The 72089-nt window shown below is 33.6% G+C and overlaps 4 protein-coding genes across 4 annotated transcripts; all 4 read right to left on the reverse strand.

The window, feature by feature from the left end:
- Positions 1–3375: 3375 nt before the first annotated feature.
- On the reverse strand, positions 3376–12422 carry LOC143231400 (uncharacterized). The gene is made up of 6 exons (XM_076465943.1): positions 12309–12422; positions 11525–11839; positions 10188–10217; positions 8265–8303; positions 4695–4825; positions 3376–4029 (listed from the first exon to the last, which is right to left on the reverse strand). Exons 1-6 carry the CDS (start codon positions 12420–12422, stop codon positions 3693–3695), a joined length of 966 nt encoding a protein of 321 aa, XP_076322058.1. The 3' UTR covers positions 3376–3692.
- Positions 12423–23307: 10885 nt separating this feature from the next.
- On the reverse strand, positions 23308–28891 carry LOC143232888 (uncharacterized). The gene is made up of 5 exons (XM_076468907.1): positions 28436–28891; positions 27380–27409; positions 25597–25635; positions 24456–24586; positions 23308–23961 (listed from the first exon to the last, which is right to left on the reverse strand). The coding sequence occupies exons 1-5, from the start codon at positions 28781–28783 to the stop codon at positions 23787–23789; spliced, it is 723 nt and encodes a 240-aa protein (XP_076325022.1). The 5' UTR covers positions 28784–28891; the 3' UTR covers positions 23308–23786.
- A 13266-nt stretch (positions 28892–42157) lies between these two features.
- LOC143231559 (uncharacterized) lies at positions 42158–52717 on the reverse strand. Its single transcript, XM_076466079.1, has 5 exons — positions 52125–52717; positions 50307–50336; positions 45867–45905; positions 44196–44326; positions 42158–43724 (listed from the first exon to the last, which is right to left on the reverse strand). Exons 1-5 carry the CDS (start codon positions 52449–52451, stop codon positions 43388–43390), a joined length of 864 nt encoding a protein of 287 aa, XP_076322194.1. The 5' UTR covers positions 52452–52717; the 3' UTR covers positions 42158–43387.
- Positions 52718–63191: 10474 nt separating this feature from the next.
- On the reverse strand, positions 63192–71819 carry LOC143231560 (uncharacterized). The gene is made up of 5 exons (XM_076466080.1): positions 71356–71819; positions 70112–70141; positions 68998–69036; positions 64191–64321; positions 63192–63743 (listed from the first exon to the last, which is right to left on the reverse strand). The coding sequence occupies exons 1-5, from the start codon at positions 71680–71682 to the stop codon at positions 63407–63409; spliced, it is 864 nt and encodes a 287-aa protein (XP_076322195.1). The 5' UTR covers positions 71683–71819; the 3' UTR covers positions 63192–63406.
- Between the last annotated feature and the right edge of the window lie 270 nt (positions 71820–72089).

The raw sequence follows: 72089 nt of genomic DNA on the forward strand, positions 1-72089 counted from the left end.
CTGCTTTGTGCCATAAAACACTAAATCAATCAATCAATCGACATTAACCTATAAATTACCAGTATATCAATTACAAAACCAAACAACAACATAAAATTCCTTTCAACTATTTAGTGGAAATAGTACATGAACTGTCTCTTATTTCAAAGAAAAACGCTTATATTCTTGATTGACATGTAGCAGTTACAACCTTTTGATTAAATTCATTTTACAGAAGAATAGATATGTGCTTACAGTATTAAATTTTCTGTAAGGTAATGGTTTCTCTGCATCACTATTCAAATTCTTTTGTGAAGAAGTACAAAAATATTGGAACTTAGTGAGAACGAAATTTCAACCCCTGGTATGAAGTTAGCTAAAAACAGACAAAACTTAAATTTGATTGAAATAGGAGAACAGCAGTTGTCCCTTTGAATCTGAGTTCTCTCAATATTTTGCATAATAAACACATTATCACATGAATAATTGAATTTTCATTGTGAATAAGAGAAAAAAAGCTGTTTTGTGGAATACTTTTTAATATGGTTGTAGAACTGTTGGAGAAATGAGCATGTGTCATGGTTGTGGTTTGTCATTGCCAATTGGTTAGGAATTTCGAATCTCATTCTGGAAATTGCAGTTTTTAATCCCTGTACTGCCAAACATCCATACTGTTTCAGCCGTGGTAACACTGTAATGTGATGGTCAATCCCATTATTCATTGGTAAGAGAATAGACCAAGAATTGTGGGGGATGATGATGTCTAGCTGTCTTTCACTGCTAAATTGGAGATGGATTGTGAAAATAGCTCTTGTGTGGCTCTTTTAACGAATTTAATATTGTATATTTAATATTGATGTTTGTTTTAGTTAAATAAATATTTAGAAATGCATGTAATGTTTACTGTTAAATGTGTTTTGTGAAATTTCCGTTTATTCTCTGAATTTCTAGAAGGTTTTGAGTGAAAAAATAAACATATTATGAAGCACCAGATAATCTTCAAGTATTATTAACTTGGCTGAAATGTTTAGAAAATCTTCACTCAAGCTTATAAAGGTAACCAACGCAACACTGAGAGACAGTTTTTGTATGTTGTGGTTTGCTACGGTTGGTATACTACAAACCTCGGAAGCTATAATTGTGATAAATGTTTATTAATAAGAAAACTACATGTATTATAGGTTTCGAACGTTACAAACTGTTTAATGGGGCCTGCCATTGCCAGGCGGTTTAAGGCGTTTGATTTGTAATCTGAGGTCGTGGGGCGTTATAATGTTACGGTAAATCCCACTATTCGTTGGTAAAAGAGTAGCCCAAGAGTTGGCGGTGGGTGGTGATGACTAGTTGCCTACCATCTCGTGTTACACTGCTAAATTAGGGAGGGCTAGCACAGATAGCCCTCGAGTAGCTTTGCGCGAAATTATAAAAAAACAAACTGTTTAATGTCAAAGAATTAACTTCGAACTTTAGTATTTTTACGAGGACGTTAGATATTTTCGTCAGTGAAAAGTCAATTTGTAAACATTGTGAGACCAGCCAAGAATAGAGTTACCTCAGGGGCGTAGATCCTGGGAGGGGGTATGGGGGTATGCATACAATCATCCCCTCTACAGTTTGGTCTGTTGAATTGTTTTATTGCATCACAGGCCTATAAATTGTGTGTTTTTCTTGTGGTTCTCGTGTTCTTACCAATCGAATTACATAATTAGGCATAGATGTAGGCTTTCTCAACAGCCGAAATGTACATCTTTAATATAGACGTGCTTCTAAGCTTTTCGATCTAAGTTATAGTTCGTAACTTTGTAAGTATCAGTCAGTAGGCCTAAGTATACATCCAAGTATCGTGGCAACAAGAATACTCTGTGACTGCATGTTTACAGCTTTCAGGTTCACGTAATCAGAGATTACCAATTTGCAAATTGAACAGTCCACATAAGTGGTTGCAAAATCATCCCCATCGGGTGTAAAAAATCTACGCACCTGAGCTACCTATTAAGTGAACTGTACTGATATCAACTCGAAACTAATTCGCACATTGTTAACCGTTGACAACATATTAAGTACAAGACCAGATAAAGAATTAATATTGTTTGCATGTTTATAAAGCTTTTGCATCTAAATCATTGTTTTTAATACCTATTTCTGATACCTGTTATTTTAAATTGTATTGTTGTTTGTATATTAAAATATATTCGTATTGAGAAAGAAAATTGTGAGTATCAATCTTCTTGCCCCCCCAGTAGCACAGCGGTATGTCTGCGGACTTATAACTCTAAAAACCGGGTTTCGATACCCGTGGTGGGCAGAGCGCAGATAGCCCATTGTGTAGCTTTGTGCTCAATTCAAAACAACAACAATCAGTCTTGTTGGCAAATAAATGTAATAAATTTGATACGTATTGACATTCAATTAACTTAATTAAAATTTCCGGCTATTTGAAAACGTGACACGAACATAAACCGGAGACTTGTCCGAGATAAATTATAATACGTAACGTGCGTAACACTTTGCACAAAATTATAAAAAAACAATAAGTGACAAATAAATCTCGGTGATTCAATAGTAAACCTGAAGGCTTATAATGTTAAAACTGAGGTTTTAGTAAATGCATAAGGTGCGTCACAGGTTCACCATTGTGAAATCTTGTGCTTGAAAAAAATAGAAATGCGATTTATGTTGATGAAAAGATGTTCTTGTTTTAATACATCAAGAAGATCAGGCTCCATTCGTTAATGTCTTTGAAAGTGGATTTATTTTATTGATCAAATTATTTTAAATTGATTTTAATATATATGTTTGAGGATGCTAGGCTTAAAGATGATTCTGCTCGTGAAATAATTTTGCTTGATAAATAAGAATTAGAAAAACCAGTTTTTGTCCCAAATTCCAGCTGAATGAGACAACAAAAACAAAATGGAAGATATTAACATTTTGTCTGGATATATGCTGCTGTGTACAAAAAACATTTTTATAAATCTAAATAAGGTTACTATAAGAACTTCATTTTAGCATGTTTAGTCATTTTAAATATAAAGTATTGGCTTTGTGTAGAATCCTAGATTTCGAACCTGTGTAATATTACAAAATATTCTACTTATATTAAGCTATGATTGCTTTGACGTTATAATAATTTTATAGAGAAATAGTCTATACTAGTGAAACTTGGTAAATGTTTTGACAATGTAATGCACATACAAAACTAATTATGATTATCTTCAAATATAGATTTTTTGAATATATTCATAGACGGCAAACTAGAACTACTCGCACAAACTTCAATTTAAATGAATTATCGTGAACAATTACGAAGATGCTTTTCCGAATATAAACTGCAGGTGAAAGTGTAATTAAAAGGTGTAAAAATACCGAATAAAAAGCACTTAAGTCAGAAAGGTTTTATTGTTCATAAACGTCTTGAAGATTTATTGTGTTAAAGTGGAGAACTATAAGTGGATAAAATAAACATTGACAGAAATATTTAGCATACACACACACACACACAAATATATACGTTAAATACAGTATTATGGAATTAAGAGAAAGATGTAGGTAGCACTATTTGTGTAATAAAATAGATGTGTTAGGAAGTACAAACATTTGCTTAGTATCACTTCTTGAAGTAATATTACCATATTCTTTGTGTGTGTAACCAAATATGTGGATTTCCAAATGGTGCTACCATAGGAGACAGCAAATGTTATCGGGGAAAACAATCAAAGAATATAAACCGTTGTTGAAGGCAGAATATGAAAATCTCTGTTGTGTATTTTAACCTCGTTAACTTCACTCGGGTGATAATATCTTGAAAACTGCGTTAACATTACGCCATTTAGCGTAACAGTAGTTTCATTAGGTGCCAAATGTATTGTAGCATGGTAGCAATAACCAGGTTGAATCATTTTCCCTTGATAAGTGGAGGAGTCGTAATGCACTTTTTGAAGTTGAGAGTTCAAGCTTGTTTCATAGAACACGTCAATGACGTGGCTAGTTGTAAATATTTTAAATCTGAGCAATAGTTTTGTATTACGAAATATTCCAACGAAATATGCCCTAAATGTAAAGACAAAAAGCAATGCCTATAGTTTCAGTGAAAATCTTTTTCATAATATACAGTGTGTTCCAGAAGTCTGGACCAATGGGGCAAAGGAGACATTATATTTTTAAAATTAAACGAATACATTTCTGACGTAAGTTGTACATATTACAGGAAAAAAATACCCTAGTGGCACAATATACCAATAATTGATATGCATATGGCTGTTAGTAACACAAAATGTGAATAATAAATAAATTAGTAATACACTTTTTTTTTTCATATTTGTCCAGACATCTGAGACACCGGTACAAAACCATATTATTCTATATGTATGCAAACTATTGTAATAAGAACATAAGACGAAGAGATTTAAAAGTCACAAATTAAAATAAACGCTTGGAGTACATCGATGAAGCTATAATTGGAAAGGAACTGATAAATGTAATTAATTTAGTATTCAAAGGTTATTTACAGTTTTTATGATAGTAAAAAATTCTATCAGGATGAATACATTTAGAATTAATTACGTTTTGTTAAATTAAATTTTTCATTATTACGAGGAGTTCCTGACTGTTAAACAGGATATGCACATTCAATAAATGAATTATTTTATGGAATGTTACAGACAACTACAGCTGCTAACTTAAATAAGTTGATTTTCTTCTTGAAAGAAACTTACGAATTTTTTGTGTTAAAGTGTGTATTGTCCAGACAAAAATCAGATATCACGATGTCATTTTCTTCGAGAATTCTCGGACTATGGTAACTACGTGAGAAGGAGTAAGACCACCAGTTTGTTGGCTTGCGTATCTAGAAATTATAGAACTGTTGACATTCTGATCATAATTAATAACACATACGTTAGTACTAGGGTTCCACTTCACAGGTGGAAGTGACCTCACACCATGACTTAAGAAAACGTAAGTTGATAGGCAAAGGGGTGATGTCATCAAAGATGATGAGGCCATAATTCCAAGTTTCTGTATTTTAAATAATAATCAGTAACTAATTCATTCAGACGTATGACGATGATTGGTTATGTATGACTTGTGAAACATTAAGTGTTCTACAGAACATTGAAAGAAATTATGTATTCTTTACTTTCACAAGTTTCCTGTATACTTGCAAATGATAAATGGCTTTATAGAGAATGTTTGTTTTGTTTTTTTGAATTTCGCGCAAAGGTACTCGAGGGCTATCTGCGCTAGCCGTCCCTAATTTAGCAGTGTAAGACAAGAGGGAAGGCAACTAGCTATCACCACCCACCACCGACTCTTGGGCTACTCTTTTATCAACGAATAATGGGATTGACCGTAACATTATAACGCCCCCACGGCTGAAAGGGCTAGCATGTTTTGTGCGACTGCGATTGAAACCCGCGACCCTCGGATTTCGAGTCGAATGCCTTAACACACTTGGCCATAACGGGTCATATAGAAAATGTTTTTTTGGAATTTCGCACAAAGCTACTCGAGGGCTATCTGTGCTAGCCGTCCCTAATTTAGCAGTGTAAGACTAGAGGGAAGGCAGCTAGTCATCACCACCCACCGCCAACTCTTGGGCTACTCTTTTACCAACGAAAAGTGGGATTGACCGTCACATTATACGCCCCCACGGCTGGGAGGGCGAGCATGTTTAGCGCGACGTGGGCGCGAACCCGCGACCCTCGGATTACGACGTTGATGACTGGTTGAGTCACAATATATCTGTTAAAATCCTACGGTAATAATTGTGATTAATTACACGCGAAAGTTAGCCTTTGTAAAATATTTTAAATTATTTTGTCACAAATCAGTAAAGATGTTATTACATAATAAACTTTTTATTGACGATATAAATATTAATTATTGTATGATATCATCCTTTTAGGACGATTTAGACTTACAGACACGAATTGTGTGCGTGGTAAAAATGTATATGATTATGTTATATTAAATATTGTTCTTGACATTTTATTATATCACTGAAAATCTTTAATCACTTATTTAAGATCCTGTCCCAGAACAACATGAAATTTAATTAACTGACGAATTAGTGTCAAGTGTCTTTTTTAGGACGAATTAATTATAAATTAATTAGCATAAAGTGTCGTTTTAAGGGCGATTTAAATAACTAATAAATTATCATTCACTGTTCTTCTAATTATGATTTAATTATAAATAAATTAATAATTAATTATCGACATGGCGAGACACGTATTGTGTGAGTCTTGGTCGCCTGCCATGGTAGCCGAGAAACACGTTGTCTAATTTGTTCTAGAATTATTTAATTATTTATGAATTTATTAATTAACACTCATTGTCGTTATAGGATTAACTAATTAATTACACCCCTTTTAGGATAATTTAGTTGTTTAATTAATGATTAATTTAAATGAGTTAATGAATTAATGTTAAGCTTTTGTATGACGATTTAATTAATTAATTATAAACATGTTGAGACGTGTATTAAAGGAGTCATGGCGACAGAAAAACATTTTCTACTTTAAACGCCCCCTCCTAGTGGCACGGCGTTATATCTGTGGTTTTGATACCCGTGATTGGCAAAGCACAGATAGCCCATTGTGTAGCAACGTTATTATCTCTTATGTCCACCTTTCATGATAGCTCAGCAACGAGCACGGAATCAACAGATAGTCTGATGTGGCTTTGCTATAAGAAAACACACACAGCAACGAGTACGTAGCGACAATTTTAATATCATGGTCGCCTGTCATGGCGGTCAGCAACGTGTCCATAAAGATGCGTCTTCTGGTGGTAAAATATCGTTTCTCTTCTCATCCCAGTCTCACGTCTTCGTGTGTATGATGTGACGTCACTTCACTTGTGTAGTGGGGGCAAAGCTGAGTACTTACGTTCACGATAACATCAACCATATAGTCACGACATCACAGTTTTGATCACGAAACTCACGATTCCATTCAGTTACCGAATTTCTCTTTCACAAGAAATAACCTTTCACATCAGTTAATTTTAGTAGATTTCTTTTCTACAAGGTTGTAATCAAATATAACTTATACAAAAGTATTGGTTAATATTTGAAGAAAAGGTTTACAATTTCAAGTTACGATCTATTAATCATCATAATAATAATTGTTATAATTGTTCAGTTTCTCATAAAGGAATAAGGATAACCTAATCTGAAAGCGACATTTCTATAATGTTTAAGAATTATAATTTCATTTACACAATAGTCATAGGATGATATCATGTATAATTTTTTTGCGATTATAAGAGGGAAAAGTTCTGATAAGTGAATTATTTGTATTTCAGGAGCAATAATTTTTTCTTCAGCAGTTAGTTTATCTTTCAAAGGACGCGAGGCATGGTATTATATTCATTAGTGTACTAGGCTGCAAATTGAATGGCATAGAGTTTGTGATGTAACGCAGATGAACATGTTTTCCCGAGTTATTGACAGGTGCTAAGAGTGAGAGCTAATCCCCTTTATTTAGGACAAGCAGAAGAAGACCTTTGTGGTAGTGGTTGTTTTAATTTTGTTATCTTTCCTAGGTATTCGACATTAAGAATGACTATTGTTTGTCTTTTGCAGGCTACTCTTCTGCATAATTGTAGTCAAGCATAAGATGAAAAATTTCGCTCAGTAATGAAGGAGAATCTCGCTGATTTCAAGTTATAAGTTATTGGAACGTTATATGAACTTTGCGAAACCCAGTTTTCTTATACAAGGATTTTTAAAGGTATGGAGATAACGTTTTAAATTTGGGTTTTTTGTGTACGACTACCAAGTGGAAAAGTCCAGGTATATATCAATTGTTTGTACTTTAAAAGCAGGAACCAAGCCAAGTTTTCACTGCTTCTTTTATCTAAACTGTGTTGTTACATTTAGTCCATTTTCCAAATGGTGCCAGACGTAGTGATTAGCGTTCTAAATTTTCGCTTGGAAGGTCAAAGTTTCAAGACGTGTGTTGTTGAATAGGTTCCGCAGCTGATCATACAAACTAAGGGTTACTGTTAATACTATTTATTGGGTTGAAAGCTTTTGTGACAGCAGTTATTTCTAACTGTCTGATTTTCCTCAGTAGTTCAAACCTAATAACGGTTATACCTGAATCCTGGTGATATATGGTCGTGTGCACGTATAACAATATACGTCTTTCAAAGAAGATACTTGAAAATAAACCACACCTTTGATTAAGGATTTTACGCTATCTGAACCACACATTCAAACTGTTGGAATACAGAGCATCACCAACTGCTAAACCTTACCCAAAGTGTGGTTTACTTACTATTCGAGCTCCATAGGGTTTGGTTGCTTCGTATGGTGTCTGAAAAAAATACATACTTCTCAGGTATAAATCACTATTCCTTACGTAAAAACAAATAAATTTGTAAAACGAAATCATAGTGAATATAACATTTTACTGCATTGATGTAAAACTCAGATGTGAAAAAAGTAAGTGATAGATGTAGAGTGGAAAAAAATGTGTTACTTATTTTTAGTTATACCTTTTATTGTTGCTTCTATTTTATAATAACCATTTGTTGATGGAATAAAACATTTGAATATATTCAACGATACATTAGAAATGAGGCTCATTACGAGAACATTTTGAAAATGTCTTTCAAGTATTAGTTTCTACATTTATCAGTACCAGTAAAGCTACAGTTTTTTTCATGGTACTTGTAGTGACAATTACTGAACCTTTTATGACTGTTAAGAAAGGCAGATCAGGCAATTAATGAAATATTGCCCAAGGTTTAGGAATATTACTTGTAATATGTATGCAGTTATTGCTCTGGGGAAGAAGTCCAAAATATGATTCATGTTAAAAACATTTTTAGCTGCATATTAGCGACTCAGTAAAGGGCTTTTTTTTCTTGTTTGTTTCAACTAAACGTTTAGTTCATAGCTCCGTTTTTTTTTTACCAATTTGAAACCTTATTACAGACATTGTCTTGGGGCATCACGCTCATTTGAGTGATGTATTTAGTCACGTCCAAAGTTTCACAGATTAATTTATTTTAATTTTTACTAAAATAATTATGATTTTAGAGTAGGCTGGTTTAGATATTGATGAGTAGTAAAATCGAACCAAGTGTAAGTGCGCCACATGTATGGTATAGTTGATGCACAAAAATAAAACTAAAAGAAAGAAAAACAAAGACCACGCATATTAATTTTCTTTGATCGTACCTAGTAGAATTTCAAGTGTAACGGTTCTTGAGGATTTTCTTTTGTTTATTTTTGAGCTCATGATGAAATTAAACTACAAAGTGTCTTTAAGTATGACCTGCTATGCTTCCAGGCTTAACGTCATGATATCATTGAATAGAATTGGAAATCTATTCAACACAACTTCTTTTCGCTTACAATGAAACATACGTATATTAGACATCTAAAACAGCATGAAGCTGATCGCCAGATTTATTACAATACTTTCATGACGACTGTCAAAAACTGTGATCAACAACTGACAAAAGTGAAAATTAAGTCACATTAAGGCTAGACTCCACATTAGTTTAGATATTAATTACAAAACTTTTTTTAACGTTTTTATAGTTAATATCTAACTAATGAAAGTGCAAATAATCTATGGAACTATAAGATAAATGTTTTATTTGCACCAAGTGTATGTGTAGATTGTGCATGGACATTGCCTGAATGGAGCCTGAGTAAGTGCGGGTTACTCTGGCTCTCGTGTACCATATATAAATACGCTTGACAGTTGGAAAAACCAAAATTTGAAGGAAGGAGGAGAGGTTAAGGAAACCTGACCCTCCTGGGTAGACGAACATCAATACCCCAATACCCATACAAACAGATATTAAGACACTGGGATGTCTATGGACGTGCCACGCTAGAAACTGGGTTTCGACATTCATCGCAGACAGAGCACAGATATCTTATTGTGTAGCTTTGTGCTTAATTACAAACAAATATTCAGGTAAGAACTATGAAATTTAACGCAAAATACCTGACATAATATTATGTTAACTTTGTTTTGACGAACTGACTACATACAAAATATTTATGAAAGGAGTTTAGAAACGTCTCTAATCATTTTATGCTGACGAAAACAAGTATTGTCTAACACTGTTTTTAGTTACAAAACCGAAAAAGTATATGTTAGTTATATCCACGCATAATATATTTTATATTATTTGTATAATTTCAGACGTCTAAAATACACAAAGAAACAAATACTTACCGTCTCGTAAACGTTCCACTTCGGTAAAATCTAAATATAATTAAAATAAATATATTTACAATTCTTTCATATTTTTCGTTTATATAATATGTAAATATACAACATTGTGAAGCATTCACATGTTTGTGTTACAGTATAAGTCACACATTATCACTATGTAGTTATGATCCATCACAGGTCACGAATCATTAATTTTCTCCGACGATACAAAAATCTAAAATAATAATCTAAAAATATATAAATTTGAAAGAGTTTGCATTTTTAACTTATCTTAAAACTATTAATACTATCTTCTGCAGACCGAAATTTCGAAATACTGAAAGCAAGTCAGTAGCATTCTACAATCCATCAGCAACATTTAGGTACTGACTGTCACTTTTGTAATGCACCAACTACGGGTCAAACAACGCTCAAACACGATTGAAGTAAGACTAATCGTCCATAATTTTAAAATCATAGATTAAAGGGAATCCAGGTAGTAAACACTACACACCGCCAACTCGTGGGGTACTTTAAATGAATAGTGGTGTTTTTCTGTTAGTCTTATAACACACCTGTAGTTTAATAGTTCGGGACGGGATTTTTGTCCTTATGAACAGGCGTGTTCCACGAAACCTCGGATGCTCGGTTCAACACTATAACCTTGTTTGTTTTTTGAATTTCGCACAAAACTACTCGAGGGCTATCTGCACTAGCCGTCCCTAATTTTGCAGTGTGAGACTACAGGGAAGGCAGCTAGTCATCACCACCCACCGCCAACTCTTGGACTACTTTTTTACCAGCGAATAGTGGGATTGTCTGTAATATTATAACGCCCCCACGGCTGAAAGGGCGAGCATGTTTGGCGCGACCGGGATGCGAACCCGCGACTCTCGGATTACGAGTCGCACGCCTAACGCGCTCGGCCATGCCGGGCAACACCATAACCAATGAGACATATTTGACCCAACAGCTATGGTTTTGGAATTTTGTTTTTCACTTAAGGCCTAATCAATGTTCTTCTTGATTTAATTTCTTACTGGTAATAACTGGTAACTTCTGCTTATTAATTAAGTTCCAATGAGGAAAGTAGGTGTATAGATTTTTTGCAAGGTATAGTGGTTTTAACGGATAATTTTTCGTCCTTAGCTGAGTACGTTCCATTATCAAAAGACAGCTAAACATGCAAAAATTAAACATAGCGATAATGGAATGAAGTTATTTAAGAATTAACGGTAACATTTATGTTAATAAAAGCCAAATAAAGCCATGCTACTGATAACTTACTAGCTAAAAAAATATTTTATGAAACACAGAAACACAATTTTATTGTCACCAAAACATTAACTGGCACTTACTTCATAGAAGATGAAAGTATCGTCATCTTCTAAGAAATCGTCAGTGGTGTTCCAGGAATGGAATTCCTTGACGATCTGACAGATTCTATCGGTATTTGAAGAAGTAACCTTTGTCTGAAAGCTAAACGCTTTACAATTTGTTTTAAGACACTCATTTGTACAGGTCTTGAGAGAAATGACTTGGAGGATTTCCGTTGGAGTGGAACTCGATACAGACTTACCAATCCAAGTTGCTTTGAAAGAGGGTAAGGGTATTAGTGTTTGTGATGGCGGTAGTACCGTCAATAGAAAAAAACAGAATAGACACAATGAGTACTAAATTACACATACTATTTTTACAATATTCCATTTTATAGTGTGCGTTTTAGTCGTGTTTTCAACTTTCAGTAACTAGTTGTCCTGAAGATGAGAAAATTATGAGTTAATACTTTGAAGTAACGGATCAAATATACCAAAGTTTTCGATATATGAAAAGGTGTATTGACGCGCGTAAAAATAGTTTACATTCTTCTATAACTACCAAATACTGGTGGCCATGGTTACTAACGTCGTGTTTTGTTGTTTCATGTTGCTACGCGTCAAAGCCACATTATCATCAGTTTTATAAATTGCTCTGGAAAATTTCTTTACATTTTCCTGTGTAAACACACACAAACACATCTTTAAACACACGTTTTTTTATATAACTGAACCTACAAATTGCCAAGTGATTTACATCATTAAAAATGTGTTATGAGGAAAACGAACATTACCGCTAATTAGAAACAAAGGAATATAAAATGACTTCGGTGAGAAAGGGAGGGGGTATCACAGTTAAGTTTGGAATAACTCCCAAGATATTTTTCTGTCGGTCGGTGTCAAATATAGAATTCTGGTTAGCTTCCCGGCTGCTTGACATGGGCTCGAGAAACTATATTACCTCAAATATGGTACGCGACACTTTCAACAAATTTGTGACTATATAGGAGATCCAGAAGCAAATACTGTCTGATTTTGACAATTTATTATTTCTAATTATTTACATATCGAAATAACTTCATAATATAAATCTAGAACTTATAGGTATTTATCTATTTCCTTTCAAGTTTTCCAAGTCTTAATGTACACTTACTAAAATGCATACCTTGTCACAGAGTTTCTTTTCTTAAGTTATATTGTTCTTTAAAAGAATTGTGTTAACGTCAACGTTTATAAATTAACGTTAATTGTTATAAAGTATACTCCACTTGGTGTCACTTGTATCTGTAGGTGCTATGCTAGTCACTCTTTTAAAATATCCAGCTTATGAAGTATTTCTTATTCTACCTGTTTCTCAGACATATATCAATCTTGTAGATATAGGTAGACGTGTTTCATCGGAAGAATTACAATTCACTTGGATTATTTCGTTTTAAGAGTTACGTAAGGTTTGGAGACATTTCTAGAATGTGCCTTTTTTCTGTGTTCGTGTTGTTCGTTATCTGTGTCTTTTCAATACTATAACGCCATAAGTTTGGAGGAGAGTTTTTTATATAAATTTATCGACTAATATATTCTGTTGTCTAAAATACGAATTAAAATTACGTAAATTGCATATTTTTCTTCCACATTCCTCTTAATTTGTGCATTTTAGATTTAAATTCAGACACATGTGAAAATAGTATATCAGATCAACTCTAACTGTCGCAGCTCACTGCCAAAAAGGCCTTTCGTTAATATGGAATTTATTGTTTGGAATGTATATACGATGAGAAACAAAGGTTGATCTTATTAGGTAAAAATGAATGTCGGCCAAATAGAATGAAATGTACTTGTTAGGAAGAAGATTTAAAGGAAGGACATTTGTTATGAATGTAATAACGTGTTGTTCAGAATGTTTTGATCGATCATTGTTTGTAGAACCATTTTTCCTCTTACAACTGTGCACATTGTTTGTCTGTGTTTGTTTGTTATGAATTTCGCGCAAAGCTACTGAAGGGCTATCTGCGCTAGCCGTCCCTAATTTAGCAGTGTAAAGCTAGAGGGAGGGCAGCCAGTCATCACCATCCATCGCCAACTCTTGGGCTTCTCTTTTACCAACAAATAGTTGGATTGATTGTCACATTATAACGCCCCCACGACTGAAAGGGTGAGCATGTTTGGTGTGAAAGGGATTCGAACCCGCGACCCTCGGATTACGAGTCGAGTGCATTATCCCACCTGGCCATGCACGCCCGTTTGTCTGTGTATCACTGCCTAAGAAATTAACACAGCTTTTTTGAATGTTCAGTGTTTGATTTCATAAGCTTTATACCAAATTATGATAAATAAACACAAATAACACTCTTTAAGACCAATATAGTTTAGATTTAAAAGTTATCGATTTTCGTTTCAACATAGAATGAATAAGTGGAAACCTGAATAAAGGGTATGCTATTGTTTCCAGTATTACTGATTGCGATCTTAATTCTTTATAGGAATGTGTCATAAGTAACTGTTGTTTTTGCTGTTTCACTAGTAAGTGACACAATGTATTCACGTAATTTTGGTTGATGGTTATGAAGCTGATATAAAAACGGTGAATAAAAACATGTCTGTAGTTTTTTTATTGTTTACGAAGGTATTTATTGTTATATAATGTTTTTATTATATAACCAGCAAGTATACAAGTGGAGAACATGAGAAACGCTTGCCATCGCTAATAGTAATTCGAATTAACGTACGAATTAGTTGTTAATTAAAACTGAAGGTTAAAGTGTCTGAACATATTCGTAATTCCTGATAAATAATCTTAAGTTGCCTAATAGTTATTACTGCATTAAATATTTTGAAATGGCTAGTTAATGATTTAAAAAAATTGCAATTAACAAGTAATAGCATTTTCTGTTATTTTCTGTAAAAACTATTGCTTCATGGATTATTTTCAAAATACATTTTTGACCACCAGGCAGAAGCACAGGTACAAAAATATAATGAGTTTGAAAACATTCACATGTGAGAAAATTTTCAAATACTGTGTTGAAGTTCTAAGAGATTTCTAAAAAAAAAAGTCATTTTTTTTTTTCAGTTGAATACTAGATGATAAACAATTGTACAAAACACTAAAAAGAAACAAAGGCTATTTTTATAATAACAATTCTGCTTTTGTACATATAAATTGTGTTATAAACAAATTTTGGAATGAAAAATCAAAGAATATTTTAACAAATAAAAGTATAATTCCAAATGTGGTGGATAATTCTGATGGTTATAATTCTTCCTGGTCATTTGAAAATAGTGGACATTTTTTTGAATAGAAAAAATAATTTCCTTGACCGAGAGGACAGTTGTAGTAACACATCCCTTATGGATGCATCAAGAGGAGGCTATATTGACATTATGGATATTTTGATAAAGAATGGCGTGAGCTTCTCACAATAACTCTTCATCGAAATTTTGAAACACTGTTTTTTGTATTTCTTTAAAATGTAAACTATCATGATGGATGTAGTTTCACGAAATATTATCCTAAAGTTAATTAAAAATGTTTCTATTTTGATTTCTTTTATTCTAGATACTTAATGTATTATTATTATCATATACACTGTAACACTTGAGTAACATAAGTTCAGAAATGTTTGTTTGTTTGTTTGTTTTGAGGCTAGGACATTTAGCATCAATGTGGTCTGGAAAGAAACAGTCTCCATTTAGCAATGTTGGATATACAAAACTGTTTATTGTAAGTGTTATGATTTAATTTACTTTGTGGTTTAATATTTAATGACTGTTTAATTTTCGTGACAGGAGTGTTAAAGGTTGATTGTTTGTAAGGCATCAGCTGCAATGAGTTTTGTTGTGTACTGTGTATGCAGTTAGACTGTGGTTCTAAAGGCTTTAGCAATATTGTAGACACCACGCTACTCGAGCCTTCGATTTCTTTTCTGGTTACGGTAAGTAGGCATCGTTTCATTATAGCGTCGTATAGTGTATAGAATGTTTGAGGACTCAGTTTACGTAGGTAACTAGCGAGTGCAAGTAGAGAAACGTTAAGTGAAGTAGAAGATAACACAAGCCTGCGAATTTAAACTTCATAAAAGTTGTTTGATATTAATAAGGGATTTTCCATAATTCAGCTACTGAAATTTCGAAAATAATAATTTTTGTCAATCATGTAATATGGTTTTACAAATCGGGAAAAAAACAACAACTCATACTTAGATCAAATTATTATTTATTCACCAGAATGAACAAAAATGCAAACAAACTGAAGAAAAAGAGAAGAACATTGATGTCAAACGAATATGCATTCTCATTCATTCTGATTCTTATGTGAACTTTACCTTTTTTAGTCTCAAAACTACGTGTTGCAATTTTTCTTTTATATATTGCGTCTCGAGCATCTCGTTTCAATGATCAGCGGTAATTAGCCATCATATTGATGTTCCATCTTTTATGACACTTCCATGTCAGAGTGGACACATAAACAAATATTATCCAGAAATGACCCTCCATGCAGCCTGTTAACCGTTTATATACTAGTGGTGTGTTTTCGTGGGTTCTAGAACGATCGATAAGACTCTTACTTTGCGATTAGTCTAGAGGAATCTATAACCAGTGGTTGTCAGCATTGTAAGCATAATCCAATTAAAATAAAAATTATTCACGAGTGTAGAAGCACATATGACTTTTGGTGAAAAATCTGTATGTGATGGAGAAAAATGGATATCTTATTCGGATTCAGAGTACATAAATTAAGATAGCTCATGTAAAGATTTCAAGATAATAAAACCATCACAGGCCTGTGTATAATTAAATAGATCTAGACTGAGTGATTTGTAATTTAGCTACGATGAACTTTGTCTAAAGAAGTTAAGTCCGAAAATTTCAAGTAACGTTCAGTCAGTTAAATTTCTGAAAATGAAGTGAAACTGTATGATTGTTAGTTTAGCGAAAACAGGCGATATTTAAAAATAAGATTCACAGTTTAACAGAGCTAAGGAAAATAATTTGTCTTTTAATGGGTATTCCAAAGTGATTGATCCTTTCTGCGTGGACCTTTACAGAGAAAATCATTTAAATTTTGAAATATAACTGTGGTAACTAAAGGATAACGTAAGTGCAGGTTGTATAGAAATACAATCTTCTTGTCAATTGCATTCCAAAGTTATTCAATCTCTTTGTATGGTAATTTGACAAGAAAAACAAATTTATAATTTTCTATACATTTGTAATATCCTATAGTGTAAAGAAGTTTGTATATACGTTTACCTCGTTTTGAATATATACGCATTATCTTAAAACAAGTGGATTGTGTGCTGTCCGTTTATTGTTCGAATTTATCACCAACGAGTAACAGACACCAACTGTAAAAGAATACAAGGCCAACCTACGTGACCTTGTAAATGTAGATGAAGGAGAAAACCAGAGTGAATGACAAAACTTGCTTTTATGGGCCAGTTGTCTAATAATGTATCTGATCCGTACCCGAAATGTGTAACTGAAAAGTAAAGAATTGATAATTGCATGCATATGGTTAAATTCTCTCTCTCTATATATATATATATGTTTCACATGTGGATGGTGTAGCTGCGAGGTTGGAGAAGGTGTTTATTTGGCTCTTTTATTTTTTGAACGTTGTTGTAGAATTTTCGATCTAGTAATGAGATTCTTAACGAGAGGAAGGTCACTAAGATTGTTGACACATGTTTGTGTGGTGTATTTTGGGAAAAGGAATGTTGTTTTGATGACTGTGAGTTGTAGTTGCTGGATATTTTTGAATAATGCCTCAGGTATGTTACAAGTAATAGGGCATCCGTACTCGTTTAGAGGTCTAAGGTAGGCTTCGTATATTTAATGATTGAGTGACTGTTAGAGGCTTTTTATTCGTAAGCATGATTCGGCAGAGAAATCTCAGTATAGTGTTTATTTTTTGTTTTACAAATGTTCTCGCGAGTGGTCCACAAGACGTGAGTGCAGCATGATTCCTAAAACAATTTGTGGCTGTTTTGATGTGATGGGTGTTGTAGATATCTCGGTAAAGAACTACAATGTAAGCTAAATTTATATGAGTTATTGTTTTGTTTGTTTTTTTCTTGTGTCTTGATAGGGATAAGAAAAAGTCTTCACTTGATGCACCAGTTAGTTAATTTGTTTAATATGCCCTAGATTTTGGATGTCACGTATTATATATCATTTAATAAGTTTATTTAATACGGTTTGGACTTCGGATTTCGCAATAAACGGATCGCGTAATATACCCCAGCTGGCATATATATATTATCTGTGGGAGTGGCATGCAATTTACGAATATAATGTCAAGTTGAGTCTCCTGCTTTTATTGAGAAAGTTGGACATTCTATTGTTGATTTTTACTTCATGACGTTACTTAAAACCACTTATATTCATTCAGTTACACCACTATTCCCAGTTCATACCTGAAGAAGAAAGGTCCATCTTTCGAAAGCGCTCGGGTTTGGTTTGTTTTGAATTTCGCGGGTAGCTACTCTAGGACTATCTGCGCTAGCAGTCCCTTATTTAATAGTGTAAGACTAGAGGGAATGCAGCTTATCCCCACCACCAACTCTTGGGCTACTCTTTTACTAACGAATAATGGGATTGACCGTCACATTATAACGTTCCCTACGGCTGAAAGGACGAGCATACTTGGTGTGACAATGATTCGAATCCGCGACCCTCGGATTACGAGTCAGGTGCCTTAACTATTTGGCCATGCCGGGCCAAGCGCTCTGGTTATAGGGTTTTTATCGTTCTATATTAAGTCTTCTTTCATTCATTTTTTCATTCATTCACCACTCGATTCCATCAAGGAACATAGGGCCGCAATCACTTGCCGATTCTTCAACAGGTTTTTAAGTGAGTAGGTTGTTAGCCCACTGCACCGAGCCGTCCCTAATTTAGTAGTGTAAGACTAGAGGGAAGGCAGCTAGTCATCATCACCCACCGCCAACTCTTGGACTACTCTTTTACCAACGAATGGGATTGACCGTAACATTATAACGCCCCCACGGCTGGGAGGCCGAGCATGTTTGGCGCGACGCGGGCACGAACCCCCGACCCTCGGATTACGAGTCGCACGCCTTAACGCGCTTGGCCATGCCGGGCCCAAGTCTTCTTTAACCTACCTTATTTTCTGATATTTTAATTGGTTTATGTATTGTTAACTCAATAATTTCTTTGTCCATTTATGTATGTTCACCTGACTGAAAGTACTATAATTGTATGTGGAAAGTCAACTGTATATCATTATAACTTCCGTGTTTTAAAATTAACTGTATTGTAAACAGTAAAGAGTTTAAGTGAAACATGACAAAAGTGAATACTCCATGGGAATTACAAGAAAAGTATGTACTTGATGTTGTTGCATTTGTTACTATGTTTTCATGTCTAATGGCAAATATATATACAGAGAGAGAGAGAAAATTGGCTGTTGATTTACTGACTACATAATTATGTTTCATGAATTCAAATATGAAGTATTTAGCTGGGCTGATAATTGCATGAAAAAAGATAAAAAAATGTTATATTTTATAAAGTTGACTATTTAAACACTATTGTTACTAGATATTTAGTACTGATCTTATGAAACTGAAAGTAAACTTAAAATAGAATCTGCACATAAGAAATAATGATTAACGACTTTATAAGACAATGTAAACAACAATGTGCAGTTTCATTTAGATAAAATACAGTGATTTTATTTTAACATTCTACAGTCTATAACAGCTAATAACTGTGAAAGAATTGGGCCAAATATTTTTTGTCTGAACTTGATACCGTAATTACGTATATTTAAGAAGTTTTAAATAAATACAATCCGTTTTAGCATACAAACTTTGAATATTTTTTGTATTCAGTAATATGTCTTTACTATGAATTTGAGAATTCATGGTTTGATCCTGTTGTTCCAAAGATGTGTTCTTCCATTTGGGAATGAATTACAAAATTGAGAGTAAAATTCTATTTTTCAGTTAGACGATAGTTGTTGATGGTTAGTGCTGTTCTGTGCATCTACTGCATCTAAGTAATATGTAAAGTAATAAAAGGTTTTTGTTTTTTTCTTTTCACAGGAGGGATAGTGTGAAGTTCTTAACAAACTTATTCAACTTGGTGCAGTATATAAGCTGTGATTTGATTTATAAAACAAGAATTTTGAACAGATATTAATTTCTTGGTAATTTACATCTATTAGAGTGTATAATATAGTACTTTAATATGATGAACTTGGAATCTATATCACTATTATACTACTGTTTGTTGTATGTCTATGTAACTACTTCAAAGGTGTGGATGGATCTTCAATAATTATGGTATAGAGATCCATTTGGTCAATGGGAAGATACGTGTATATTTTCAATTTTGCAATTTGCGGTTTACGATTTTTACCACTATTTCATCCCATTTTAATGGACCTTCATAATACTTGACAAGAATGTTTGTTGAGTCAATGCGGAGTTAGATGCAAAGATGTAATTTCTGATTTTGTGTTTTGTAATTCTTACGCTTGTTTTTGCCACCTTTTATTTTTTTTACAATTATTGCACCACTTACACAGCTACTGATAGATCTTAACCCTTAATCAAATTTCGCAGGAGTTTCCTTGGGTCCCATCAGAGATCAATTTTTGTTTTCTTGATAAGATCTTGAACTCCTTTTAGTGTGTTCATTATTAATAATTTTAAAGTAATGTTCAGTTTCTTAAAGCGATGTTCGGTACTGTGTGCAATTGTGTCAAAACATTTTTTAACTTTTGACCAGAATTTTATTATTTTAAAGTTTTTAACTTTTACGTTTGTGGATAACTCAGTGAGACAGCTCAAATTAAAGAATTTGTGTTTAAAAATTGGTTAAAATATTCTGTGTATTCGAATTTTTTAATCTAAAATAAAGGTTTGTTTCGCTTGTTTTTTAATTGCGCGCAATGCTTCGCGAGGGCTATATACGCTGGCCGTTCCTAATTTAGCAGGATAAGACTAGAGGGAAGGCAGCTAGTCACCACCACCCACTGCCAACTCTTGAGATACTCTTTTACTAAAAAAGAGATTGTCCGTTACATTATAACGCCCCCACTGCTAAAGGGGCGAGCATGTTTGGTGTTATGGTGATTCGAACCCGCGACGTTCAGATTACGATTCTCTGCTTCATTAATAAAAGTGTTAATACCCATACCAGCCGTTATGAGATACAGTTTTATACATTGGAATCAGGACTGAAGTTTGCGCTGAAAGTGGAACTAAAAGGTGGAAAATAGCTACTACTTCTATGGTTGACGGTGCTCAGTTTGATGTCTCTCAAACTGCATGATTTTCTGTCATCGTAATTTTCTATATAACAATCTTCTGCTAAAGAATTCACAGTCAATAAAGGGCAATCTAACCAGAAGCCTATCGTTATGCTTGGACATTAACTTCGAACACCAAGTGAAAGTAGGCTATATGAGTCTTGTAATGGACAGGTGAGGAGTTTTGTAAGTGTTTTATTCCATAATGTTGTTTGATTTGATTACATTATATGTAATTAGATTACTTAGATTTTCATTAATCTTGAATATGTATATACCTTCCGTTCTGGGGATGGGTACTCCCGCTAGTTTTCAATAAATTTCAAATAACTTGTTTTTTTTTAATATATATATAAATATCACATTTCTTTGAATCGAGTTATCCCATTTATTACGAATACTTGTTTATCTTATTAATAACAGCAAATTCTTTCTCAAATGAAATTTGACTAAATAATTTAATAAAATCATATTGGACAACATTTTCTATCCCGAACTCTACTGGACTGGTAGCATTTGTTACAGCTGGAAATTTTTGTTTTCAACTGATTATGGTATGTGTTTTGTTTTTTTAATTCAGTAGAGGTGTTTCTACGTTACAAAATATCTATGTTTATTGCTACATGAACCAACACTTAACTGTAAGGCATAAGTTGGGGTTTGTTGGATCTAAAGATTGCGTTTCACTTTAATACCATTGAAAGAGCCATAAGATTCTATACATTTTATAATTAAACATTAGCAACTTTTAGTGAAAGTTTGTTTCTTGTATAGTAACCTTCCCAAGTATTTTTTATTGGACTTTAAGAAGTTTGTTAATGGTCACATAAGATGTTTTGCAAGTTTTTTTATCAGAAAATCTAAATTAAATATAGAATTGTAATTGAACTTACATACATTAACAGAGAGAGGTGTGAATATGCTAGTCTCTTGGTAGAGCTATGTGCTTTTATATTCTTATATGTTTGCAGCTGAAGACATTGCTAGTGGTATTCGGCACATAAAGTGTGTCCAACTCCTGCAAGATTTTAATCAGAAATACAAGAATGTAATAAATTTACTCTGTAACTTATTTGAGAATTGTAAGAATATTATGTTTTTACTGTTTATAAACTTAAGCTTTTTAATCTTATTTTGTAAACATCAAAAAATATTTCTAAGGTTGGGAATATAGAAGCAAGTTTTACAAGAGATTTTTCATTTAGTATTTCTATTATTAATTATTATATCTTCCAACAACATCACGGTGAGATCTTATTACAATCCTTACTGAAAATTGTAAATTTTTTTCTTGCAATAAAATCATATGGATTAATTGTTTTGAGTGTTGCATTAAGAAATGGTGAAAAATTTCGTTAATAAAAAAAAGCTTCGTTAATAAAAACTTAAGTTATAAAATAACCTGCATTTACATCTTAATAAAATTTTCACAAGTGAAAGCGTTACGTTTTAGTAAAAATCAGTGAATATTTTCATGTTAAACCTCCTTATTTTACTAAAATATGCATTTATGAAATATGATGCAGCATAGAGTGTGGGACACATACGTGGTGGTTAGGGCGATCGACTCACAATATACTGGTTACAGGTTTGAATCCCTTTCATTGAACTTGCTCATCCTTTCAGACGTGGAGACATTATAACATGATGTTCAATTCGTATAAGAGCTGATGACGGATTATGTTGACTATCTTCCCTCACTCTAGTCTATTGCTGCTAATTTAAGGTCAGCTCGTGCAGGTAACTCTTGAGTAGCTTTGTACGAAATTCAAAACAAATCAAACGTATGATGCAGTTTCTAGTTCTGACGTGATTGTCCTGTCTTTGTGTTGACTATCTGCTCTCCATCTAGTCTGTTGCTGCTACATTAGGGACGGTAGCTAGTAATCACCACCCACCGCCAACTCTTGGGCTACTCTTTTACCAACGAATAATTGGATTGACCGTCACATTATAACGCCCCAGCAGGTTAAAGGGCAAGCGTGTTTGGTGTGACGAGGACTCGTAACCGCGATTCTCAGGTTACGAGTCGAGCGCTCTAACAACCTGACCATGGCCAGACCATTAGAGAATGGACCGAATGCCACTTTTTACAAAGGCATTCATTTTCAAAATACATGGTTTTTAAGTTAGCATAAATTATTAAAAATGTAAGACTATAAAATCACTCACTAATTTTGCAGTGTAAGGCTAGAGGGAAGGCTAGTCATCGCCACCCACCGCCAACTAATGGGTTACTCTTTTACCAACGAATAGTAGGATTGACCATAACATTATAACGCTCCCAATGATGAAAGGGCAAACATGTTTTGTGGAACGGGGATTCGAACCCGCGACAAACATACAAATTTAATTATAACTGTGTTCAAGTACAGATTTTCTTGAATGGATTCTTAGACAGCGAACTGAAGCGAGTCACAGAAAACTTCAATTTAAATAAAGACTTCTGTCTAACGTGAACAATCACGAAGATGTCTTTCCGGATATAAACTGCATGTAAAAGTGTAATTAAAAGATCTAAATGTGCCGAATAAAAAGCACTAAAGTCAAAAAGTTTTATTGTTCATAAACTTCTTGAAGATTTATTCTGTTAAAGTGATAAACCGTACCTGAGTAAAATAAACAGTTTTAAATAGATTTTACACACACACACTTATATATTAGCACAGTATTGTAAAATTAAGAGAAAGATGTAGGTAGCACTATTTGTGTACTAAAATAGATGTGTCAGAAAGTACAAACATTTGTTTAGTATACTTTCTTAAATTAATATCACTCAACTATATAATCTGTGTGTGTAACCAAATATGTGGATTTCCAAATGATGCTATCATAAAAGGCAGCAAATGTTGTCGGGGAAAACAATCAAAGAATGTAAATCCTTGTTGAAGGCAGAGGTAAAAAGTCTGTATTGTGTATTGAAACCTCGTTAACTTCACTCGGGTGATAATATCTTGAAAACTGCGTTAACATTACGCCGTTTAGCGTAATAGTAGTTTCATTAAGTGCCAAAAGTATTGTAGCATGCTAGCAATAACCAGGTTGAATCATTTTCCCTTGATAAGTGGAGGAGTCGTAATGCACGTTTTGAAATTCAGAGTTCAAGCTTGTTTTATACAACACGCCAATGACGTGGCGAGTTGTAAATATTTTAAATCTGAGTAATAGTTTTGTATTACGAAATAATCCCATGTGATAGGACCTGAACATAAAGAGAAAAAAGCAGTGTTTATTAAGAGCGTTTTCATAATGCACAAAATGGCTTTATACTAAATGTATACTCATTATTTAATGTAATAAAAAGAGATTTGAAAGTCAGGAAATGAAATAAACGTTTGAAGTTTATCAGTGAAATTATAATTGGAAAGGAACTAAGAAATGTAATTAATTTAGTATTTAAAGACCATTTACAGTTTTTATGAGAGTAAAAATAAGCGTAGAAGTGCGTATAATTTAACAAAATTCAAGAACTTAATACGTTGTAAATGTTACTCTAATTACTAAAAATTATATCAGGATAAATACATTTAGAATTAATTACGTTTTGTTATATTAAATTGTTCATCATTACAAGGAGTTCCTGATTGTAAAACAGGATATGCACATTCAATAAATGAATTATTTTAAAATGGAATGTTACAGACAACTACAGCTGCTAACTTAAATAAGCTGATTTTCTTCTTGAAAGAAACTTACGAATTTTTTGTGTTAAAGTGTTCATTGTCCAGACAAAAATCAGATACCACAATGTCATTTTCTTCGAGGATTCTCGGGCTTCGGTATCTTTGTACGAAGGAATAAGACCACCAGTTTGTTGAATTGCGTATCTAGAAATACATAAAACTATTGACATTCTGACCATAATTAAAACATACTTAAGAACAGCACATACATTTATGGTAACCAAAAAACTATTGACATTCTGACCATAATTAAAACATATTTAAGAACAGCACATACATTTATGGTATAACCAAGTTTCTGGCTGAGACATCACCGTATTGATCATAAAATCTCATGATCTCCATCAATCTTGTAACTCCAAGATTTTCTATTTCAAAAGAAATAACATTTCAAATCAGTTGATTTGAATAGGTTTTTCTTCTGCAAAGTTGCATGTACCAAAGCTGTTGACCACTACTGAAAGTTACAGTTAATCCAGTTTATTTTGGTCGCGCCATAAAAAGGTCTTTATGGGAGTGGTTGTTTCTCATTGGCTACTTTCCCTCATTATTCAAGATTAGAAACGGTTACCAGTGGCTCTTACCAGACTAATTTTATACAAGGTTGTAATATCGCTCAGTAATTAAAGGAAGTCTCCCTGAACTGAATTTAAAAAATATTAAATACTTAAGCATTATATAAACTTTACAACACTTCATTTTTTATACAGGGATAATTAACCCTTAAACGGCGGTCATCATCAAGTGATGCTACTACCTACAACAATCCCGCTGTTTAAGGGTTAAAGATATAAGGATATTTGTATGTTTCACTGATACAGCTGACTTAAATAAGCTTATTTTGTACGACTGCCGATGGGAAGAGTTCAGGTATGTCAAATGTGCTTATTTAAGGGTCAATATCCAAGCTTCCCTTTTTACTGTTAATTATTTTATTTAAATTATGCTGTTGCTGTTGTTATATCTTTCAAATTTACTCATCAAATTAATACTTGTATATTTAAGAGTTCTTTAAATATTCCACAGAAGGTACTTGAAAATACGTCATATCTTTGATCAAAGACTTGACACTATCTTCAGCACACACTGTTACTGTGAACACTCTTGAGAGCATGACAAACTGATAAAGTTTACCCAAAGAGTGGTTTACTTACTATTCTAGCTCCATAGGGTTTGTCTACGTAGTATGGTGTCTGAAAATAAAAATACATACCCGTTAGATATAAATCACTATTCGTCATGTAGAAACAAATACATTTGTAAAACGAAATCATAGTGAATATAACATTTTACTGCATTGATGGAAAACTCAGATGTGAAAAACGTAAGTGATAGATGTAGAGTGGAAAAAAATGTGTTACTTATTTTTAGTTATACCTTTTATTGTTGCTTCTATTTTATAATAACCATTTGTTGATGGAATAAAACATTTGAATATATTCAACGATACATTAGAAATGAGGCTCATTACGAGAACATTTTGAAAATGTCTTTCAAGTATTAGTTTCTACATTTATCAGTACCAGTAAAGCTACAGTTTTTTCATGGTACTTGTAGTGACAATTACTGAACCTTTTATGACTGTTAAGAAAGGCAGATCAGGCAATTAATGAAATATTGCCCAAGGTTTAGGAATATTACTTGTAATATGTATGCAGTTATTGCTCTGGGGAAGAAGTCCAAAATATGATTCATGTTAAAACATTTTTAGCTGCATATTAGCGACTCAGTAAAGGGCTTTTTTTTTCTTGTTTGTTTCAACTAAACGTTTAGTTCATAGCTCCGTTTTTGAAACTTTATTACAGACATTGTCTTTGGGGATCATGCTCATTTTAGTGATTTATTTAGTCACGTCCAAAGTTTCACAGATTAATTTATTTTAATTTTTACTAAAATAATTATGATTTTAGAGTAGACTGGTTTAGATATTGATGAGTAGTAAAATCGAACCAAGTGTAAGCGCGCCACATGTATGGTATAGTTGATGCACAAAAATAAAACTAATAGAAAGAAAAACAACGGCCACGCAGATTAATTTTCTTTGATCGTGCCAAGTAGAATTTCATGTGTAACGGTTCTTGAGGATTTTCTTTTGTTTATTTTTGAGCCCATGATGAAATTAAACTACAAAGTGTCTTTAAGTATGACCTGCTATGCTTCCAGGCTTAACGTCATGATACCATTGTACCATAGAATGATTGTGACGAACTTATATTCAACATCAAAGAATTGGAAATCTATTCAACACAACTTCTTTTCGCTTACAATGAAACATACGTAAATTAGACATCTAAAACAGCATGAAGCTGATCGCCAGATTTATTAAAATACTGTCAAAAACTGTGATCAACAACTGACAAAAGTGAAAATTAAGACTCCACATTAGTTTAGAGATTAATTACAAAACTGTTTTTAACGTTTTCTAGTTAATATCTAACTAATGAAAGTGCAAATAATCTATGGAACTATGAGAGAAATGTTTTATTTGCACCAAGTGTATGTGTAGATTGTGCATGGACATTGCCCTGAATGGAGCCTGAGTAAGTGCGGGTTACTATGGCCCTCGTGTACCATATATAAATATATATAGAAATACGTTTGACAGTTGGAAAAACCAAAATTTGAAGGAGGAGGAGAGGATAAGGAAACCTGACCCTCCTGGGTCATATTCAGGTAAGAACTATAATATTTAACGCAAAATACCTGACATAATATTATGTTAACTTTGTTTTGACGAACTGACTACATACAAAATATTTATGAAAGGAGTTTAGAAACGTCTCCAATCATTTTATGCTGACGAAAACAAGTATTGTCTAACACTGTTTTTAGTTACAAAACCGAAAAAGTATATGTTAGTTATATCCACGCATAATATATTTTATATTATTTGTATAATTTCAGACATCTAAAATACACAAAGAAACAAATACTTACCGTCTCGTAAACGTTCCACTTTGGTGAAATCTAGATATAATTAAAATAAATATATTTACAATTCTTTCATATTTTCGTTTATATATATTTGTGAATATACAACATTGTGAAGCATTCACATGTTTGTGTTACAGTATGAGTCACACATTATCACTATTTAGTTATGATCCGTCACAGGTCACGAATCATTAATTTTCTCCGACGATACAAAAATCTAAAATAATAATCTAAAAATGTATAAATTTGAAATAGTTTGCATTTTTAACTTATCCTAAAACTATTAATACTATCTACTGCAGACCGAAATTTCGAAATACTAAAAGCAAGTCAGTAGCATTCTACAATCCATCAGCAACATTGAGATACTGACTGTCACTTTTGCAATGCACCAACTACGGGTCAAACAACGCTCAAACACAATTGAAGTAAGACTAATCGTCTATAATTTTAAAATCATAGATTAAAGGGAATCCAAATAGTAAACACTACACACCGCCAACTCGTGGGGTACTTTAAATGAATAGTGGTGTTTTTCTGTTAGTCTTATAACACACCTATAGTTTAATAGTTCGGGACGGGATTTTTCTCCTTATAAACAGGCGTGTTCCACGAAACCTCGGATGCTCGGTTCAACACCATGACCAATGAGACATATTTGACCCAACAGCTATTGGTTTGGAATTTTGTTTTTCACTTAAGGCCTAATCAATGTTCTTCTTGATTTAATTTCTTACTGGTAATAACTGGTAACTTCTGCTTACTAATTAAGTAAGTTACAACGAGGAAAGTAGGTGTATAGATTTTTCGCAAGATATAGTGCTTTTAACGGATAATTTATCGCCCTTAGCTGAGTACGTTCCATTATCAAAAGACAGCTAAACATGCAAAAATTAAACATAGCGATAATTGAATGAAGTTATTTAAGAATTAACGGTAACATTTATGTTAATAAAAGCCAAATAAAGCCACACTACTGATAACTTACCAGCTACAAAAGTATTTTATGAAACACAGAAACACAATCTTATTGTCACCAAAACATTAACTAGCACTTACTTCATAGAACGTGGAAGTATCGTCATCCTTTAAGAAATCGTCAGTGGTGTTCCAGGAATGGAATTCCTTGACGATCTGACAGATTCTATCGGTATTTGAAGAAGTAACCTTTGCCTGAAAGCTAAACGCTTTACAATTTGTTTTAAGACACTCATTTGTACAGGTCTTGAGAGAAGTGACTTGGAGGTTTTCAGTTGGAGTGGAACTCGATACAGACTTACTAATCCAAGTTGCTTTGAAAGAGGGTAAGGGTATTAGTGTTTGTGATGGCGGTAGTACTGTCAATAGAAAAAACAGAATAGATACAATGAGTACTGAATTACACATACTATTTTTACAAGATTCCATTTTATAGTGTGCGTTTTAGTCGTGTTTTCAACTTTCAGTAACTAGTTGTCCTGAAGATGAGAAAATTATGAGTTAATACTTTGAAGTAACGGATCAAATATACCAAAGTTTTCGATATATGAAAAGGTGTATTGACGCGCGTAACAATAGTTTATATTCTTCTATAACTATCAAATACTGGTGGTCATGGTTACTAATGTCGTGGTTTGTTGTTTCATGTTGCTACGCGTCAAAGCCACATTATCATCAGTTTTATAAATTGCTCTGGAAAATTTCTTTACATTTTCCAGTGTAAAGACACACAAACACATCTTTAAACACACGTTTTTTTTTTTATCTAACTGAATCTGTGTATCACTGCCTAAGAAATTTACACAGCTTTTTTGAATGTTCAGTGTTTAATTTCATAAGCTTTATACCAGATCATGATAAATAAACACAAATAACACTCTTTGAGACCAATATAGTTTAGATTTAAAAGTTATCGATTTTCGTTTCAACATAGAATGAATAAGTGGAAACCTGAATAAAGAGTATGTTATTCTTTCCAGTATTACTGGTTGTGATCTTAATTCTTTATAGGAATGTGTCATAAGTAACTGTTGTTTTTTGCTGTTTCACTAGTAAGTGACACAATGTATTCACGTCATTTTGGTTGATGGTTATGAAGCTGATGTAAAAACGGTGAGTAAAAACCTGTCTATTGTTTTTTATTGTTTACGTAGGTATTTATTGTTAATTAATGTTTTTATTATATAACCAGTAAGTATACAAGTGGAGAACATGAGACACGCTTGCCATCGCTAATAGTAATTCGAATTAACGTACGAATTAGTTGTTAATTAAAACTGAAGGTTAAAGTGTCTGTACATGTTTGTAATTCCTGATAAATAATCTTAAGTTGCCTAATAGTTATTACTGCATTAAATATTTTGAAATGGCTTGTTAATGATTTAAAAAATTGCAATTAATTTAAAATTAATTAATTAAGAATATTTTAACAAATAAAAGTATAATTCCAAATGTGGTGGATAATTCTGATGGTTACAATTCTTCCTGGTCATTTGAAAATAGTGGACATTTTTTTGAATAGAAAAAAATAATTTCCTTGACCGAGAGGACAGTTGTAGTAACACATCCCTTATGGATGCATCAAGAGGAGGCTATATTGACATTATGGATATTTTGATAAAGAATGGCGTGAGCTTCTCACAATAACTCTTCATCGAAATTGTGAAACACTGTTTTTTGTATTTCTTTAAAATGTAAACTATCATGATGGATGTAGTTTCACGAAATATTATCCTAAAGTTAATTAAAAATGTTTATATTTTGATTTCTTTTATTCTGGATACTTAATGTATTATTATTATCATATACACTGTAACACTTGAGTAACATAAGTTCAGAAATGTTTGTTTGTTTGTTTTGAGGCTAGGACATTTAGCATCAATGTGGTCTGGAAAGAAACAGTCCCCATTTAGCAATGTTCGATATACAAAACTGTTTATTGTAAGTGTTATGAGTTAATTTACTTTGTGGTTTAATATTTAATGACTGTTTAATTTTCGTGACAGGAGTGTTAAAAGTTGATTGTTTGTAAGGCATCAGCTGCAATGAGTTTTGTTGTGTACTGTGTATGCAGTTAGACTGTAGTTCTAGAGGCTTTAGCAATATTGTAGACACCACGCTACTCGAGCCTTCGATTTCTTTTCTGGTTACGGTAAGTAGGCATCGTTTTATTATAGCGTCGTATAGTGTATAGAATGTTTGAGGGCTCAGTTTACGTAGGTAACTAGCGAGTGCAAGTAGAGAAACGTTACGTGAAGTAGAAGATAACACAAGCCTGCGAATTTAAACTTCATAAAAGTTGCTTTGATATTAATAAGGGATTTTCTATAATTCAGCTACTGAGATTTAGAAAATAATAATTTTTTTTCAATCATGTAATATGATTTTATAAAAAAAAACTCATACTTAGATCAAATTATTATTTATTCACCAGAATGAACAAAAATGCAAACAAACTAAAGAAAAGAGAAGAACATTGATGTCAAACGAATATGTATTCTAAGTCATTCTGATTCTTGTGTGAACTTTACCTCTTTTAGTCTCAAAACTACGGGTTGCAATTTTCCTTTTATATATTGCGTCTCGAGCATCTCGTTTCAATGATCAGCGGTAATTAGCCATCATATTGATGTTCCATCTTTTATGACACTTCCATGTCAGAGTGGACACATAAACAAATATTATCCAGAAATGACCCTCCATGCAGCCTGTTAACCGTTTATATACTAGTGGTGTGTTTTCGTGGGTTCTAGAACGATCGATAAGACTCTTACTTTGCGATTAGTCTAGAGGAATCTATAACCAGTGGTTGTCAGCATTGTAAGCATAATCCAATTAAAATAAAAATTATTCACTTGTGTAGAAGCACATATGACTTTTGGTGAAAAATCTGTATATGATGGAGAAAAATGGATATCTTATTCGGATTCAGAGTACATAAATTAAGATAGCTCATGTAAAAATTTCAAGATATTAAAACCATCACAGACATGTGTATGACTAAATAGATCTAGACTGAGTGATTTGTAATTTAGCTACGATGAACTTTGTCTAAAGAAGTTAAGTCCGAAAATTTCAAGTAACGTTCAGTCAGTTAAATTTCTGAAAATGAAGTGAAACTGTATGATTGTTAGTTTAGCGAAAACAGGCTATATTTAAAAGTAAGTTTTACAGTTTAACAGAGCTAAGGGAAATAATTTGTCTTTTAATGGGGATTCTAAAGTGATTGATCCTGTCTGTGTGGACTTTTACAGAGAAAATTATTTAAAGTTCGAAATATAACTGTGGTAACTAAAGTATAACGTAAGTGCAGGTTGTATAGAAATGCAATCTTCTTGTCAATTGCATTCCAAAGTTATTCAATCTGTTTGTATGGTAATTTGACAAGAAAAAAAATTTATAATTTTTTATACATTTGTAATATTCTATAGTATAAAGAAGTTTGTACATACGTTTACCTTGTTTTGAATATATACGCATTATCTTAAAACAAGTGGATTGTGTGCTGTCCGTTTATTGTTCGAATTTATCATCAACGAGCAACAGACACCAACTGTAAAAGAATACAAGGCCAACCTACGTGACCTTGTAAATTTATATGAAGGAGAAAACCAGAGTGTTCGAGAAAACTTGCTTTTATGGGCCAGTTGTTTAATAATGTATCTGATCCGTACCCGAAATGTGTAACTGAAAAGTAAAGAATTGATTATTGCATGTATATGGTTAAATTCTCTCTCTCTCTATATATATATGTTTCACATGTGGATGGTGTAGCTGCGAGGTTGGAGAAGGTGCTTATTTGGCTGTTTTATTTTTGAACGTTGTTGTAGAATTTTCGATCTAGTAATGAGATTCTTAACGAGAGGAAAGTCACTAAGATTGTTGACACATGTTTGTGTGGTGTATTTTGGGAAAAGGAATGTTGTTTTGATGACTGTGAGTTGTAGTTGCTGGATATTTTTGAATAATGCCTCAGGTATGTTACAAGTAATAGGGCATCCGTACTCGTTTAGAGGTCTAAGGTAGGCTTCGTATATTTTAATGATTGAGTGACTGTTAGAGGCTTTTTATTCGTAAGCATGATTTGGCAGAGAAATCTCAGTATAGTGTTTTTTTTTTAAATGTTCTCGCGAGTGGTCCACAAGACGTGAGTGCAGCATAATTCTTAAAACAATTGGTGGCTGTTTTTGAAGTGATGGGTATTGTAGATATCTTGGTAAAGAACAACAATGTAAGCTAAATTTATGAGTTTTTTGTTTTGTTTGTTTTTCCTTGTGTCTTGATCGGGATAAGAAAAAGTCTCCACTTGATGCACCAGTTAGTTAATTTGTTTAATATGCCCTGGTCTTTGGATGTCACGTATTATATTTAATACGTTTATTTAATACGGTTTGGACTTCGAATTTCGCAATGAACGGATCGCGTAATATACTCCAGCTGGCATATATATATATATATATCTGTGGGAGTGGCATGCAATTTACGAATATAATGTCAAGTTGAGTCTCCTGCTTTTATTGAGAAAGTTGGACATTCTATTGTTGATTTTTACATCATGACGTCACTTAAAACCACTTATATTCGTTCAGTTACACCACTATTCCCAGTTCATACATGAAGAAGAATGGTCCATCTTTCGAAAGCGCTCGGGTTTGGTTTGTTTTGAATTTCGCGGATAGCTACTCTAGGACTATCTGCGCTAGCAGTCCCTTATTTAAGTGTAAGTTTTGTTTGTTTGTTTGTTTGTTTGTTTTGGAATTTCGCACATAGCTACTCGAGGGCTATCTGTGCTAGCCGTCCCTAATTTAGCAGTGTAAGACTAGAGGGAAGGCAGCTAGTCATCACCACCCACCGCCAACTCTTGGGCTACTTTTTTATCAACGAAAAGTGGGATTGACCGTCATATTATAACGCCCCCACGGCTGGGAGGGCGAGCATGTTTTGGCGCGACTCGGGCGCGAACCCGCGACCCTCAGATTACGGAGTGCACGCCTTAACGCACTAGGCCATGACAGGCCTTTAAGTGTAAGACTAGAAGGAATGCAGCTTATCCCCACCACCAACTCTTGGGCTACTCTTTTACTAACGAATAATGGGATTGACCGTCACATTATAACGTTCCCTACGGCTGAAAGGACGAGCATACTTGGTGTGACAATGATTCGAATCCGCGACCCTCGGATTACGAGTCATGTGCCTGAACTATCTGTCCATGCCGGGCCAAGCGCTCTGGTTATAGGGTTTTTATCGTTGTATATTAAATCTTCTTTAATGATTTTCTGATATTTTAATTGGTTTATATATTGTTAAACTCAATAATTTCTTTGTCCATTTATGCATATTCACCTGACTGAAAGTACTATAATTGTATCTAAAAAGTCAACTGTATATCATTACAACTTCCGTGTTTTAAAATTAACTATATTTTAAACAGTAAAGAGTTTAAGTGAAACATGACAAAAGTGAATACTCCGTGGGAATTACAAGAAAAGTATGTACTTGATGTTGTTACATTTTTTACTATATTTTCATGTCTAGGCAAATGCATGCACATATGTATACACGCAGAGAGAGAGATTAATTGGCTGTTGATTTACTGACTACATAATTATGTTTCATGAATTCAAATATGAAGTATTTAGCTGGGCTGATAATTGCATGAAAAAAGATAAAAAATGTTATATTTTATAAAGTTGACTATTTAAACACTATTGTTACTAGATATTTAGTACTGATCTTATGAAACTGAAAGTAAACTTAAAATAGAATCTGCACATAAGAAATAATGATTAACGACTTTATAAGACAATGTAAACAACAATGTGCAGTTTCATTTAGATAAAATACAGTGATTTTATTTTAACATTCTACAGTCTATAACAGCTAATAACTGTGAAAGAATTGGGCCAGATATTTTTTGTCTGAACTTGATACCGTAATTACGTATATTTAAGAAGTTTTAAATAAATACAATCCGTTTTAGCATACAAACTTTGAATATTTTTTGTATTCAGTAATATGTCTTCACTATGAATTTTAGAATTCATGGTTTGATCCTGTTGTTCCAAAGATGTGTTCTTCCATTTGGGAATGAATTACAAAATTGAGAGTAAAATTCTATTTTTCAGTTAGACAATAGTTGTTGATGGTTAGTGCTGTTCTGTGCATCTACTGCATCTAAGTAATATGTAAAGTAATAAAAGGTTTTTGTTTTTTTCTTTTCACAGGAGGGATAGTGTGAAGTTCTTAACAAACTTATTCAACTTGGTGCAGTATATAAGCTGTGATTTGATTTATAAAACCAGAATTTTGAACAGATATTAATTTCTTGGTAATTTACATCTATTAGAGTGTATAATATAGTACTTTAATATGATGAACTTGGAATCTATATCACTATTATACTACTGTTTGTTGTATGTCTATGTAACTACTTCAAAGGTGTGGATGGATCTTCAATAATTGTGGTATGGAGATCCATTTGGTCAATGGGAAGATACGTGTATATTTTCAATTTTGCAATTTGCGGTTTACGATTTTTACCACTATTTCATCCCATTTTAATGGACCTTCATAATACTTGACAAGAATGTTTGTTGAGTCAATGCGGAGTTAGATGCAAAGATGTAATTTCTGATTTTGTGTTTTGTAATTCTTACGCTTGTTTTTGCCACCTTTTTCTTTTTTTTTACGATTATTGCACCACTTTCACAGCTACTGATAGATCTTAACCCTTAATCAAATTTCGCAGGAGTTTCCTTGGGTCCCAACAGAGATTAATTTTTGTTCTCTTGATAAGATCTTGAACTCATTTTAGTGTGTTCATTATTAATAATTTTAAAGTAATGTTCAGTTTCTTAAAGCGATGTTCGGTACTGTGTGCAATTGTGTCAAAACATTTTTAACTTTTGACCAGAATTTTATTATTTTAAAGTTTTTAACTTTTACGTTTGTGGAAAACTCAGTGAGATAGCTCAAATTAAAGAATTTGTGTTTAAAAATTGTTTAAAATACTCTGTGTATTCGAATTTTTTAATCTAAAATAAAGGTTTGTTTCGCTTGTTTTTTAATTGCGCGCAATGCTTCGCGAGGGCTATATACGCTGGCCGTTCCTAATTTAGCAGGATAAGACTAGAGGGAAGGCAGCTATTCACCACCACCCACTGCCAACTCTTGAGAAACTCTTTTACTAACAAAGAGATTGTCCGTTACATTATAACGCCCCCACTGCTGAAGGGGCGAGCATGTTTGGTGTTATGGTGATTCGAACCCGCGACGTTCAGATTACGATTCTCTGCTTCATTAATAAAAGTGTTAATACCCATACCAGCCGTTCTGAGATACAGTTTTATACATTGGAATCAGGACTGAAGTTTGCGCTGAAAATGGAACTAAAAGGTGGAAAATAGCTAGTACTTCCATGGTTAACGGTAGCTACTAATTCCATGGTTGACGGTGCTCAGTTTGATGTCTACGTAGTATGATGTCTGAAAATGAAAATACATACCCGTTAGATATAAATCATTATTCGTCATGTAAAAACAAATACATTTGTAAAACGAAATCATAGTGAATATAACATTTTACTGCATTGATGGAAAACTCGGATGTGGAGAATGTGAGTGATAGATGTGGAGTGGAAAAACATGTGTTACTTATTTTTAGTTCTACCTTTTATTGTTGCTTTTATTTTATAATAACCATTTGCTGATGGAATAAAACATTTGAACATATTCAACGATACATTACAAATGAGGTTCATTATGGGAACTTTATAAAAATGTCTTTGAAGTATTAGTTTCTACATTTATCAGAACAAGTAAAGCTACAGTTTTATTCATGGTACTTGTGGTGATAATTACTGAACCTCTTGTGACTGTTAAGGAAGGCAGATTAGGCAATTAATAAAACATTGCCCAAGGCTTAGGAATATCGCTTGTCATATATATGCAGTTATTGACCCAGAAAATAGTCCAAAATATGAATCATGTTGATAACATTTTGTACTATTTCTGAGGCTATAAGGAAATTAAAAAACAAAGATAAGATACGTATCGAACGTAAATTTGAATTAGTATTGTTGGTTAAGTTTGACTGCTGTGCTTCCAGGTTTATCATCATAATACCATTATATAGTGGAAGTTTATTCTCCACAGATTTCTTTCGTTTAGAATGTAGAATATGCAAACGAGGCTTGAAATATAGAAAGAAGCTATTCGGTGGTTTTTAAAACAACTAGTTTCAAAGTTATTGTGAGAAACTCTGAATAGAAACTCATAAAAGTCAAATTAAATCATACTGTTTGGCAATAAGTGTAATATTTTAACGAAAAATGCCTAACATGATATTATGTTAACTTTGTTTTGACCAACTGACTACATACAAAATATTTATGAAAGGAGTTTGGAAACGTCTCCAACTATTTTAAGCTGGTGAAAAGAAGTATTGTCTAACATTGTTTTTAATTATAAAACTGAAAGAGTATATGTTAGTTATATCCACGCATAATACAATTTATATTATTTGTATAATTTCAGACACCTAAAATACACAAAGAAACAAATACTGACGGTCTCGTAAACGTTCCACTTTGGTGAATTCTAAATATAATTAAAATAAATATATTTACAATTAATTTCATTTATATTTGTGTACCACAGCGCGAAACATGCACGTGTTTGTGTTAGTGATATAAGTATATGTTACATTACAGGTCACATGTAATTATTATGTAGTTATGATTCGTCATCGATTACGTAACATTCATTTTCTCTTACGAGAAAAAATCTAAAATAATAATATAAAAATGTACAAATCTGAAATTGTGTTTGTATATTTTACTTATAGCAAAGCTCTTCAGGATATTTACTACCGTCCTTAATTTCGAAATAGTGACAACCAGTCAGCATCCTACAGCCCACGATCCACGCCAAAACACTAACTTTCACGTTTACAACGCTTAGAATGCGAGTCGACCCACACCCAAACACGATAAAAGCAAAGCTATTATTTATTTTCCACGTAGGCTTAAAGTTCATCGATGGCTAGTCATCCATGAGCCTAATGAAATAGATCAGTAAGCACTACACACCGTCAACTCGTGGGTTACTCTGATCAAACAATGGTGTCTGGCCGCTAGTCTTATTGTAACATATTCAGGCGTGTTCCACGGAACCTCAGATATTCAAGTCAGCACCACAACTATTGCAGCGTGATTAGCTAGTGAGCTAAGCTCTCGGAATTTTTTTTGCTTGAGGCTAATTAATATTCTTCTTGATTTAATTTCTTACTGTTAATAATAGATAACTTTTACTCTCTAATTACTTAGGTTCTAATGTGGAAAGTAGATGTTATCATGCGGTATATGTTTTTACAAGATATGCTGGTTTAACTGATAACTGTAAGTCATTTGTTACTCACGTTTTCTGCGAAAAGAGGCCCGGCATGGCCAAGTGGGTTAAGGCGTTCGATTCGTAATCTGAGGGTAGCGGGTTCGAATTCCCGCCGCACCAAACATGCTCGCCCTTTTATCCGTGGGGGCCTTGGAATGTTACGGTCAATCCCACTATTCGTTGGTAAAAGAGTAGCCCAAGAGTTGGCGGTGGATGGTGATGACTAGCTGTCTTCTCTCTAGTCCTACACTGCTTAATTAGCTTCGCGCGAAATTCAAAAATAAACAATTTTTTTTATTTAGGTCTTTTTAAGGCATTTATAAAGTGAAAGGTCAAACAATCCAAAATGTATGTTTTGGGCTCTTTTGCGGTCATAAAATTGCACGAGAGGACGTATTGCTAGGTGACTAATAGGTTATTATAAATAGTTCTGCGAAGTGGAAACATAACTTGTTGCTAGGCCGTCAAGTGTGTTTGTTTGTTTTTTTATAGCAAAGCCACATCGGGCTATCTGTTGAGCCGACCGTGAGGAATCGAACCCCTAATTTTAGCGTTGTAAATCCGTAGATATACCACTGTTCTAGCGGGGGGCTAGACTGTCAAGACAGGCGGCAATGACATCAGAAAGGATGTCGTCATAGTATCTACTAGAAATATTTTAAAGTATCAGTCAATACACTGTATCAGTTATTAACATTGCATAATTTATTAATATATGTAACTTTAGATGGAACATTCCCGGCATGGCCAGGTGGTTAAGGTGCTCCACTCGTAATGTGAGGGCCGCGGGTTCGGATCCTAGTCACACTAAACATACTCACACTTTCAGCCGTGGGGGCATTATAACGTGATTGTCAATCTCACTATTCGTTGGTTAAAGAGTTGGTGGTGGGTTGTGATGATTAGTTACCTTCTCTCTAGTTTTACACTGTAAATTATGGACAACTAGCACAGACAGCCCTCGTGTAGCTTTGCGCAAAATTTAAAAATCAAACAAATATTCCAGCTAATTCGTAAACTTAGATACTGGGTCAAAGGTATCGTCCTTCATCAGTTAGAGTTTAATACGTTTTGATTTAACCTAAATAATTCGTCGTTTTTTTACTGTAGACTGTATATAGGTTTATGTAGGTCTGTATAAGAGGAACTTAGATTATCTTGGTATCTCTCTGCTATTTTCGTTTGGTATGATATTCGAGTCTTTCGTCACATATTCAGCATCGTACATCAAGTTAACATCGAAATAGTGGCTTTTATCGATGATTACAAGAACATTTTAAAAGAATATAACATTCTTTCATCACTAAAGTTAGGTAACTGTATCTCAAGGAGAACTGTGTAATAATTTGTTATGGTTTTAACTTATATTTGTTACTACAGTGAACTTTACTAAATTTTCATAAATCTTATAGACAATGATTTACGCTGACTTAAATGTACCACACTTATATGAAAGTTAATTTAATATTGGTAATCCATACATATTTTAGTTTGTGTTATTTGTAAATATCAAAGATTATTATGCTGTTAGCCAGAAGAATTCGTTCATCATATAGAATTGACGAACATTGTCCAACTGTCAGATGAATGATACTGATATTTCTTTACATGCCTTTATGTGTTATATTTATAAAATTATATTTAAATGACAAATATGTGAATTCTAGATCAAAAATAGAGAGCGGTAATTTAAAGTAGAAATCAATTTTCTGTTATGCCATCTAATATGGAGAACTTAGAGAAATGTACATTTAGTTTTTCTGTATTTTTTATATAAAGTTCATTGACACACAAAATCTGGCTTTCATTGTCAGAATTAATGTATAGTGGCCATATAGTTTGTTTCGGTTACAAAGTTTAATCTAAAATGATAGACAGTAAACCAAAGTTTCAGTATATGCGATACTTTACAATTCTTTACTTACACATATTGAAGAAAACACGTCAATTTTTAAGCGGCAAGGTTGTGCTTTGTGAAGGTCAAGACTAGCCTTCAGCAAGATGGGGGACTGTCAGCTTAGTTATGTGTAAAATTTATTTCTAAAATAAAGAAACTTTGAAGAATGCTCCTTATGTTTCACTTGCGGGATTTATTGTATATTGTAAGCAACTGATAATATGTTGGAACAATCATAGCCAGATGTATCATTACATTTGGCTCTAAATCAGAGTAAACATTTTTATTTATAAATTGTGAAGAACAGTATTTTTTATTGTAAAAACAGTAAATGAAATAATTTCACAATAACTTTTTTTATTGTTATCATTGGTATTTTACTGATTTTGTTTGTTCGTAAAATCTTGAAATAAATATTTAAATAAAAGTCTTTTTTTCTGGACGATTTAAATATAAATGATCAGGAAACGTATAAAACTAATGAATAAGTGTTTTATACTGATTGTGTTAAATATAGTGATCTTGAGACACGTTGATCAAATTCATGCACAATCTGGTGATATTTTCTGGAACTACTATGACATCCTCTTTGATGTCATGACAGCCTAGCAATACGTCCACATATTCGATTTCCCTCAATGGACACAGCAGACGGCCCGATGTGGCTTTGCTAAAAGAAAAACACACACACACGTCCATATCAACACGCTCTCTGTTGTTGGTATATTACCCAATAATTCATGCAACACTCGGGTATATATTATGTAATAGCAATGTAATACACATGCGCACATTAGTTATATAAGAGCCAGGTGGGTATTGAGTAACAGGCAGATGTACATATATTGCATAACAGCTATACAATAGTTATGTCTATATTACGTAACTCTCAGGGTGGGATTCTTTCAGCAATCAGTTGCAGCAAAAATACTTTCTCTCTCTCCAAGGGGCTGCGAGGGATTAGGGTCGAGTCAGTAGTAAAGTAATACAAAATTAAACGTTTTAATATGTTATTTTATTGACGTAAATAATAAGTAATTACTATAACATATATAGCATTTTAGTTTGTATTTTATCTCTTTCACTTATTAAAAAAAGGGTGAGCGATAAACCATTTATATTAAATGGGTGTGGATAACAATAATTCGGAAAACGCTACTTTATGATAACATCTGAGAATGTTGATAACATCAATATCATTTCCAATGATACTCCACAAAATTCTCAAATTAAGGTAAAGAGAAGCAAATTTCACACACAATGGATAACATGTTCATGAAGTTCTATAGACATGATAAGACTGAATTCAAGAGGTGTTATATGTGCAATTAGAATACGCACAAACTGTCTTTATTATAGTGAAAAACTATTCGTTGGTAAAAGAGTTGGCGGTGGGTGGTGATGACTAGCTGCCTTCTCTCTAATTTTACAATGTTAAATTAGGGACGGCTAGCGCAGATGATCCTCTTGAAATTTTGCGCAAAATTTGAAAATAAAACAAAACTGATCTGTGCACGGACAGTGGGTACTTCTAGATAAAATGTCAGTCTTGTGAACAAAGTGAAGACTTGTGATGGGTTCACCTCTTTTTGTCCTGTTCTAAGCAATATAGTTTTATATATTTTTGAAAGTGCAGTGTTAAGTTATTTGTTTATTTGTTTTATTTTTTGTAGGTATACCACGAGTATCGAAATCTAAATTTTAGCGTTGTAAGCCTACAAATTTTTTTTTGCAGAACCGCTAGGGTATCATGCTTATGGAAGAACTTTGGAAATAACATGATAACACTATCAGACTAACGGAAGCATATATATCAACCAGTGCAGAACAAAAAACAGAAGTGAGATGCATCATGAACTGGAAAAAATATAGAGCTTTTAACTGAGAGAGAAAAAACTAAAATAAGAGAAAAATAAAAGCAAAAGGTTATTTTTTACAATTCTTTTATTAAATATTTTATTTGACTCAAACTACACACATTCTTATTTGTATAGAATTGATAAATGATTTAGAATACCACAAACATTTCAAATGTCGGACAAATGCTAGTAAGCTCAAAACTCGCATAAACTACTTACAAAAATGAGAATAACTTACCTAGTCTAAACACGTTGTTAGCCTATAAACCCAAGAGTTGATTTAGGTGCTGTAATCTTGTGTCTTTCTCTCTAGCCTACTTGTAAAAAGTCTGTACTAATATAAATCAATTTACTTTGTTCCCCATGAAATTTTAATCAACTTCATTAGGATTGTTCTTGAATCTAACTTAAGTAGGATTGTTCTTGAATCAAACTTAAGTAGGATTGTTCTTGAATCTTATTTCATCTGAAGCTTTGATTAATTCAATCGATATTCAGTTTTATATTATATATGGTTGGTGTTTATAATAATTAATTTATAAAACTAATTGTAATGACTCTAAAATATAGGCTTTGTTGAACATATTTGTATGTTAAACAACTTCAGTTCTAAAATGTATTTTAAAATTAGTGAGGTGTTGAAATATTGATAGAAGTACAAGACACAGCTTTTATTTTGCACAAACATGGCAGATATTTATTCTAATAAATTTGTATACGTAACTGGGTAAGAGAAACACCCATAGATATATTTTACACAAAACCATATGTATGAGATACACGAGGTCTGTTAAAAAAATACGCGGACTGACGTCATAAAACAAAATGTACTTTATTTAGAAGTTACAGGTCTGGGTCCCCTTCAAAGTACTCTCCTCCCCAACGCACACACTTATCCCAACGGTGTTTCCACTTGTTGAAACAGTCCTGGTACGCCTCTTTTGTAATGTCCTCCAGCTCCTTCGTCGCATTTGCCTTAATCTCGGGAATCGTCTTAAATCTTCTTCCTTTCAAGGGTCTTTTGAGTTTGGGGAACAAGAAAAAATCGCAAGGAGCAAGGTCAGCTGAGTAGGGGTGGGGAAGAACAGTGATCGAGTGTTTGGCCGAAAACTCACGAGTTCTGAGGGCTGAATTTCGCAGCAACGCGGTGCATCTTCAATTTTTCGGTCAAAATCTCGTAACAAGATTCAACTGATATCCCACACTCTTCAACAAGCTCCCTGACAGTCAGACGTCGATTTGCCCGCACCAGGGTGTTGATTTTGTCGACGTGTGGGTCGTCAGTTGACATGGAAGGACGTCCAGGACGCTCATCATCTTAAATGGACTGTCGACCATCCTTAAAACGTTCATGCCACTTGAAACATGCCGTACGCTTCATAGCAACATCACCGTAAGACGTGCTAAGCATAGGAAAAGTTTCAGTCGCAGATTTTCCAAGTTTAACACAAAATTTCACAGCAAGTCGTTGCTCCTTCAGGTCATTCATTCTGAAATCCGCCAAACGAAAAAATCGCACTTCACTTAAAACCGCGTAGCTAATACACAAATAAAGGTATCTGCAATCGAGAAATGGCGTCGTAATCAGCTTATCTGTGCAAACCTAGCGACACCAAGCGGATTCCCCTGGAACCAACTGGAGCCGCGCAATTTAAACAATCCGCGTATTTTTTGAACAGCCCTTGTATTATTGTGGAATCGTATAAACGTTTCTGTCAACAATATATATGTAAATAAGAGATATATGGGAAGATACAATAATTTGCTCAGTATAATTTCTTAAAATCGTGTCATGTGCCTTCTTCTCTGTTCATGCAAGGAAATATGTGAGCCTAAATGCCGCTACTACAGAAGAGAGCAGATTTTGTCAGAAAAGAACAACTAGTTAAATAATATAAAATGTTGTGGAAGATGTAAGTATAAACGCCCTATTATCTAGTTTTAAAATAGTAATTTCTTTTGGGTGAAAATATCTTGGAAATTGCGCTAACATTACGCCGTTCAGTGTAACAATAGTTTCATTACGTGCCAGATGTATTGTAGCATGGTAGCAAAATCCAGGTTGAATCATTTTTCCTTGAGAAGTGGTGGAGTCGTAATACAATTTTCGTACTATGGAGCTTATACTTGTTCTATACGCAATCTCAACACCATGGATAGTTGGATATATTTTTAATCTAAGTAACATTATCACATCATGGAGCATTCCAACGAAGTAGGCCCTAAATATACGGAGGAAAATGTTTATGCTGTAAATAAAAGGCTTATTTCATATTTATTCAGAATAGTTTTAAACTAGATGTCTTATACCAAATGTTTAACGTATTAGGAACGTAACAAATGCGAAATTCATAAGGTGAGATAAATCTTTTACGTGCATTGACGAAGCTATAATTGGACATATAATTAAAAAGCTTATTTAAAGTTTTATGAGTGGAAAAATTAGAATTAGTATCGTGTATGATAAAACAGTTAAATCTCTGGAAATACCAAACGAAAATGTCTAAATAAATATAATTATTAATTAATTCTTCGGTATATCACATTGTCCATCATAATGAGGACTTTCTGAATATACAACAGCCACTTCAGAATTTGCAAGTTTAAAAAACAATTTAGTGTAAAACGAAACTTTACAAACGATTACAACTGTTGAATTAAATAAATTGATTTTATATTTGAAAGAAACTTACGACTCTTTATCTGAAAAATCTCCATTCTTCAGACAAAAATCAGTCACTACAATGTCATTTTCATGGAGGATTTTGGGAATCTTGTAATATCTTTCGAACACATAAGACCACCAATCAGTTGGTTTGCGTATCTAAAAAGATACAAAACTGTTGTCATTCCGATAACTAATAATGATGCTTAAACACAGCAAAGATGTTTATCACAAACTTTCTGGTGTGTTGTCAAGACATCACTCACGAAATTCACGAACTTCATCAACCCTGCAATTTCCAAATTTCTCTTTCATGAAAAAATAACTTTCTAAATCAGCTGCTTTTAAGGTTGCAATCATGCATAAATTGAAAAAAAAAACATCGTTCTGTAATTAACGTAAACCTCACTGATTTCAAGTTATAAAATATTAATTATTGGTGCATTATATGAAATCTACAGTACTTCATTTTTTTTAAAGGAGCGTTAAAGATATAAGAATACAGTAATCAGAAAGAGACTTTTCTGTTTCAAAATAATTTTGTACGACTGCCAACGGAGTTCTGTTGTATCAGTTGTTTGTATTTGAAGGGGAAGAACCAGACTGCTCTTTGATTGATTTTTATTTTATCTGAATTGTGTTGTTGCATTTAGTCCGTCTTTCAAATGGTGCCAAATGTAGTAATCAGCGTGTCAGACTGTGGATTGGAAGGTCAAAGTTTTAAGACGTGATGTCGTTGAATACATTCCACAGCTGTTCACACATACTAAGTGTGACTGTTAATACCATTTATTTGGTTGAAAGTTTTGTGGCAGCTGTTGTTTCTAATTGTCTGCCTTTTCTCAAAAGTTCAAAATTAAGAATGTTTTTACCTGAATTCTGGTGATTTATGGCCGTGTGCACGTATAACAGTGTCAATCTGGTGAGAACAGTAACTTCGAAATAATCTTTAACAAACGTGTCACTGAAAACACTAATACATAGTGACGCAACCCGAAGCAACGAGTGATATTTAATCGTCGAATCAACAGATTTAAGATTTAAAAAATATTCCAAAGAAGATACTTGAATGTGGTCTAAACTTTGTGTGTGTTGTCGCTGAATATGTTCCGAAGTTAATCCCGTTTATTTTAGTTAAGCCTAAGAAGGCCTTTTTGGATATTTGGATGTGGATGTGGCAGTCTTTCGTTATTATTTAAAATTTAAGAAATGGTATACCTGTATACTAATAGCTTGTTTTGAAGTTAAGCACAAAGTAACACAATCACAGGTATCGAAACCCGGATTCTAGCGTTGTAAGTCCCGCAGACATATCGCTGCGCCACTGGAACGCACTGCTTTTCTGACTAGGTCTGTTAGCCCATGTGGACATATAATAATATCAATTTTTGAAATACGTAAGGATGATCTTTCGATCAGAGAGTGAAAGAGAACACTCGACAACAAGCATACTGTCTAAAATATAATTCAGAAATGTTTTGTTTACTTTTTAAATTACAACTAAGCCTTTAATCAGGTAAGTAATGTGAAACAATTTAATAGGCTTCAGATTTTTAAAAAAAAACATTCTAGAAGTTATTCAAAAACAAATTTACCTTTTAATTAAAGACCTTACGCTATCTGAACCGTACCCTCGTATTACAAAAGACAAGAGAGTATGACAATTCGCTAATGATTACTGGAAGTGTGATTTACTTACTATTTTAGCTGCGTGGGGTTTCTGTACTTTAAATGGTGTCTGAAAAACAACATAAATACAGCAAGATTAAATTATGATTTCTCATGTAAAAAAAATAAATAAATACGTAAACGACATCAAAAGTACACTGAAACACAACCTAACCTTGAAGAAAATTGCTGATAGATGTAGTCTGTAAGATGTGTCGCATATTACACAATGTAACACAAATTTTGTTCCTTACAAATTTCTTAATTGCTTATGTTGTAAAAGTATAGAAAATGACCATTACTTTCTTCAAACTTTGCTTTTGTGACCTGGATAACCAAGTTTAGAAATTAACTTATTTTCTATGTAAAAACGGGCAAATTTTCATTTACATAAGGTCTGAATAAAGCAACATATAAATCAATATTTAGATGTATTTATACTGAAGCTGTACAAAAATGTTTAGAAGTGAGTAGTTTTTCAAGATTTACGATTGTAATGCAAATCACTTTCACTTAACAGTCCCCAAATATAGTCTTCCATCATGTTTTCGTTATACGCTCCTTGGTAGCGGCGTTCAAAGTCCAGTATATTTTGGTGGAAGTGTCCGCCTTGCTCCTCTGAGTATGCTCCCATGTTCTTTTTGAATTTATCAAGATGAGCGTAAAGGATATGGACTTTTTGGGGCATCCTGCAGCCCCTTTTGCCGTAGTTCTTCACCAGATCCTCAACCAGTTCCACACAAATTTCGGCCTTGTGATTGCCCAAGAAGCCCCGAATCACTGCGGAAGCTTTTTTCCCTTCTACCGAGCTTCTTGGGGAATTCTGTGCACTCCAGAATCTTCTTTATTTATGGTCCCACAAAGACATCAGCTTTGACCTTTGTTTCAGACAGCTTAGGGAAGAAGTCTTGAAGGTACTTGAAGGCTACAGACTCCTTATCAAGAGCTGCGACAAATTGTTTCATAAGACCCAATTTTATGTGCAATGGTGGAAACAACACCTTCTGGAGGTCCACTGCTGGAATAGCGAACTTCATGGTTCTCTTTTCCCCTCTGTACCATCCTGCAAAATAGCAAAATAAAATTATTATGAATAATAAATTTATTTCATCCACAACTAATGTGTAAGAGATTTATGCAAAATATTTTGTATGTGATATTTTTTCTATACTATTGGAAATCAAGAAAATAAAAATAAAAGATATTTAAAATTCAAGAGGTCTAAAATCTGTATAATATAAAAATCTTACTATTCAAGCAAGCAAAAATTGTTTGTCTTACCTTCTAGACTTTTTTTACAGTGCTCGCAGGTAAAATGAGGTACCCAGGGTTTGTCTTGATCCCCGACAGGCATGCCGAAATGTGCTTTGTAGGCTTCTCACATTTTAGCAGATGCTGTTACAGAGTATTTTTTCGCTCTTGTCTTGATAAATTAGCTACATACATAGCAGAATGCGTCTAGAGAATGCTTGCAGCTTCTTGATGCCATCTCTGATAAAATTAGATAGGTCTACGTGTTCACGTAAGCAGCTAGAACTAAACTGAAGTGGTGAGTGGTGAGCCCCTGTATACCTATTATTATGAAAAGTTCTAGAAAATTCTAAAAGGTTCTTGAAAACTATCGTAAGTTCTACAACATTCTTGAAAATTCTTGTAATTTCTAGAACATTCTAGAAAGTTCTTGAAAATTCTTGTAAGTTCGAGAAAATTCTCTATCAGCTTTTCAGCAGTGAATTTTCCCGGAATGTTCTGGAAAAATGGGTAAATTTGAAAATTTTGTTACCCAGGTCACAAAAGCAAAATTTGAAGAGAAAAATAGGTCTTTTCCATTTACTTTAGGCATACACAATTGGGAAATAACGCTTTCTGCCCAGGAAGAAGAAAAAGTAGAAATTTTGTTACATGGTGTGCAGGCTATAACTTTTCATTTTTGTTTTTATTTTATCTTTGTTTTATAGTATTCGTATGTTGACTGAATAACCAGTTAATTATTTCCAGGGTTTACGATCATGTTCACAGGGATGTCTTCGGTTTGAGGTTCGTAAGAAGAATTTACCAAACCTTCCTTTCAAGTGTTAGCTTCTAAACTTATGGGAAGTGGTGAAGTTGGATAATATAATTTTATGTTTTATACACAAACGACTAAAATTATACACACACACACATATATATATATATTTACGCTGCTTGTAGCGAGAGTTACTACAGCATGTATAATTGTTATTGAAGACACATCACGTATTTAATAAAGCAGTGCTGAAGGCTTAGAAACATCACTATAAAAAGATGTATACTATAAGCATAATTTTTGTTCTAGAGAAAAAAGTTAAAAATATGCAAAATGTTAATAACACGATATGTTTTTGTGCCAAGATAGAAATTAGACAACAAAAGTCTCTTTTTGTAATAACACCAATGACGAGCGCAAATTTGAAGTGTTAGTATAATTAACGTTTGTCTTCGTTATATCTTCACATGTGTTATTTTACAAAGATTTGTAATTGATAGACGATTATTTGTGATAGCATTGAGATTTAAAATAAAGTGCTACGTTTGAAATGCCGTGTTTTCAGACTTATGGTCACCATACCATTATGTAGTAGAATGATATAATTTTTTGTTTCTTGTAACTAAGCACAAAGCCACACATTGGATTATCTTTGCCCTGCTTACCACAGTTATCAAAATCCGCTTTCTAGAGTTGTAAGTCTGCAGACATACCGCTGTATCACTGGGAGGCTGATAGTAATGGTCTTATACATTACATAAAAGTACTGATGTACATAACACTTGTAATGGATTTACTGTTATACATTTATTTTAATATCTACTTTTGTTTTAGTTTAATGTGCGTAACGTATGTTGTTAAATGTTGTTTGTGCAAGTTCTGTCTGTTCTTTAAAGTTATAGAAGACTCTCGAGCGTGAAAATTGACAATGTACAATGTATGTGAAATATTGGTGCTTCCCAGTATTGTCACCGATTGAACTTTATAGAACCTGGCCTAATAAGTATAAAAGATAGCTATCGCAAGACGAGGGGAGACAATAATAGAATATTGTCAGTCAGCTACAGTCAGCATGCTATATATAAGTTTTGGAAGGTATAATTGTGATTAACTCTTGTTAATGGGAAAATTATAAAATTTGACCACAAAAGTCTATATATTTGGGATATCATAAACCGTTTATAACTTTATTTAATTACCTTCTGATGATAATATTTCTACGAGGACATTAAATATCTTCGTCGGTAAAAAGTCAACGAGTAAGCGCTGCGAGACAAGCCAAGAAAAGATAGCTAGCTAGCTTAAGCGGAGTGTGACAATATCAACTTAGAATTAATTTGCTCGTCATTGACCTGGATCGTCGATAAAATATTCAGCTGTAGACCACATATAAGACTAAGTATTGCCTGTAGGTTTGTAAAACTCTTGTATATAAACTATTATTTGTAATAATTTTTATTGTAAATTGTATTGTTGTTTGCATATTACAGTATATTAGTGTTAAGAAATAAAATTGTGTATATCAATCTTATTGGCAGATATCATAAATTTGATACATGTCGCTCTTCAATTAACTTCGGCCCGGCATAGCCAGGTGGTTTTAATTTAAATTAAAATTTCCGTCTATCTGGTGGCCCGGCTTGGCCAGGTGGGTTAAGGCGTGCGACTCGTAATCTGAGGGTCGCGTATTCGAATCCCCGTCGCACCAAACTTGCTCGTCCTTTCATCCGTGGTGACGTTATAATGTACGATCAATCCCACTATTCTTTGGTAAAAGAGTAGCCCAAGAGTTGGCGGTGGGTGGCCTTCCCTCTAGTCTTACACTGCTAAATTAGGGACGGTTAGCGCAGATAGCCCTCGAGTAGCTATGAGCGAAATTAAAAAAAACAACAAATCATCTATCTGAAATCGTAATACCGTAACGAATGTTACATAACAAATCGAATACTCGTTCAAGGTAAATTGTAATATACAACAAGTATTAATAAAGATAATTCTAGAATGTCATCATGTAGACACTGTAAATCTTCCTGGAAAGTTCTTAAAACAAAAGTAGACATTAAGAATAATTTTGGGATGTTGTTATGTCAAAATATAGGACTGGAAATACTCCTAGGAGTTTCTCAATTAAGATGTACATAATGGGAATAATCCTAGAAAATGGTTAAGCCAATACGCAGAAGTGGAAAGAGTCTTGAATATTTGGTCATATAGCGATGGTAAGACGTGTGATATTTCTCATGCAAGATACGTTACATTATATTATGTTGCTTTCTTTTTAAAAGCTGGCTAGTTAAGAACAATTTTAAAATCGAATTTAAACGTTCTCAGTTATTTATCGTGTCTATTACTGTTTGTAGTAATAGAACTTACAAAGGGTGTGCTAGTTATGGTATAATTTATGTTATTTGTATAATTTTAGATACTTAAAACAGACACAACAAAACAAGTACAAGTACTGACCTTCTCATAAAGATTCCACTTCGGTGAAATCTGAATAAAAAGAAAATAAAGGTTTATAGATCTATTTTTCATTTTATCATAAACAGGTATTAAAGTTATGAACAATAGGCGTGTTTGCATTAGTGATAAATATATACATATTACAGTGCAACTCACAAACGTGATAGTATACAAATACATCTGGCATAGTTCTGATATAAGATATATAGTTTATCATTAATTATTTTAGGCGATATAAAAATGAAAAAATGTCTTAGAAAACGTAAAATCTTGAAATGGTTATTGAATTATTTATGGCAAATGTTCCATATTTTTGGAATACTGACAAGAGGAAAGACAGATTATCAGCAACACCCTGCAACCCAATAGCCATGCTAAAGAATTGACTATCACTCTTATAACGCACGCACAGCTTAAAGTGCGAGAGAATATTTTGTGTGAGCACACAGATTCCAACTCGTCTTAGCAACTCCAAAATTAAGAACGCCTCCAGTTAGCCAAAAACGATTGAAAGCTATGTTATTGTTTGTTGAATTTCACGTAAAGGTACTTGAGGGCCAGTCGCACTAGCTGTCCCTAATTTTGAAGTGACAGATTAGAAGAAAGACAACTGGTAAGCTTCACTCACTGTCAACTCATGGATTGTTCTAATCGAGAAGTTGGATTTAACTGCCAATATTCTATAGCACATACGTCCCCAACCAGGAGAGCTTGATTTTACTTTTCAGTAACAGGGTGCGTACCAGGGACCTTGGATACGTAGATTGCCACTCTAACCGTTATGACGCACTTTTCCTACAGTTAAGCGCTCAATATTCCGTGTTTTACTAAATTAATATCAGATTAACACTTCTTCTTCTAACTTCTTCGACTCGTAATCTGAGGGTCGCGGGTTCAAGTCCCCGTCGCACCAAACATGCTCACCCTTTCAGCCATGGGGGCGTTATAAATAACGGCTAATCTCATTATTCGTTGTTAAAAAAGTAGCCCAAGAGTTGGCGGTAAGTGGTGATGAGTAGCTGCCTTCCTTCTAGTGCTACACTGCTAAATTATGGACGGCGAGCGCAGATAATTTTGCGAGAAATTAATCATAAACAAGAAATAAATATTGATTATTTCTTTCAAATTAGTTGTATAGCAGAGGGCTATGACTACAATTTGATATTTGTTTAATAAAATATTTTTAATACAAAATATATTACAGTATTTTAACATATTATAGTTCAGTTTCACTTGTAAGTCTGTATAGTAATCTTAAAGTACATTACGAATCGTCTTTAGCCTTACTTATATTTGACTACGGAACCAAAACTTAGTAACCACACTGTGAATTAATAGTGAGCTATGTATAATTCCCTTTAATTTACAATAAACAGCTTATATGGAGAGTAAACTTAATATGATTGTACGTGAATTTAATCATGCAACCTGATACGTCCATCTATATCTAGGAAAATATCATACGTTTAATAATAACAATAATAAAGAAATAAGCGTTTAGGAAAGAAACCTGTTATTGGTTTTCATGAGGAGCAGGATTTTTTATAAAGTAATCGTAACAAATGCTTTATCAATTTTTGTTCTGGTTTAATTACATCACGCCACTTAAAGCTTACAAGTGGGTTGAAATGCACAAAGGAAACGTTGGAATATTTCTATATTTTAAAGTAGTAACTATAAATTTCGTACAGGTATAATCCAGATAAGGGAATAGTACTGTTGAAGTACTAATTACAAAAACATTTCATGAAAGACACAAGAAATCCTTTTATTTTCTCTTACAATAAGTTTGCTACCAAAACATTAACTGGCACTTACTTCATAGAACACGAAAGTATTGTCATCTTCTAAGAAGTCGTCAGTGGTGTTACAGGAATGATATTCTTTAACGATCTGACAACTTCGGTCGATGCTTGAAGATGGAGCCTTTGCTTGAAAGCTGAATGCTTTACAATTTGTCTTAAGACACTCGTTTGTACAGGCCTTGAGTGAAGTGACCTGCAGGTCTTCAGTTGGAGTGGAACTCGATACAGTCTTACCAATCCTAGTTGCTTTGAAAGATGGTAAAATTATCTGGGGTTGAGATGATTGTAATATTGTTACCAATGAAAAGTGAATGGACAAGATGTATATTGAAATATGCATGTTTTCTTCTGATTGTTTTGTTTGGCGTTGAGTTTTAGGCGTGCTTGTAATTTTCAGCAGTTGGTGGTCTTGACGATGAGAAGATTATGAGCTGATATTTTAAAGTATTGGTTCCAATATCAACTTTTGAGATATATATATATAATGAGGTGTATTGACATGCGTCAAATGGATTAAGCTCTACTCTAAGCATCAAATACTGGTGGTCATGGCTACTAACGTTGTGTTTGTCGGAGCCATTTTATTGATAGTTGTCATGGAGAAAATATTTCTGTAACTTCTACAGAATGCACGTATGTGTTTCTGTGGTTCTGTATATTATTCAGTGATTTAAAAAAGTACTATGACTAAATAGTAGTTACAGAAACTAAGAATGCCAGTGGCTTGAAGGGGAAAGGGGGAGGGAGACAAAAAAGTCATGTGACATCTTGGTTACGCAGTGTTACCATAAGGCGTTGTTATTACTGTGTATTTCAAAGTACGTCACTAGGAGGCGCGGACAGATATTTTATGTGACAAACTCACTAATCCCCAGATCGTGATATTGGGTCATGTTATGTTACTACAATTCGTAACACGATATTGGTTTCTACATTACCGTTAACATCTACTTTATAGCTTCACATCAATAATAGATCAATTCATCAAATGTGTTTAATTTTGACATACATTATAGATTGGCCAATTTCTTTTAGTGTACTTCATGAATATTCACATATTTTATTTAACTTATAATCTACGCAGAGGCCTGTTTTCCATTTTACAATAAAACATTTAAGCCCTAGATATGTTTGTGTCCTATGTATGTTACATTTGTATAGCGCACTTCATAATTCCATGTTTAGGAACGCTTTTCATGAAACATTCACATAGAAACAAAGAATCTAGGGGCCCGGCGTGGCCAGGTGGGTTAAGGCGTGCGACGTGTAATCTGAGGGTCGCGGGTTCGCATCTCCGTCACACCAAACATGCTCGCCTTTTCAGCAGTTGTGGCACTATAATGTGACGGTTAATTCCACTATTCGTTGGTAAAAGAGTAGCCCAAGAGTTGGCGTTGGGTGGTGATGACTAGCTGCCTTCCCTCTAGTCTTACACTGCTAAATCAGGGACGGCTAGCGCAGAATGCCCTGGAGTAGCTTTGCGCAAAATTCAAAAAACAAACAAACAAACAAGAATCTAGGTAATACTGAAAGGGGCCTTTTGTGTCGCCTTATAAATAACACTTTTAAACTCAACATACGTTATGACATGGTACAGATTGATTTAATGGTTAACATATATCACTCTGCATGTGCTAGTTTATTCTACGATTGCTAAAATATCAAACACAATAGTCCACTTCATCGTTTCGCTTCAACACTAAAGAGAGCGTTTGAATACTTAGAATCAATATTTTACCAGGAAAAGACTAAATGTGTAGTGCACTTCATGATTTATTCATATTTTAGATTAATTACAACCTACACTTGAAAAGAACTGTTCTTTTCGTGTTAGCGTATAAACTCTAGATATCCATGTACTAACAACCTACCTAGCCTTATACAAAAAATATTCAAACTCTACATAAATGACACTAATTGTTACAGTTTCAGGTTTATAAACGACCATAGGTGAAAAAAAACAACAACCTATTCGCACATGTATATTTCTGCCATATAAATTAGGAGAAGTAACAACAATTAATATAGTTTTTTCTTATAACAAAACCACATTAGGGTATCTGTTGAGTCCACCGAGGGAAATCAAACCCCTGATTTTAGTAATATGGTGTCACAACTACGGTTTTATTCAGAACATTCACACTGAAATGTAAAAACACTGGGTTGAAGAGACATATTCAACATAATAATTACGCAGACCTGAAATGGGTACAAAACGTTAAATGTGCAACCACGACATTCTCTTTCTCGAGATTTGACTATTTTGAAAGGAACCTTTAGTTACAAATCAGTGATGATGATTTACTTCAGAAGATGAATATCCATCATCTTCCAAATCTTATTCACATATCTTCAATTTCAAAATGAGAATGTATTTTATTGAGAGCTCAAATCACCCATTTTAGTAACATTTGCAGACATAGATGAGCTAAATCATATGCTTGGTCTGATAAAACAGATTATTATTCATAAGAAAGATTGGGCGCTTACCCAAGTGATTGGACCAAAATGTTCATTGTCTTTTGCAAGCTTCCAAATTATACTACGAATTTGATGTCCATGACTACAAGTATAAGTTTTATTTATATCACAATTTAAGACAAAGGAAATCCAATGCGTTCATTACAATTAGAAAGATCATATATAAGACTTTCTCAATTAATAGCTATAACTAATGGTTGAGTAAGCCTGCATTAGTGCTAATCTATAGGGTGGTTCTTATATCATAACTCATGTATTTTAAAATCCCAAAAATTTTTTATGCGTTTGATTCGCTCAAAGTTATACGACTGCTAAATGTTCCAGCCATCCATAATTTAGCTGTGATGGATTAGAGGAAAGCCAAAAAAACAACAACACCGCTGACTATTTTACGATCGAATAGGGGGACTGACAATCATATTATAACGCCCTCTTTCGACTGAAAGGGCGAGAATGGGATTCGAACATGTGATAAGCAGATTGTTAATCGAGCACCCTAAACATTTGGCCATGACAGGCCTAAGTGATGCTTAAAATGCTTATATTATTTAGAAAATAATGACAGTACAATGACTGGTTTACGTTACTGTCTTTATGCATAATTATGAATTCAAACGACATCAATATAGGTCAGTAATGTTTATCAGAATTTGATTATTGATAGCAAAAAATGTTTACGTGTATATACTTTAATTTTCGTGAAGAATTCAAATTAATTCCTTTGTATATATTTGACTGAAAATATGATGATAAATTATAATTATGTTTGTCTTCTAATTTTAACAAAAGTACGAAAATTTAATATTTATAAGAATCAGACAGAATATTATATACTTGTTTAATGTATTAGAATAAGTACTGTATGTCTGTTTTCAATGTTGTATGAAAACCATGATGAATTTATTAAGAGCTACACCTTTTGATGTGCAACGTAACTACATCCGTAAACTAATTTAATTTGAAAACTGCGTAGAACTGAAAGAGACACAAACTACCTGTCTCTCTGTGGATATATCTCCTAAACAAGTTGACCGATCCAGACCAGACCTGACATGTTACCTTAGTCGTCCAAAAGTAAACTAAATTTTTCCACAAATTAAAAAATAAAAATATTTTATAGAATAAACCTTACATAGTTACTGCAGTAGCTTTTCTAAAGAGTTGAATTTGAACTAAACATACCAAAAGAAAATTCTATAACTTAAAGATTGTACGTAAATTTCTTAACATTTTGGCTTGTTCCCAATAATAACCAAAATATACAGTATTACAATATTCAACTACAATGCAGATAATAAAATATTGTTGCTCTTTAATTTTCCCATTATTTTATGATTCACATCATTAACTTCAAGTTTATACTAGGGTTAGGACAAGTACTGAAGTATCAGTTTGAGAAGTATGTCTATAGTTTATAACACTAAAATCAGGGGTTCGATTCACCTCAGTAGACTCACCAGATAGTTCAGTGTGGCTTTGCTGTAAGAAAACACACCCACACATTTCTTGATCTTTTAAGATACAAACATTTCATTCTGAGAAATTACAAGGAAGAACAGTGTGGGCCTGAAAAATTAAAAGTGGTTACCAAGAGAGACATGGGCATCCAGATTGGGGTACTTGCCCCCTGAGTTATCTATTTTACCTTTACCTAGTTATAGCTTTGATATAATTTTGCCATTTTGTTTCTCTCTGTTATATATCCCGTAAATATCCAAGATTAGAAAAATAAGAATTTCAAGAAAAAGTATCTCTTTGTCCAATGAAAAACTAAGGACACATTTGTTTGTTAGTAGTTAAACATAAAGCTACACAATGGGCTTATGTGCTCTGTCCACCAAAGTCATCGAAATCCAGTCCCTTAGATATACCCACTGGTGGGTAACAAAACAAATGCTCTGGCCCTATTCTAAAAATAATTTTCCTGTCATTACAATTACTAAAATGTTAAATCTAAGTATGCAATTTCTCTCTCAAAAATTAGTGAAATTGCACATATATTATATTATTATATTATATATATTGTCTGCATATGTGTGTTTATAGCACCCTTTGTCTTTCACATACATGCGTACATATGGATAACATGACAAAGTGTAGATATTTTCATTTACTATTCAGCAAAATCAGTGACCATAAAGTAGTATTATAGTTTATTTTTTAAATATTAGCTTTTGAAACATAGAGATAAAATGACTTTTGTTTTTAAAGTTATTTTGAAAGACGAGATTCAAAAGTAACAAAATGGTAGAAATGTATTTTTTGTCTTCAGTGGGTATTGTTGTTGGGTGCAAATTAAAAACATTATAAAATGGCATTTTTCAGAGTTTTATCTTTAATCTCATGGAGATAATAATTTTGTTTGAACTATGTGGCTATTTTGTGAATTATACCTGAAAGAAAAGGTTTGTTTGTTTTCTGAATTTCGCGCAAAGCTACACGAGGGCTACCTGCGCTAACCATTCTTAGTTTAGCAGTGTAAGACAAGAAGGAAGGCAGCTAGTCATCACCATCTACCGCCCCCTCTTGGGCTACTTTTTTACCAACGAAACATTATAACTCTCCCACAGGTGAAAGTGCGAACATGATTGGCGTGACTGGAAGTCAAGCGCCCTGACCACTTGGCCCAGCTGGGCCATAAACAACAAATTCTACCAAATGTTATATTTTATCATCAAGTGAACCACTTATAATTTAACAGAAAAGAAATCTGTTGCTTGCAAAAAATTAACCAAACGGAGCGAAACGCCGGAATTTCTCAGTAATTTACCACAAAGTCAAATCCACATTTTTAATTGTTCGGAGCAATTTTTAACAGACCGCATAGCTGACCACATGTTTGAAGGGGGGTTGTGCAATTGAGTACAGGAATGTAATTTATATGGATGATAATTTCTTTTAATATATCTCGAATAAACAAGGGTAATGGATAGTTTTCTTTCACATTGTTTGTAACAATCATAATATTAAAAAGAAATAAAGAAAAGTGTTTGTTTTTCCTTACAGGAAAGCCATATCGGGCTATCTGCTGTGTTCACAGAGGGAATCGAACCCATAATTTTATAGTTGTAAATCCGAAAGACTTACCGTTGTCCCAGCTGTGGACAAAGAAAAGTATAAATGTCATATTCACAGTATGAAAGTGTTTCTTTTATTATTATTTCATTTGTACCTGGTCCTCATATTTCAACCATTTTGCACAAGGGTTATCTGCGCTAGCCGTCCCTAATTTAGCAGTGGAAGACTAGAGGGAAGGCAGCTAGTCATCACAACCCATCGCAAACTCTTGGGCTACTATTTTACCAACGAATAGTGGGATTGATCGTAACATTATAACGCCTCCAATCTGAAAGGGCGAGCATGTTTGGTGCGACGGACATTCGAATCCGCAACCCTCAGACTACAAGTCGAACGCTTTAGATGCTTCATGTGTGATAAAGTGCTGCACGAAGGTTTTTATTTATTAAAAACCATTTCGAACACTTGAAGCTGTGGAGTTTATATTTAACTAATGGAGAAATCCCGTCGTTTGTTTTCATAACTTTTTTGTACTATTAGAAAATAATGTGCAGGAAAAAGTAAGTAACAAGTGATATTATTTAAAGAAAATTATAACGAATATAAAAATTCCTTAATATGTCAATTGGTGAAAAATAACGAAATGACTATTTATAAATATTAAACAATCTCACTATTGTAAGGCAAAGATGTCACATTCTTTCTGTTGATCTCATTGGCTTGACACTGACACAAAAATTTCATCTTTCCTATTCATTCAAACAAGATGGTACTTCCATACTAATTCTGATGTTAATGTTTGGTCATCAAAGTTTTCCATCTGCCTTTAAACACTCAGAAATCATGTACCATGTAGACAAGAAAGTAAAGTTTGATTTAAATGTAACTGAAATAAAGATAATTTCTGCTGGCTGATGTTTAACGTTGAATATTATGATAAAACGATATTTTGTGAAATATTTTATCTTAAGGTCGCTACAACCTCAATTACTCTTTCGATCTCTGAGTCCAAAAAAACTGGACAAAAACGTTTCGCCGATAAAGTAGATATTCCTTTTCCCGAAGCATTTCGAGACGTTCGTTACTCGTTGAAATTAATAATGAACTTAATATGCAGAAGAAATGGTATCCTTAAAAATTTTGAAAAACAACGTCATCATGGTTGTACTGACTGACAAAAACTACACTGTCAGAGTTGTATCGGCTTACAAAAACTACACTGTCGCAGTTGTACCGACTTTCAAAAACTACACTGTCACAGTTGTACCGACTTACAAAAACAACACCATCACAGCTGTACTGACTGACAAAAACAACACTAACGCAGTAGTACCGACCAATAAAGACTACATAACTGTAACACTCTAGAAGTTCATGTATGGTGAGAGATGACGAAACCTAATACAGAATGACAACTACATGAAGTTGGAGAAGATCATACACTGAAATAGAGAAACAAACCAGCAAAGACATAATAAGACTTTGTAGAATCATGAAATTGAGAAATGAAGATTGTAAAAAAAACAAGAGAGAATCTTCAGTAGCTGCGGCTTTTCTTTGCTTGTTTTTGAATTTTGCGCAAAGCTACACGAGGGGTATCTGCGTTAATCGTCCCTAATTTAGCAGTGTAAAACCAGAGGAAAGGTAGCTAGTCATCATCACTCACCGCCAACTCTTAGGCTACTCTTTTACCAATGAATAGTGGGATTGACTGTCACATTCTAAAGCCCCCACGGCTGAAAAGTCGAGCATGTTTGGGCGTGACGGGGATTCGAACACGCGACCCTCGGATTACGAGTCGAGTGCCTTAACCACCTGGCCATCTCGGGCGGGTCTTTTGTAACTGCGGCACTTGAAATTCCTTTAGGCAGGATTAGAGTAAATATTTCGCTATGAGACCTTTATTTACCTTTTATTGGTTATAGTTTTGTGCCCCAGCTCAAGCGTGGGGCGCGTGTATGTTTCATAACTTTACTCACCCTCAAATTGAAGTTGTTTTAGACAGGATCAGGTTAAATTAATCTGTGAAATCTTGGGTGTGATCCAATACACCAATTGAGAGGGTTTGACTTCCTGAGTGGAAAACTGTAATTAGATCTTAGATCGGTCAAGACATGACGGACCTATGAGATAAGAGTTTGGTCTTGAAAAGAAACAAAACCAAGAGTCGCTGTATGAGTCGCTTATCCGCGGCTAAAATAAACGATAAACGTCACCCTCAAATGTACAGTCGCCCAAACCCCTAACCCTTAATTTACTCAATACCACGCAATCTCCATGTAATTAATTTCATGATTGTATTTATGGTACCACTCATTTTATAGTAGAATTAAGTAAGGTGGTATCAAACACTTGAGAATTTATACACGAAAAAACAAACTGTACAGAAATCAAATACATTTTAGCCAAAATACGCATACTCAATATGCTCTACAAAATACCAGTCAAGGAACTCAACTGGATTCTACAGCAGCAGTTAGAAGAGAACATGAATATGACTTATCATACCACACTCTCTCCTGAAACAGGTATAGAGCTAACCTCTGCAATTTCAGCAGTTACTTCTTGATAAAATGTTCCTTTTTATGAACAAAGTGTAGGCTATCCTATTCTAAGCAATGTATATATAAACATCTTTGGAAATGAAGCGTTTACAATATGGCTTCATGTTGTGCCACTCAAACAGTTGAAGAATTAACCCACATTAGTTCCAGACACTCCAATACAAAAATCAACATGGAATATAAAAAAAGGCAAAACACTTGTTTTCCTAGAGTAGCAGTTTGTCGTCAATCAGTCTATTTAAATACCATTTCAAAGTAACGGATATTTCATCTACAGATGACGCCACTGTCAACCAATGAAGACATCTGCAACATCCCATCTCTTTAACGAGCATAAAACGTTTGCAATCATATTTCTGTACAAATATCAATACAGCACCATCTTTTGAAGTAATGGGTATCCAGCAAACATAATGAAACATGAACTAAAAAATCACAGTAAAATCACGTTTTAACACAACTTTTCTAATTCGTACAAAAATTGAGAACTAATGTATTTAGAAAATGTATAAGAAACAAAATATTCGACTTCGTTTTAAGCGGGCCCAACATGGCCAAGAGTGTTAAGGCGTTCGACTCGTAATCCGAGGGTCGCGGGTTCCGAGTCCCCGTCGCACCAAACATATTCGTCCTTTCAGCCATGGAGAGGTTATAATGTTACAGTCAGTCTCATAATTCGTTGGTAAAAGAGTAGCCCAAGAGCTGGCGGTGTGTGGTGATGACTAGCTGCCTTTCCTCTATGACTAATTTATGACTGCTAAATTAGGGACGGCTAGCGCAGATAGCCCTCGAGTAGCTTTGCGCGAAATTTAAAAAAAAACCGTTTCAAGTATCTTGAACCTGACACCCGTATATGCGTTGTTTCACAGATTTATGGTACGTTGAAGTTAAACTGTCTGTGGGTTGTTCGATAAATGAAACAACGTTTGTATAACACAAAGACCATATCTTACTCATGTAAAGGAAATTATCTGTTAATACAGCAACGGAAAACAGTATAGGCTGGAATCAATATTCACATCACTCGTTATTTTCACTTGGTAAATGATTGATTTCACTTGTTGCATAACTACTAGTACACTTAAAGATATCTAAGCTATTTTCGGAAATTAATATAACTTAGTTGGTGAAAACTCGTTATTAGTTTAATTAGGTGCTTTATCTTCTGCCTGTGATTACGGTGAAAACACTTCTTATCTCTCCCTTTGAATTAATATTGCTTAAATTTTGTTTCATTATCTGTTTGTAATTAAACACAAAGCAACACGATGGGCTATCTGTGCTCTGCACACCACGGGTGTCGAAACTCAGTTTCTAGTGTTGCAAATCCGAAGACATACCGCTGTAACACTGGGGTGCGATTACTTGAATAAACAAGAACAACTCGCCAAGCGTTTCAATACTTCATAAAATATAACAATACTGAAAGCTTAGTTCAATTGTTTCTAATAGTTAACGTATCTGTTTAGTGACACCGACTAGTTTATAGTAAAATCTGATGTATTTTAGGCTAACTGAACCTTTCCAGATGTGACAGTCAAACTATGCTATTTGATAAGACACAAGTAACCCAACATTTGGTGTAAGTGAATTAGTCTAGTTTTGTTTTATCTATCTAGTTTGTTCAAATTTAGGGATGAATATTAAAAAATAACCTTTGTGTAGTTTTGCACAAACCGACAAACGTTCTAGAATATTCCACGTACAGTTTTAATACCACATTACTAATAATTATTTATTTGTAATCGTATTTTAATACTACATTACTAATAATTATGTATTTGTAATCGTATTTTATAATGGCAAGAGATTAAAAAATGTAGTATTTTTTATCTGATGAAAAATGTCCTACCATTCAAAAATGCCCTAGGTTACAATGTTTGCTATTTTGTATTACAACACCGGGTTACACAAACACATATTAGTTTTTAAATAAAGATCAAAATGATTATGACTATTTGATAATGAATGTACAGTAATTTAACTTTAAAAAAGGATAAAAAAAAACGCCCGGCATGGCCAAGTGGTTAGGGTGGTCGATTCATAACCTGAGAGTAGTGGATGCGAATCCCAAACATGCTCGTTCTTTCAGCCGTGAGGGCGTTATAATGTGACGGTCAATCCCACTAGTTGTTGTAAAGAGTAGCCCAAGAGCTGCCGGTGGGTGATAATGATTAGCTACCTTCTCGTTACACTGCTAAATTAGGGACGGCTAGCGCAAATCGTCCACGTGTAATTTTGCGCATAATTCAATAAAAACAAGAGGAAGAAGATACGTGATTCTTCTAGGATGAAGAAAAATGTTTTTACTAATATAGTTCAATTAAATTTTTCCAAATGAAATTTTAAATAATTTGAGTGCGAAAATTCTTGAATCTAAGTTAATTAAAGTATTAATTAATGTGACTGATATTCAGGTTTGTGCTATATGTGGTCATTGTCGATAACAACGACTTCGTAAAGCTAATTGTAACTGCATTCAAACACAGACTTCCTTGACATATTAATATAATAGATATTGAACTGTAATGTTTCCCACAATACTTCAGCTTCAAACAAGTATGCATATTTTAGACCTTCGCTCTAATATTATCGATTACAAAGATGATTTTACAGGTATTAAATGCATTCTAAAGTGTAACGGTAAGATAAAACAAAACTGACAAAATAAATTTAAGGCAAAGCTTGGTAAAATAATAGATATATCTTACGCACACATATGTACGTTTATTATTGTGGAATTGAAGAAAGTTTCATTTGAAAATGAAACTGTTGGTTGAGCTAGAAATATTTACGTTATAGTATGGTTTAACAATTTCCCATAAATCGGTATATTACCCATAAAAACAGAAGGATTCTAAAGTAACATATGATTAGCATGTGATTTTGGTGTATGCTAATAATGATTTGTAAGGTTAAATAAAAAAAGAAAACCAGTTTTTTATATGTGATTATTCCTGTGTATTTACTCCATTTCTCTTACATTAAAATATTTAATAAGTTAGTTGTTTGCCCAGACTGTGTTGTTATTTAATGAAAAAAAACAAACTATATTTGTGCTAACATATTTTAAACCAGATCATAAGTCATCAAGTGACGTGCAACAATGAGAAACAATTTACAAAGTTGATTTGTTAAAATCTGATCACTTTGTTTTCTCCGTGCATGTAAGAAAATATTTTTCCAAAATGCTGCCATCACAATAGCTAATAAGTTTTATCGGTGAAAACAATCACAGAATATAACAAGTTGCGGAAGGCGGAAGCAGAATCCCTCTGTTGTCTATTCTGACGTTAATTATTTCGCTTGGGTGATAATACCTTGGTACTTGCGCCAACATTACACCATTTAGCGTAACAATACTCTCGTTAGGTGCCAGAAGTATTGTAGCATGGTAGCAAAAACCAGATTGAATCATCTTTCCTTGGGGAGTGGAGGAGTCGTAGAACACCTTTTGAACGGAAGAGCTCATGGTTTCTTTGTACGCTACGTAAATTTGATGACGAGTTGGATATATTTTTAACCTAAGCAACAATTTTTTACCATTGAACACTCCAACGAAATAGGTCCTAAAAACAAAGAAATGAAAAACAAAACGGTGTTTATTCTGTTAATTATAAAGCTGTTTTCATAACATAGAACAAAGTTTTATTCTAGATGTCGCATGCCTATATTTTAATGTAATAAGAAATTAAGAAGAGATTTCAGATTCATAAGATCAGATCAACGTTAGAAGTGTGTCAATGAAACTATAATTACATAAGAGCTGACTAATGTAATTTAGTTAGTATTAAAAAGTTTATTAAAACAGTGTTTACGAATGTAAACATTTAACGAAATTCATCAATTCAATACAATACATATGCTACTTTAAATATTAAACATAATTAGGATAGTTTTCTTTTGGCATACGATTAGGATATGCACCATTTAAGAGCTGAATTAGCTTGAAATAAAATATTAAAGATAATTAAAGATAACTGAAACTTAAATAAACTTTTTTTAAAGGAACTTACGACATTTGATCAATAAAGTGTTCATCGTACAGACAGAAGTCTGCCACCATAATGTCATTTTCTTGGAGGTTTATGGGAATCTTGTAAAACAGTTCGTATGCATAAGACCACCAGCCGTTTTGTAGGTCTATCTAAAATAATATAAAACGTTTGGTATTCTAATAATTATAATTATTAATAATAGTTAAGCAAGCATATGGTAAGTTAAGGTTTCTGCTCAGGACAGTATATTAAAATTATAAAACAATATACGATGTTGTTGTTTTTGAATTAAGTACAAAGCTACACAATAGGTTAGCGGTGCTTTGCCCGCCACGGGTGTTGAAACTCAGATTTTAGCGTTGTAAGTCCGCAGTCATACCGCTGAGCCACTGGGGGACGATAATATACGATGCAGTGTTAAAGAAACATATAATAATTTCCTAATACTGGGAATTTTAAATGCGTCAGGATTACCTAATTAGAAAATGGCTTTTTGAAGCTGTCCCAGAATAATAATTTTCATTGACATAAAAAGTATTGGATAATGTAATATTTCAATTGGACGATTACAAAAGGTCTGGTATACAAATAACTTGTACATGAGGGCAAAAATCAATAACCCTTTTACTGCTTCTTCCTTTAAATAAATTGTCTTGAAACAGTTAGTTCATCTTTCATCAGGCGTGGCCTAGTGATTAGCGTGCCTGGTTGCGGATTAAAAGGTTCAAGACGAGATGTCGCTGAGCACGTTCCTCAGCTGTTCACGATTACTTGTTTGTTTCTTTTTGACTTTTGCGCAAAGCTGCTCGAAGTCTATCTGCACTAGCCGTCACTAATTTAGCAGTGTAAGACTAGAGGGAAGGCAGCTAGTCATCACTACCCATCGCCAACTCATGGGCTACTCTTTTTACCAACGAATAGTGGGATTGACCATCAAATTATAACGCCCCCACGGCTAAAAGAGCGAGTATATTTGGTGCGACGGGGATTCGAACCCGCGACCCTCAGATTACGAGTCGCACGCCTTAATCCACCTGGTCATGCCGGGCCTTGACGAATACTAAGAGTGATTGTCAATCCCATTTATTTGGGTCAAAGTAAGGCAAAGCTTTCGTGGCAATAGTTGTTTCTAATTGTCTGACTTTCCTGAATAGTTTAACATTAAGAATGGCTCTATCTGAATTCTAATGATTTCTGTATTTTTTTCCATGTTCTCATATAGTAGTATCAGTTTTTCAAAGCCATTAGGATCATTTTTTGTTAAGCGCAATAAAACAACAACAACCACAACGAACAGACCACCTGAACTTTAAAACAACCATGTGGGGAAATGTTTACCTGCTCTTCAAGTTACAATTACCTGTATAATAGCTGAATACATCAATATTAGGCTTTCACGTACTTAAGTATTAAGTTTTTGTCAGAATAGTAAAACAAGAATACTCTTCAGAAAACATATTATTTAAACTTTCTGTCAAAAACATTTTATCTGCTCTTTAAGTTAACAGATTTGAGATGTTTTAGAAATATTCCATAGAAGGTGCTCAAAAACAGATCACTCCTTCTATCAAAAACATCAACTTTAACTTTACACTCATATTATAAGGATAAAACATGGTAATTTGTTAAACCTTAGCGTCAGGAACTTACTTTTTAATAATATATGTGGTACACAGTAATGTAAATAAATGAGTATGTTGGGCTAAAGATTATTTTATAGTAGGTGCCTGTAATTTGCTGGTGATAGATTCGATAATAAAAAAACAGTACGCACTCTATTTGTTTTTTCAAAATAATACACATGTATATATATATTGGAAACAAGTTGAACAAAGAAATAAAACGTCTTCACACTATGAAGTTCGTAGTTATATGTTATGCATTGTAGAGCTCTCGTCTTCTTGTCAAATGCCCATTTAGGTCTATTTAGTTGCTGTAAAATTCAGTTGACAAGCCGAACTATATTTCTATTTTTATTCACTGCCTCGCGAGTTACTGAAGTTCCATCCTTAACTTCCGATATTCGCTTGCTTTTCGTTTATTCATCTATTTCTAATAATCATCTGTTTTTGTTAAAGTCTACACAGACGGTTTCAACCAGTTTAGTCCACCACTGGGACAGTAGTAAGTCTTTGGATTTGCAATGATAAAATTGGAGGTTTGGTTCCTCTCGGTGGACACAGCAGATATGTGGCTTTGCTGTAATAAAACACACACAACTGCTTTAAAACATCCTTTGTCAAGACAAACTATTTTCCTAAAATGTCAGAAAATTTACTTTAAATCTCACTTTAACACATACACCTATGATGGTTAACTTCGGCCAGTTTTTAAGTTTTCTCTAACCGAACTTCTCTTTGCCTATCCTTTGTTTTTCCGCTCGTCTTGTCGTCTCTATTTATATCTCTCACTGAAACGATCAAATAACTGAAAATTTGAATTTCAATTTAAAAGTTAATTGCATATCGATATGTATCAAATTTATATCTGTTAACAACATTTGACACAATTTTCTTTCTTAACACAAATATAGTTTAATGTACAAATAACGGTAAAATTTATAATAATACTTATTACAAATGATGATTCATATGCAAGAGTTTTACAAACAATACTAAGTGTTTCGTCTGGTTTGGATCGGTTCACGGAGAGCAAATTAATTCTTCGATGATACACAGGTACACTTCACTTGACGGGAGTGCTAGATAGCTCTATTCTTGTCTGATCTTATGTAAACTTTTCATATCCGAAGTTATACAATTCCTTCATAAAAATACTAACGTCCGAAGTTAAGTATCTAAAGTTGAATGGTTCGTAATGTTCGAAATCTTTAAACGTTCCTGTACTTTCCCGATTGATAAGCATTTATCACAATTATGGCTTCCGAGCTTTATAGTATACTAACTGTAGCGACCCAACAATATTATACAACTGTCTCTCTCCTATGCATTAGTTACCTTTCATAAACTTGAGGGGGGACTTTCTAGAAATTTCAGCTAAAGCAACAATACTGGTATTTAACGCACACCGTATATTGTTGATTCTTACGTTCGAGAATCTTCTACATACAGTCATGTGAAAAGATTAGGACACCCTATGAAAGCCTGTGTATCTTTGTAACAATTTTGGATATATAGATATTTAATTTCAATTTTAACAATACCGAGAGATTAAAGTAATATAACTAAACAATTAAAACTGAAGAAAAGACTTTTCAAGATATTCTAACTGAGGAAAAAGTTAAGACACCTCCACATTTATTCCCACTTAAAATGGCTCAACTCACACACAGGTGTATCACACCAGGTGCACATGATTAGAAGATAGTTACTCAGCATTTTGAATGAGGCTTACCCTATTTAAACCTCAGACATTTAGTTTGGTGTGCTCCTGACTGTTGAAGTGAGAGTGAGCACCATGGTGGGAGCCAAAGAGCTGTCTGAGGCCTTCAGAAAGAAAATTGTAGCAGCTTATGAGTCTGGTAAGGGATTTAAAAAGATCTCAAAAGATTTTGAAATCAGCCATTCCACTGTCCGGAAAATAGTCAACAGGTAAAGGGATTTCAAAACAACTGCCAACATGCCCAGGTCTGGTCGTCCAAGCAAGTTCACCCCGAGAGCAGACCGCAATATGCTAAAAGAGGTCTCCAAACACCCTAACATGTCATCACGGGACCTACAGCAGACTCTGACTACTGTTCATGTAAAAGTGCATGCTTTACAATCAGAAAGAAACTGCACAAGTTTAACTTGCATGGGAGGTGTGCAAGGAGGAAACCTTGCTCTCTAAGAGAAACATCAAGGCCAAACTGAAGTTTGCCAGAGAGAATGTAGACAAAGCCCAGGACTTCTAGAATAGTGTTCTTTGGACAGATGAGTCCAAAATTGAATTATTTGGACACCAGAACAGAGGACATGTTTGGCGCAAACCAAATACAGCATTCAAGGAAAAGAACTTCATACCAACTGTGAAGCATGGAGGTGGAAGTGTCATGGTTTGGGGCTGATTTGCTGCAGCAGGACCTGGACAGCTCACAATCTCAGAATCCACCATGAATTCTACTGTGTATCAGAGGGTGCTTGAGGAACATGTGAGACCATCTGTAAAAAAATTAAAGCTGAAGCGGAACTGGACCCTGCAACACGACAATGACCCAAAACATACCAGTAAATCCACCAAGGACTGGCTGAAAACTAAGAAATGGAGAGTCCTGGAATGGCCGAGTCAAAGCCGAGATCTTAATTTCATTAAGATGCTGTGGGGTGACTTGAAACGGGCTGTACATGCAAGAAACCCCTCAAACACCTCACAGCTGAAAGAATTCTGTATTGAGGAGTGGGGTAAACTTATTTCGGACCGATGTCAGAGACTGGTAGATGGCTACAAGAAGCGTCTTACTGCAGTTATTTCAGCCAAAGGGGTAACACGAGCTATTAGGGTGTAGGGTGTCCTAACTTTTTCATCAGTTCGAATATGCATTTTTGTAGAATTACATTTACAAAAGATCTTGAAAAGTCTTTTCTTCAGTTTTAATAGTTTAGCTATATTCCTATAATCTTTCAGTATTGTTAAAATTGAGATTATATATCTATATATCCAAAAATGTTACAAAAATACACAGGCTTTCATAGGGTGTCCTAATTTTTTCACATGACTGTATTTAGAGAACAGACGGGACTTTCGCAATGCACAATTTAAGTTACACGCACTTGTAAATATGTACTAAACTGAAACAAACATTTATATTAAAATAAATATGTAATATTAAATCCGTTACACACTAAACAGTCTTTTACATCTGATACTAGAAGTGTGATTTACTTACTATTCGAGATCCATAGGGTTTATTCACCGAAAGTGGTGTCTGAAAAGCAACACAAATAGAGCAAGCATGAATTGTGATCTTATGTAGAGATAAAAATTAAATTCTTTAGTGACATCACAATAAATGCATCATTTAATTGTATTCAAACAAAACGAGAATCTAAATAAAGCTGCTGTTAAATATTGACCGGAATTGACAAAATGCGTTACTTGTGTTTGGTGATAATTTATTTAATTGTCTTTATTTTATCTTTATTTTACATTAAGAAAAGTTTGGTGGAATGAAATATTTGAAGGTTTTCAAGGATGGATCATATATATATATATATACTGTTACCTTCGTAATAAAGTTCGTGGGGAGAATGTTACGAAACATTCCTTTTTAGTGTCATCTTTTAAATTTGTTGGAACAAATAATGAATACTATATAATTTAATAACTTCTACTAAAAGGAAAGAATCTCTAAGGTTTTTCATGGTACTTCTAGCTTCAGTTATTAAATATTGTATAATTGTTAAGGAAAGCAAGTCATGCACTTAATACAGCATTAAGGAAAATTAGGAACGTTGCTAGGAAAGTGGTAATGTCGTTGCTGATGGTCAGGAATGTCACCAGAAAAGTGAAAATATCACTGCTAAAGGTTAAGGGAAATTGTAGTATATACAACATAGAATTCCTGTTCTGAAAAAGTTAAAAATGCATCATGTTAATAATATATTTTGCTTTTTATCTATTAACATACTACAAAGTCCTTTTGATATTAACACGGATAACGAGGGTGAATTTCAAGTACGTTTACAAGCAACTTTTATCTTCAACTTCACATGTGTTATTTTATGAAGTTATATATTTGATACATGTTATTTTGTAACAGTATTTTAACGCAAAATACATAATATTATATAATGTTTTTTACCAGTTTATTAGATACAAAATATTTGGAAAACGAGTCTAAGCGTCTGCATTTATTTTAGGGTTGAGAATATAAGTATTGTGCGTGTTGTTCACAGTTATAAAAAATAACACTTGTGTGATAGTTAGATCTACACCTAATATAACTCATATTATTTGTATAAGTTCAGGTACATAAAACACACAAAGAAACAAATACTGACCGTCTCGAAAACGTTCCATTTTGGTAGAACCTGAGTGTAAAGAAGATAAAGGTTTTTTTTACCATTAATTTCATATTGTCATCTATTTGTATCAAAGTTATAAACAATGGGCAAATTTGTGTTAATGATACAAGCATATATAAGAAACGCAGGTCACGTAACGTAACAGAACAAAAATCCACCTGGTGTAGTTATGATACAAGATAGATCGTCAATCTAAATTTTTCAGATGATACAATTTACTTGTTTGTTTTGTATTTCGCGCAAAGCTCTGCGAGAGTTATTTGCGCTAGGAGTCCCTAATTTAGCAATGTCAGCTAGTCATCACCACCAATCGTGAATATTTAAGCTAATTTTTTCCAACGAATAGTAGGATTGATCTTCACTCTATAACGCCCGAAGGCTAAAAGGGCGAGCATGTTTGGTGTCATGGGGATTCGAATCCGCGACCCTCAGATTACAAGTCGAGAGCCCTAGATTATTTTAGTCTAATCACATTATGTCATTTAAACATCAAAATACGGTTAAACACAAAAGCTTTTAATTACTGTTGTAAGATTGTTAGAAATCGGGTTTTAGGTACTTGTAGTGAGCATAACAAGGGAAACTGGAAACAAACACTTGTAGGACTGAGCTATAAACACGAATCTTGAGAGTAGATGTCGGCTTAAGTTCCACTGCTGTTAACATTTTCGTATCGTGATGGTGGGTAAGTCTACGGACTTACAACACTAAAATTAGGGGTCGATTTCCTTCGGTGAGCTCAGCAGATAGCCCGAGGTGGCTTTGCTATAAGAAAACACACACACACTTAGTGATGGTAGAAATGTGGTATGTGGATTCCAATTTGTAGGACAAAATAAGTAATTACATTTTTAAAAGGTTATAAATGACAGTTTGTAATTTTTAACTAAAGTTGCTAGTAAATGTTACTAGGTATTAAATTTTTATAAGATGTGGTGGTTAAAGCTATTAACTCTTCTTACTTTGTTATGGACGTTCCAATGTAAAAAGATCCTGTTGATCGTTCTAATGTGACACTTTGCAATATTTCTAATGTTAAAACTAGTTGTAGTACAATAACTATGTAAGAATTAATTGTAAAGTTTGTGCCAATATCAGTTATATAAAGGCATGTTGTTCCTTAAGTATCAACGACTGAATAAAGATTCATGAAAGACACAAGAAGTCTTTTTATTTTCTCTTAGAATAAAAATATTATCAAACCATTAAACGATACTTACTTCATAGAACATAAAAGTATTGTCATCTTTTAAGAAGTCGTCAGTGGTGTTCCAGGAATGGAATTCTTTAACGATCTGACAACTTCGGTCGATGCTTGAAGATGGAGCCTTTGCTTGAAAGCTGAATGCTTTACAATTTGTCTTAAGACACTCGTTTGTACAGGTCTTGAGTGAAGTGACCTGCAGGTCTTCAGTTGGAGTGGAACTCGATACAGACTTACCAATCCGAGTTGCTTTGAAAGATGGTATGACGATGCGGGTTTGGAATGACTGTAATGTTATTACTATTAAATACAGAATTGACAAGATGTGTACTGAAATACGCATGCTGTCTTCTGATTTCTTTGTTTGGTATGTATTTTAAATTGTGTTTTCAGTTTTCAGTTTTCAACTTGTGATCTTGACGACTGAAATGTTGTGAATTAATACTTTTGCTTTGTGGTATATAACAAAATATTTTCACATGCGTAAGGTAGCTTACTTTTATATTAGTTCCAGATACGTGTGGTCATAATTTTTGTTATCAACAGTTCTGTAAATTTCCACGCAAAATGTTTGGAAGTGAGTTCTCCAATATACGCATGTGTATTTATGTAAACAAATCTATTTTTGTCATTCCACAAAACTTCAAGTGATTGCAACTAACAAGCTACATGCCATTACAATGTATTAATTATAAATAGACAAATCTTACTGTTGCTTAGGAGCGTGGCTAAATAATATGGTTCGACGTA

Source organism: Tachypleus tridentatus, chromosome 11, assembly GCF_004210375.1.
Source record: "Tachypleus tridentatus isolate NWPU-2018 chromosome 11, ASM421037v1, whole genome shotgun sequence".
Taxonomy (NCBI): domain Eukaryota; kingdom Metazoa; phylum Arthropoda; class Merostomata; order Xiphosura; family Limulidae; genus Tachypleus; species Tachypleus tridentatus.

Excerpts from the sequence above, each read along its gene's own strand:
- LOC143231400 (XM_076465943.1), bottom strand. The coding sequence starts at position 12,422 with ATGTCAAGCAGCCGGGAAGCTAACCAGAATTCTATATTTGACACCGAC. Across the intron at positions 10,218-11,524 it reads ATACTTTCATCTTCTATGAA|ATTTTACCGAAGTGGAACGT; the intron begins GTAAGTGCCAGT and ends AATTATATTTAG. Across the intron at positions 8,304-10,187 it reads AGTGGAACGTTTACGAGACG|ACACCATACGAAGCAACCAA; the intron begins GTAAGTATTTGT and ends TATTTTTTTCAG.
- LOC143232888 (XM_076468907.1), bottom strand. The coding sequence starts at position 28,783 with ATGGAATCTTGTAAAAATAGTATGTGTAATTCAGTACTCATTGTATCT. Across the intron at positions 27,410-28,435 it reads ATACTTCCACGTTCTATGAA|ATTTCACCAAAGTGGAACGT; the intron begins GTAAGTGCTAGT and ends AATTATATCTAG. Across the intron at positions 25,636-27,379 it reads AGTGGAACGTTTACGAGACG|ACACCATACTACGTAGACAA; the intron begins GTAAGTATTTGT and ends TTTTATTTTCAG.
- LOC143231559 (XM_076466079.1), bottom strand. The coding sequence starts at position 52,451 with ATGCATATTTCAATATACATCTTGTCCATTCACTTTTCATTGGTAACA. Across the intron at positions 44,327-45,866 it reads AACCCCACGCAGCTAAAATA|ATACGCAAACCAACTGATTG; the intron begins GTAAGTAAATCA and ends GTATCTTTTTAG. Across the intron at positions 43,725-44,195 it reads GATTTTTCAGATAAAGAGTC|GGCCTACTTCGTTGGAATGC; the intron begins GTAAGTTTCTTT and ends CCGTATATTTAG.
- LOC143231560 (XM_076466080.1), bottom strand. The coding sequence starts at position 71,682 with ATGCGTATTTCAGTACACATCTTGTCAATTCTGTATTTAATAGTAATA. Across the intron at positions 64,322-68,997 it reads AACCCTATGGATCTCGAATA|ATAGACCTACAAAACGGCTG; the intron begins GTAAGTAAATCA and ends ATATTATTTTAG. Across the intron at positions 63,744-64,190 it reads CACTTTATTGATCAAATGTC|GACCTATTTCGTTGGAGTGT; the intron begins GTAAGTTCCTTT and ends CTTTGTTTTTAG.